This window comes from Wolffia australiana, chromosome 7 (genome assembly GCF_029677425.1).
Source record: "Wolffia australiana isolate 7733 chromosome 7, ASM2967742v1".
NCBI classification, from domain to species: Eukaryota; Viridiplantae; Streptophyta; class Magnoliopsida; order Alismatales; family Araceae; genus Wolffia; species Wolffia australiana.
This window is the reverse complement of record NC_135841.1, coordinates 19,813,600-19,885,688: the sequence shown is the minus strand read 5'-3', so window position 1 is coordinate 19,885,688 and position 72,089 is coordinate 19,813,600. Positions and strand designations below refer to the sequence as shown.

At 42.1% G+C, this 72,089-nt stretch overlaps 5 protein-coding genes across 6 annotated transcripts; 2 read left to right on the top strand and 3 right to left on the bottom strand.

Annotated features, from left to right (window-relative positions):
- Positions 1–38,008: 38,008 nt before the first annotated feature.
- On the bottom strand, positions 38,009–40,235 carry LOC144705406 (stearoyl-[acyl-carrier-protein] 9-desaturase, chloroplastic-like). 2 transcript variants are annotated; one of them, XM_078578055.1, is made up of 3 exons: positions 39,905–40,235; positions 38,843–39,347; positions 38,009–38,758 (listed from the first exon to the last, which is right to left on the bottom strand). In XM_078578055.1, the coding sequence occupies exons 1-3, from the start codon at positions 40,030–40,032 to the stop codon at positions 38,195–38,197; spliced, it is 1,197 nt and encodes a 398-aa protein (XP_078434181.1). In that variant the 5' UTR covers positions 40,033–40,235; the 3' UTR covers positions 38,009–38,194. The 2 variants fall into 2 exon arrangements, with proteins under 2 accessions (XP_078434181.1, XP_078434182.1); XM_078578056.1 differs by having other exon boundaries at positions 38,843–39,338; positions 39,905–40,224.
- On the bottom strand, positions 40,222–42,190 carry LOC144705405 (phosphoglycerate/bisphosphoglycerate mutase family protein). The gene is made up of 7 exons (XM_078578054.1): positions 41,904–42,190; positions 41,507–41,829; positions 41,318–41,436; positions 41,138–41,236; positions 41,014–41,067; positions 40,827–40,925; positions 40,222–40,756 (listed from the first exon to the last, which is right to left on the bottom strand). The coding sequence occupies exons 1-7, from the start codon at positions 42,188–42,190 to the stop codon at positions 40,307–40,309; spliced, it is 1,431 nt and encodes a 476-aa protein (XP_078434180.1). The 3' UTR covers positions 40,222–40,306.
- Positions 42,191–42,298: 108 nt separating this feature from the next.
- On the bottom strand, positions 42,299–45,162 carry LOC144705404 (D-mannose binding lectin protein with Apple-like carbohydrate-binding domain-containing protein). Its single transcript, XM_078578053.1, has one exon. It carries the CDS (start codon positions 44,522–44,524, stop codon positions 43,064–43,066), a length of 1,461 nt encoding a protein of 486 aa, XP_078434179.1. The 5' UTR covers positions 44,525–45,162; the 3' UTR covers positions 42,299–43,063.
- LOC144705407 (uncharacterized) lies at positions 42,307–43,018 on the top strand. The gene has a single exon (XM_078578058.1). It carries the CDS (start codon positions 42,307–42,309, stop codon positions 42,964–42,966), a length of 660 nt encoding a protein of 219 aa, XP_078434184.1. The 3' UTR covers positions 42,967–43,018.
- A 19,612-nt stretch (positions 45,163–64,774) lies between the features above and the next one.
- On the top strand, positions 64,775–67,321 carry LOC144706045 (pentatricopeptide repeat-containing protein At4g13650-like). Its single transcript, XM_078578916.1, has one exon. The coding sequence runs from the start codon at positions 64,775–64,777 to the stop codon at positions 67,319–67,321; it is 2,547 nt and encodes an 848-aa protein (XP_078435042.1).
- Positions 67,322–72,089: the final 4,768 nt, after the last annotated feature.

Sequence of the window (72,089 nt, the reverse complement as noted above, 5' to 3'; positions counted from 1 at the left end):
AAAGAGTAGGAGAAAAAGTGATAGAATTAGAGAGTGGGAGATAGTGAGAGGGAAATAGAGAGACAGAGAGAGAGAGAAAGAGAGAAGAGTATATGGGGAAGAGATATACTTAGAGAGGGAGAGATCGAGAGGGAGAGAGAGAGAGAGAAGAGAGTAAGAGATGAAGATATATACATAGTTAAAGAGAGGGAGAGAGTGATAGGGAAAGAGATAAAGTTATAGAAGGGGACAGAGAGAGAATAGTAAGAGGGAAACATAGTGAGGGGAAAATGTAGAGAGAGAGGAGAGAAAAATGGGGAAAGAGAGACAGAGGAGAGAAAAAGAGGGTGATAACATGCAATCTACACATGATTATCATTGATAGATTCATAGTTATTATGACATAATTGATGCATGCTATCATCATTTAAGGAGATATACACATAAACTCACTTTTTATGCATGCACTCACTTTTTAGTAAGTAATGATACTTGAATATTTTGATATAAAAGAGTGTATAGAAGAGAAAGTGGAGTAATTCACTATTAAACTCAAAAGATTTCAAGAAAAAAGGAGTTTTAAGTTGGAATAAAATTAAGTTTAAATCTTTAGGGAATTTTCCAGAAAATTTTGAAAATGTTCAAGTACATTCAGGTGAGAATTTGGAAAAAGAGCCCTTAATTCCACTAGTGCTGAACTGGCGCACCTACGTGTCGAGCGCGCACACGTGGTGCATGCAAAGGCATGCATAGGGTGTCTTGGTGGTGCAGAGGCTGCGCACATGTGGCGTGCAGGTGCACGGGTGGCGCGCAGGAGAAAGTGGCAGAGCGCGCGTCCGCACAAATTATTCAAACCTTGATAAAACGTCAGACTTATATAGCCCGAGTTAAATTTAATGTGTCCATTGTGGGACTATTTTCTCTCTTGTTGTATGCAGAGCACATGTAAAAGATTTGGAGAAGCTGATGACATCAGCTGTAAAGTGAGATTTCAACGTCGCATCCGGTGCGATGAAGACAGATTTGCGATTGGGATTTCACCCACAATTGATCACATCTGATCAATGATCAAGAAGCTGCTCTATCACCTCCTCACAAATCCAACAATCCACAAGCCACCCGATGAAGATGATCATAATCGGACGGCCATAGTTGAAGCCGACGTTTAAACCAAAACAATGTCCCATTAGTGGCACGATCTCAGCCGTCAGATTAATGTATTGGATAGAAATGGAAGGCAAAGAATGCTCATAACAAAAAATGTGTTGTCTTCTGATCTACACGTCCGTTTGCGGGAAAAAACTTTTATGGTGGCTCTCATATTCATCTTTTACACGTCTACAAGTTGGAACCATTCTCAAGTGTACTTCTAGCATTGGCTAGCCCTGTGAAACAAGTGCATTTGTGGGTCTCAAATTCCATTGCTTCCTTATGAAAGTTGCCTTTCCCTCTCTACTACTCAAACCTTGTGTCTGATCAACTCGCCGAGGCCCGGGTAACATATACAGGAGAGCATGAGGACGGGTGTTGTCGGGAGCATTCTTTCCAAAGGAGGTATGATTTCAGATTATAAGTATAGGTTCTAAACCCTTTTCTTCCTCTCTTAGCTTCTATTTTATAGTTCTTAGATATTAATTAGCCTTCGTAACCTCCGGTCACACAAATTTAAGTCTTCTGAAGAGGAAGTAGGAGTGTGAGATCACTCGCTTCCTTTTAATTCTTCAAACATCTCACCCTATTTCAATCTCATCCTACTCATTTCTCCCACGTATTCACTAGTTTATACTTTAATAATAACCCTAATTAAATCATATAAGCTATCCTCTCTGTGGCTCATCCCATTTTTCTCACTTCACTACTTAAGTTTGTGATTCAAGGTGAATCTTAAAAATATTATTGTATATGCTCGGTTATCATGACTATCTACATCAATAAAATTGACTTATCAGAGGGAAAGAGAGAGAGAATTAAATAGCGGGAGAAAATAAGAGAAAGAGAGAGAGAGAGAGAGAGAGAGAGAGAGAGAGAGAGAGAGAGCAAGGGAGAGTGAGAGAGAGTGATAACAGAATAAGAGGGAAAGAGAGAGGGGGGGAGTGATAACATAATAAAAGGGAAGAAAGAGAGTGATAACAGAATAAGAGGGAAGAGAGAGAGATGAAGAGTTAGTGATAACAGAATAAGAGGGAAGAGAGAGAGAGTGATAACATGGAAAGAGAGAGTTATTGAAGGGGAGAGAGTGAGCAGGAGAGAGAGAAAGATAAGAGGGAAAGAGAGAGTTATGTAAGGAGAGAGACGAAGAGGAAAAGAGAGAGAGAGAGAGAGAGAGAGAGAGAGAGAAGAGTAAGAGGAAAAGACAAAAAGTTAGTAGGAGAGAAAGTGAGATGAAGAGACAGAGCTATTGAGAGAGGGAGAGAGTGGAATTTAAAGAGGGATGTGGATATAGGGGCATGGTGAGAAGGAAAGTGATAAAAGTTAGAGAGAGTGAGAGTGAAAGAAGGAGAGTGTGTTGGAAAGAGAGATATTTAGAAATGGAAAGAATGAGACCTAAAGAGAGAGGTTGGTAGAGAAAAGTAATTAGAGGAAAAGTGATTGAGAGAGAGAGCAATTGAAGAGAGTGAGAGATTGAGACAGGAAGAGAGGAAGCACTAAAGGATATAGATGAATTGAGGGAGAGATTGCGTGGGGAAAGAAATAAAGTTATAGAGGGTGAGAGAGAGAAAAATATAGGGAAAGAGCTAGAGGATGAAACAGGGGAAAGAGAGAGAGATTCAAATGCAGAGCAATTCACAGAGGGGAAGGGATATAGAGAGATAGAGAAAGCACAAAAACAGAGAGATAGAGACAGATCAAGAGAGGGAAAAGGAGGGGAAGGGATAGAGAGGTAGAGAGATATCGAGATAGAAAGGGGTAAGAGAAGGGAGAGAGATAGATAGAGAGAGACTGGGAGATGGAGCTGGAGGGGAATGGGGAGATAGAGAGAGATCCAGAGAGCAAGAGGAAGGGAAGGGAGAGATAGAGAGAGAGAGGTAGGTGAAGGGGGCGAGAGTGAGAGATAGAGAGAGATAGGGAGGGAAGGTGAAAGGAGATAGATATAGAGAGAGACCCAGAGAGGGAGAAGGAGGGGAAGGGAGAGAGAGAGAGATAGAGAGAGATCAAGAGAGGAAGAGGGAGGAGAATGGGGAGAGAGATATAGAGAGAGACCAAGAGAGGGAGAAGGAGGGGAAGGGAAAGAGAGAGATAGAGAGATCATGAGAGGAAGAGGGAGGAGAATGGGGAAAGAGATATATATATATATAGAGAAAGGAAGAGAGAGGAGAAGGGGGAGACAGAGATAGAGAGAGTGAGAGAGAGGGAGAGGGAGGAGAAGGGGGGAGAGAGATAGAGGGAGTGAGAGAGTGAAAGAGAGGGAGAGGGAGGAGAAGGGGGAGAGAGAGATATATAGAGAAATAGAGATGATAGACCCTAAATGTAGCATGTAAATGTACACATTTTAAGGTCATTTTGGGTACATATCATGAGTATTTTATCCAATTTTATATTATTTTGCATTTCATGCACTACATAGAGAAAATGATAAAATAATGCATTTTTATGTCATTTTTTATACATGTTTAACATACTCAAGAATTTCTTTCCAAAAATATGTTCAAGACATTTTAATTTATAATGTCCTATCTAGTATTTCAGTTTATATTTTTCAGCAGAGAAGAAGTTGAAGTAAAAGGAAGAGTTATTGAATGGAGAAAGAAAGAAGAATGAATAATAATAAAAATTAAGAGAAGGGGGCTTATTGGACCGGCTAAGGAATATTAGTTGTATATATGGTTTACTCAGTTATTATGAGTTTTATATATTTTTGTATACTCGATTTAATGAAATATAGGGTAATTTAGTCGAACACCCGAGAGGTGTTCGACCAAATTCCCAAGAGATGGTTGAAATAATAGTTGTATAAATGGTTTACTCAGTTATTATATGAGTTTCATATAGTTGATATCTATTCTTTGACCGAATGCCCGTTAGAGGGTTGAAGAATAGATATATAATTTAGTAGTTAATTAATACTAAGTTTTTTTATATGTATTACATAGATTTTAAGGGAAGAAGATGAGTATAGAAGGGTGTTTCTGTCAAACGCAAGTGAGGTGTTCAACAGAATGCCTAAAAGAAGATGGAATAAGGGGGAGAATATGTTTTAAAATTTTGTATAAAGTTCAGTGGGGTAGAACTTAGGTATATTGAGAGATATTCATCGAACAATTCAGGTGTTCGATGAAATGTTCACAAGAAATCGCGGTGACTAATTTTGGTCGAAGTGGATTAGATCAAAGATTAGATTGCGTTGAGGAAACAATTTAACAAAAAACTCTTGAAATTCAACAAAGACAAGCTCAGATTACCTGATTCCGCCCCGCATCAAAATAAGGGGATGGCGGCGCCAATCGCCGCCGCCTAGCTTTGGTATGCGGTCTGCCCCTTGCTTCTCTCCCTTGCTGGTGCAGAATAGAGCGTTCCTAGCTCTTCTTTGAAGCCTCCCGGAGCTTCTAGGATGCTCAGGAGGTTGTGATGACCCTCCTTCCATTCTCGCCACCGCCAGACGGGTCCTCTGCCATCTCGAAGAATCTCGGTCGAAAGATGGTGAAATAAGGGACTCTTGGCCCCTTTTAACGGCCTGGGTGGGATCCCATAGGCTGTCCAATAGATGGGGACGGCCCTGGTGGCCCTCCCCGGCCGTTGGATCGCCGCCGGTCCCCCCTTGCCGGCCAAAAACAGTCTCTGGCCGGCTGCGTTGACGGCCCGGGGAAAAATTAGACGTAAATGCCCCTGGCCATTGGATCCTTCATTTGAATCTGACGGCTGCAATTAAATCACAGCCGTGGACCCCAATTTAGATGGTGTACCCCGTATGCCACATCAGTGCCTCGTCAGCCACCCCGTCAGCACTTCATCAACATTTTGTTCGCATGGCTCTCTCTAATTCGCTCATCGACGGGTCCCGCGGTCGCGTTATTCTGAAAAAACAAAATAATGATATGTTAAATAAACAGAACAGATCCCACTATTCAATCTTCTAAAAGAAGATCAAACAGATGAGATCGCGTTCGTCTACTTAAAATGGCCCGACAAGACACAGGTTTTGGCCCGGGTTGGCTCGAAGCCCGGTCTTACTTTCTTTTTATTTTCTTTAGATTGTGGTCCGTTGGGCCGTTATCATATTCGAGCTTTGTGGCCCGGCCCGCGACGGTTCTAAAATAGAGTATGGGATCTAAATCCCATATTGGAAAGATAAATTAGAAGAAACACTATATAAATTTGGCATTTCTATTGAGTTTAAATCAAATGTTTGCCTCCCATGCGCGTGACTTAACTTCTATTGGCCTCTCTCAATGCCTGCTCTCTTTGTGAGCCGGCTGTGCCAGCCTGCCAATCGCTAGCCCTGGCCGATTGTGGGCTGGCCACTGCTAGCGTGCGGTTGGCTTGGGCTTGTGCGCTTGGTCGGCTCCTCAGTCGATCCAATAAGATCCCTTCTTTTGATTTTTTTTATTATTCATTCTTCTTCTTTCTTCATTCAATAACTCTTCCTTTTACTTTGACTTATTCTCTGTTGAAAAATATAAACTGAAATACTAGATAGAGCATTATAAATTAAAATGTCTTAAACATATTTTTGCTGAGAAATTCTTGAGTATGTTAAACATGTATAAATAACAACATAAAAATGCATTATTTTATCATTTGCTCTATTTAGTGCATGAAATACAAAATCCTAAAAAATTGGATAAAATACACATGATATATAACCAAAATTATCTTAAAATGTGTACGTTTACATGCTACATTTTGGGTCTATCAAGAGAGTGAGAGAGAGAGAGGGAGAAGGAGAAGGGGGAGAGAGAGATAGAAAGAGAGTGCAAGAGAGAAAGAGAGGGAGAGGGAGGAGAAGGGGGGGAGAGAGATAGATTGAGTGAGTGAGAGAAAGAGAGGGAGAGGGAGGAGAAGGGGGGGAGAGGGATAGAGAGAGGGAGAGGGAGGAGAGAGAGAGGGAGGAGGAGGGAGATATAGAGAGAGAGTGAGTGAGAGAGAGAAAGAGAGGGAGAGGGAGGAGAAGGGGGAGAGAGATATATAGAGAGAAAGAGAGAGAGAGAGAGAGAGAGAGAGAAGGAGAGGGAGGAGAAGGGGGAGATATATATATATATAGAGAGAGAGAGAGAGGGAGAGGGAGGAGAAAGGGGAGAGAGATATAGATACAGAGAGAGTAAGAGAGAGAGAGGGAGAGGGAGGAGAAGGAGAGAGAGTAAGAGAGAGAGGGAGGGGAAGAGAGAGAGATATAGAGAGAGATTGAGAGGGAGAGAGAGAGAGAGCGAGACTGAGAGAGGGAGAGATAGAGAGTGAAAGAGGTAAGGAGTGTAGAAAATAGAAGCTCACAAGATAGAGTGATTATGCTTTTGATCTCTGGTCCTGTCTAAGGCTCGAAATGAAATCAAACTAGAAGTTAGTTCCAGCTGTAAAATGGCAGGCCAATGGTTATAGTTTGGTCTAGTCTTACAAAACTTCAATTAGATTGTGATGTTCCCTGGATATGGTGAGCTGTGATACCTGACATTTTTAGTGACGCATTATATAAGACATCTTATATATTAAAGAGAGAACCTGATAGAGAAGTGATTAAAATCCCTTATAGCTTTCACAGAAACAAATATACTGTACACAATTTTGAAGTCAAAGATGGTCTTGTTGAGGCTAGGGCCTATTGAAAAAAACCTAGAATGTAGAACAATTAGGGTTTCAAGTTTTATGATCCCACGAATAGAGTAATTTTTTTGTACGAGTAAATATCATTTTATTTGAGGATGTCATGTTTTGGGGGGGTGGGGGAAGAGAGATAAAGCTTGAGATATTATCTTCGGAGAAAAACTCATCACTCCATCAGTTACCAAGGATGATGGATGCTATTCAAAATTAAAATATTTTATTAAATATTAAGTATTAACTATTTTTTAATACAATAACCTTACCATTTACATATAAGGAACAAACTCAAGAACATCAATAACTAATGACATTAAGAGGATCTAGTAGAGAAAGGAGAAGTAAGATTTCATATGAATACATTGTACTTATCCAAGAACGTGATGCTGATTCTGAGCTACGGGAAGCTGAATCAATCTCGTGAAAGAAGAGTTAAAATAAATAGATTATCCAGTAAGTGGGTCATAATTAATAAAATACATTGATGGGCATAAATAATCATGATGGACCGCGCTCAAGCGTCATCGACAACACGTCATCAGAGCCGTCTTCGTCAACATCAGCATCACCGCATGTCTGTGTCCAGCCCAACCAGCACGCCAAAGCGCCTGTGAAGACGCCCGAATTTAAATATCCTGGGTAGAGCACGTCCGCGCTCGTATCGTCGTGTTTTCGTTATCTGTTTCAGCCGTCCTTATTTCTATTTTAAGTCGTTCGTATCATTTTAAGTTCACGTCATCTTGTCCATTGTTTCTTATTTGTGTTGTAAATGAAGGGGGAGATCCTTATTGGACTCTCATTTCTGAACTCTATGTAAGGGCCCATCATGGCCCTATATAAGGCCATGATGGGACCACGTTCAATCTCAGATCTGGAAGTTGTATTTGCAGTTATTCCCGTTTTCAGATCTCACCCCAAGAAGAAGGAGAGGAAGAAGAAGAGAGGGGGAAGAAGGAGTGGAAGGGGAAAAGGTAGAAAGAAGAAGAGGAATTCTCCGCCAGATTCTCGTCTTCTGTCGTTCCTATGGTCTCGACTTTTTCTTCCCGTGAAGCCATCGCATGTAACAGCTCAACGCCGCTGGTTATTGGGCACCTCGGTCAATTTGTGGATCAGACTGCGCAGCAAGGGCATCGGCGTGACCTACCCGCGCAAAACGCCCGACTATTTCCAGATCAAGTTCATTCTGTAGTGCTACCGGGGAGGTGACCAACATCCTCCACTGAGTTTGTGCGTGAGTGTGTCGATCGTTGGGCCATACTTTGCACGCCATTCACGTCTCCGGCAACACAAGAGAGACTCCAATCCATCGACAGTTGCCTGTGAGATCCTTGACTGTGACACTTCACACAGGCTCAGGCCCTGGTCTTGGAAGTTTTTCACGATCACCCAACGATTATAAAATCTTGGTGCTATCTAAGGGGAGTTTAAGCTAACGACGATCAGCCGCGAGGACTTTGACCGTGGAACCCGCTCACGGATTGAGGTCCTAGCCCTTGCGACACTCTCTGACGTCATTGTTGGTTGTCGTCATTCTTGACTGTGATCCGACACCATGAACGACGTCATCAAGAGAAACTACACCTCTGTGATACAATTCTGTCTGCAAGGGTAACACACTGCCAACTTCACAAAGCACCATTCACACTTTGTGAAGTCATTGCGACCAGACTGCACTCGCATGCTGCTAAGAGTCAACCAGCTAAGAGTCATTGCGACCAGACAGCACCATTCACACTTTGTGAAGTCCCTACTGTAACCTGCGTCTCTGCACGTATCTCTCTCGCTCGGTCGTGTTTCTATCTGAGTCGCAAAGTTATGGAGGACCATCCTGGAGACGGCACGATGGGATGACATCAGCCATGCCGAGCAGCTCGCGTCGACGCTCGCCACCCGGGGTTCAAGTACCCCGTGTAAGCATCTCTATCTTCCCTTGTGTTTGTTTATGTTTTGCTTGTGTCTTTAGATTTCATGGACTGGGCCAATGTTGGGCCTCGCCTTTTATCTTTTACTTTTGAAATTTCAGTTTTATTTTCAAATCGTAAGGAGAGGCCGAACCACGTCTCGCGACGGTTTGTCCTCTCCCCACGTTCACTTGGCACCTATCCTCACTATATAAGGGGATAGCATGCCCAAGGAACATTTGAGTCATTTGTTGAAAGAATTTTTACAACTCTTGTCTCCACCTATCGTAGTGTGTAGAGTAGAGGGAATTGGCTATTCCCGCCCACGTTGAGACCACTCCGTGGAGTAGAGCCCGCGTCCCCCACGTCGAGACCACTCCGTGGGAACGCGTTCAACATCTTCGTCGAGATCACTCCGAAGAAGCTAAAAGATTCAAGAATTCCTCCCTTCTTGAAGCCAAGAAGCCCTCCGTCGAGATCACTCCGAAGGGTCTCAAGGATTCAAGAAAGCGTCACCAAGGGAGAAGCATCGTCAACCGTCACCGTCGAGATCACTCCGGGTACGCGTCGCCGTTGTTCCTCCCCAAGATTTCACCAACCTCCTCCAAGAACGCCCTCTCCTTGGGAATCTTGGGTTGTTAGTCCCCAAGAAATGTCCAAGAAACCTCTTCCTGGAGGTTATCATCCCCTCCGTCGCCGTCGTCCGCCGCCACCGTCGACCTCCTCCAAGATCCATCCAAGAAGATCAAGAAATGCCCCTCTAACACAGACTTCTTGGGTGGTTATTTTCAAGAACCCTCTTCTTGGAGGCTATCGTCCCCGCCGCCGCCATCGCCATCCACCAAGAACCACCAAGATTTTGAGAAACCGTCTTGGCGTTCTTGATAAACTACTGCTCAAGAACCCCAAGGTTTCAAGAAACCACCACCTTCTTGGCATTCTTCATCTACTACCGCTCGAGAACAATCAAGGCTTCAAGAAATCGTCACCTTCTTGGCGTTCCTGATCAACTACTGAGCAAGAAATTCAAGAATCAACACGAGCCACCATCCAGAGGCATTCTTGGGGTGATTACAAGCCAAGAACCCCATCCTCCGCCCTTGTTGTGCCTCACACACGCGGAATCTCCCATCGCCTTTGACTACGTCGAGACACCATTTCCCACGCCGTGGACTATCGACATACAAGGTACCCTCTCGTCTCCCCTCCGTCATTCCCAGTATTATTACCGCCTTCAGTGTCGTCTTCCCCTATCTCGTCCGCTGCCCTCTTTCAATATAATCTACGGATAGGGTTGGCCACATTCGTCGAGAGATAGGATCTTATTTTTGTGGTTGAAAGGATATTCGTTGATTTGAACGCCGAACATCTTAGGGCCGTCACATGCCCCTTACCTCGTAGTCGTCTAGTCAGTCAAGAGGGTCATTGGGAGTTTGATCTAGGGTCAATATCTTCCCCTTGATCGGCGAAGTCTTCTTCCCTGCTTGTAAACGACCGAGTCTTGCTCATTCGACGTTTTCTTCATCGTCATATATTCATATCATTCACGAAATTATTCATCGAATTCTTGTGGCGTAATACAAGCCGATCGATCCCGGCCGATCGTATTACATCACAAAGCCATCCATTGCTTCCCTCCTCAACATCGCCTTTGATCTCCGACATCGTGCTCCAGAGTCGGCTTCCACCATCTGTCGAGCCTTGCCGCGCCTCTCCGGCTCAACTTCTCCATCACATCTGCCCGTGCATGTTGCTACCTCAACGAAGAAAATTGACAACGAGCGTCACCATTGCCACCGAGGTACGTCGTACCCCTCGCTCGCTCATTAAATTTCTTTCTTCAATATATTGTCAACTGTGCTCCACTGTGCTCGGGTTAGATTAGGTGAGAGAGAATCACTAAGAGAAAACTACAAATTGAGTGTCTTCCTAAGTACGGGTCGAGCCCATCCGTTACGTGCGAGCCCCTACGGACTTGTTCCATTCGGCGCCATAGTCGCCATCACTGCTCCAACGAGGGTCAAAAGGTCACAGTCATCGTCATCGGTAGCCCACCTTGGAGCTTGGAACTCGGTGTATTCCCCGCTCGTCGGCCCTGCACGTACATTTCCCCAAGGACATACTGATAACTTGCAAATTAGCATGATTAATTGATGAATTTTACATTATATTTATGTGTTTTAATGAAGATAAATTTTACTATATGTGCATGTTACAGATAAAAATGAAGATAAATCACTTACACTTTGATTTTACTATTATTTCTGATTTTTTATCATTTTTTAATGGAATTTAACCTCATTTCGGTGAAGAAATATTTTTTTTACAAGGCCTTAGGTACTTGGTTAAAGGTTGGTAAGGGCTTTCCTAATTTTCTGGAATTTTTCCATATTTTTATATGATTTTTTTACTATTATTTAGCCAAGATATTATTTTTATATATTTAAATAATACATATGCTATTTATTTAGCATTATAAATATAAGGGGTATCCACGTCATTCGCCTAAAATTCAGGTAAAGATGTGGATGCATTTTTATATGTATATATATATGAAAAAGACCAAGTCGGCGTGTCGGCGAAGGTATTTTTTAATACCTTGTCGGTTAGCCGCGTGAATTAAATGCATGCGGCAACCGACATACATGATTTTTATGCACGTGAATTGGTTAGCCGCGTGCATTTAATGCACGCGGCAACCGACATGCACGTGCAAACAGGTAAAGCTTTTTTATTATTCATTTATGCAGCGTCGATTCGCCACGTGCATTAAATGCACACGGAAATGAATGCCACATTTTTTTAAAATTTAAACGACGGTAAGCTAACCTCGTCTTTTATTTATTATTATTATTTATTTTTTAGGCGTTGACGAATGACGTGGCTTCTTTATAGCCGTTCAAGGAGACGCATTATTCTCCAATGATTGCCGACGGCAGACGCGGACAACCACATGACAGTGCACAATCCGAGGATGGAGAAAATGAGAAAAGGCATTCCGACCAATAGAAAAATGCCATTTTCTACCTTCTTGGAGGAGAGATAAATACATCCAACGGCCTAGATTAATCCCCACTAAAACCTTGATATCTTGAGATCTAGACGCCCGATTGGGCTGAAATTTTGAGGGTAGGTTTTTCTTTTCTCCCTCTACAATCCGGATGGTTGGATCTTTAAATAGAGGTCTGGAAATGGGCGAAAATCACTTTTTGAAGCTCTCTCCAAGGATTTGGCGAGGAAGGACACAAGGGATGCTTTGGAAGTCGACAATTCCTGATTCTGCACTCAAAGTTGTAAGTTTCCGATTTGTATTTCAATCTTCATCTTGAACAATTCTAAAACGCCAAGGCATGGGCGAAATGTACATGCCCTAGAAGTTGGTTTTGAATGAAATTAGCACTGCATTTTGATTCTGATTCAAGATCTGATTTTTTATCTTTAATTCTTCATCAATTTAGAACATTTCTGCATCATTAGATTTTTAATTTAGGGTCGGATTTCATCTTTTCCCCAAATTCTTCACTTTCTCTCTCTAGGTTAATTTGTCTAGTTTCTCTCCCTAGATTTCAATTTGTATTGTTTAGGAATTTAATTTAATATATAAAAAACTTAAAAATAAAATTTGATTCGAAAATTCATCCATCTTGAAGTCCAATTTAAAAATCCCTTTCTTGATTATTTAATCCCAATTTTAATTTACAAAAATTGTCTTAAAATTTTATAATAATTGGGAAATTAATAATCCGAATTAATCTGATCTTATAATTGAAATACTTTTATCTTGAGCTTTCTGACCAAAATATTTAAAATCAAAATTAAGTTTTACTTGATTTTGATTAATTAATAACATTATTAAGCATAATTAAGATTAATTAGTAGCAAAATTAATTCATTTTTGAATTAATTCATTGAAATTGGATAAAAAATTCTTATTTTTTGCCTCCCTGTGGTTCGACCCCTTGCTTGCTCTATATTCTATATTTAGTGATTAAGGAAAATTATAAATTTTATTGTATAAGTCTAAACGCCAAATCAACGACATATTTACACGCATTTTTAGGCTTATCACATAAGCATCACAAAGTTACATTCACCTAGTGAATTATCCATCGGACGACGACTTCGACGATGTCTGACATCAAATCACCTCATCCATAATATCACAAATTTCATCTTATCACAATGTCATTCTATTTTTAATCAATATAAATGAATGTTTGTACCATCATTTCAATGGGAGTAAATTTTGACCAAAATATATCTGTTCAGCAAGCCAATCACACATTCCATTTCTTGCTATATTTGTAATAATCCATGTGTTATGATTATAATGTAGTAAACTGATACTTGTTCTGTTTAATTGAACTCTGATGAGACCAATTTGACGTAGGACGACAAAGGAAAAGGGCGACTAAGGAGATGGATGGGTTGACGATGGGAAATGGGTCTGTAGGGAGGGATAAAAAAAATCCACATAAATTCACACGGTCTGATTTGGACTTTAAAACCGATGAAGATCTGGCGGCGCAGCTTCGACCCTTATCGAGGGCGGGAGTGCTGTCTTCCCCCACCGCGACGATGCCTAAGCACCAAAATCAATACCCGAATTCACGTCGCGAAGAAACACTCAGGAAAGAGAGAGAGAAGAGGTGGAAATCCAAACTAAAACTAGTTTTGACGGCGGTGGAAACTTCTCGGGAAACACTGGACGAAGAACACTTTCGACACCAAAGAGTTCAGGCATACCTCGGCACCGTAGTGCGTGAAGAGGATGGGGGAAATTCTGATCGTGACGAGGCTGGGCGAATCCGCGAGTTGCGCGGCCCACTAGACGAGGACGATGCTGGACGTTCCAGGCATTAAACGGCCCTGGTTGAGTGCAGATGTCGTGGTCGCAGAGTCAAGCGTAGGCAAACACCCGCGCGCGTGAAGCGCGCGTAGGGTGCGCGGAGCGCACGGAGCGCCCGGAACAGTGCTCGCAGGCGCTGAGCGCGCAGAGCGCCGGCGCGCGCGCGGGGTGCGGCGGATTACACCCGGAGCACACGTAGCGTGCGCAGCTTGGAGTGTCGGATGGTGTCGACGACGACCGGCGGCCTGGGATGCTCTGGGTTGCGGCCTAGGACGTGGCTTGGGCGGCCTTGGCGAGGACAGCCAAGGCGTCCTGGCGGGGCTGCCTAGGCAGCCTTGGCTGGGGCGGCCTAGGCGTCCCTGGCGGGAGGTCTGGGCGGCCCTAGCTGGGGCGGCCTGGGCGTCTTGGATGGGCGACCTGGGTGGCCTTGGCTGGGGCGTTCTGGGCGGTCCAGGCGGGGCTACCTGGGCGGCCTTGGCTGGGGCGGCCTGGGCGTCCTGGGGGGGCTGCCTGGGCGGCCTTGGCTGGGGCAGCCTGGGCATCCCTGGCGGGAGGTCTGGGCGGCCCTGGCTGGGGCGGCCTGGGCGTCCTAGATGGGCAACTTGGGTGGCCTCGGCTGGGGCGTTCTGGGCGGTCCAAGCGGGGCTACCTGGGTGGCCTTGGCTAGGGCGGCATGGGCGTCCTGGCGGGGCTGCCTGGGCGGCCTGGGCTGGGGCGGCCTGGGCATCCCTGGCGGCAGGTCTGGGCGGCCTTGGCTGGGGCGGCCTGGGCAGCCTCGACTAGGGCAGTTTGGGCGGCCTGGGCTGTGGCGGCCTTTGGGCGTCTCGGGCGGGAGGTCTGGGCGGCCTTCGCTGGGGCGGCCTGGGCATCCTGGCGGGGCGGCCTGGGTGGCCATGGCTGGGGCGTTCTGCGTGGCCTGGATGGGGCTGCCTGGGTGTCCTGGCGGGGCGGCCTGGGCGAGAGAGAGAGAGGGAGGGAGAGAGAGGGGAAAGAAAGAGAATAGGAGAGGGAGAGAGGATGGCGTAAGAGGAAGGAGAGGGGACGGGAGGCCGACGTCGTGAGGCGGCGGCGGCGTCGGCGGTGACGGCTAGGGTTCAGAGGGGTAGGGAGGTTGGGCAGTCCTCCAAGAAGAGTCAAACAAAACTCAATTCTTGAAATTATGACTGCCTAAGAGTTTCTTGAAAACAATGGCCTTTATATAGGCCTTGGAGGAAAGAGAAATTGACGAGAAAGTAAAGACGTGCGCCGTGTCACGCCAAAGGGCAGTTGTGGATCTGCCTTTGGCATCGTGTCATGACGCGCGTAGAGACGTGTGCGGGTGGAGACGTGCTAGTTGGCAGTTGTGGCGCGTCGGCTTTAGTGTTGACTCCGGTTGACCGTGGCGGGTTGACTTTGGTTGACTCCAGTTGACTGTGGTCCATAGCAGGCGTGTTGACTCCGGTTGACCATGGTGACACATTCGTCAATGATATGTTGGCGTCCTCGCCATCACCATAATATCATTAAATATCCATCATATCACAAATTTCATCATATCACAATTTAATTTTATTAATAGGATACTCTAGAAAGATAGTAAAAGATCTCAATAGGATAACATTGTTTAATCTCTCTCATATGATGAGTATGGCCAATCCCCTAGACCTTAGTGTGCAGACATTAAGGAAAAATAATGGGAGTTCTTTAGGGAAAATAATTCACTGAAATGATCCATATGTACCCCTAAATGGTATGATTTATATCAACCCAGAAGTATTCTTATTCCAATGATATTCAAGTCATGGTTGTGAAATTGATCCTTAACAATGTGATGAATTCCTTGCCCAATGTAGTAGATATCATACAGGGGTTATATGATGATTCCCGAATGCATCAGGCCTTACTCAGATGAGCAATTAGGGTTAAATAATTGATCATTCCCTATTAAATCTATGAGCATCAAGAAAAAGAGGGACTATACGTACACAATAACAAAGGACAGAAAGGTTCCATAAGAGAGCCATTACATTCCTCAGTATCTTCTAAAGCAGGACATGTTGCTTGGCATTGAACAAATTCAAAATTCAACATATCGACTAAGTCATAAATAATAATTAGGCTAGCCAATGAAGGTTATTTTGCCACTAGACATGCTAGTATACCAGTACATGGGCCTGGCGGGTCACAAGAAAATGTTATTTTGAACATTGAAAGATACATATAAATTTTAGGGATTTATGAAAAACTTCTCACTAATAATAAATAGGAGAAGGCCTTGAAAGAAATTCACCTAAACTAGTATTCTTAAGATGACTCTCCTTCTTCCTTTGTCCCCTTACCCCCCTTCCCTCGTGATGCTATCAGAACAGCATAATGACAGTGATGGATTGAGAAATGATACTTGTGATGAGAGAGAAACATTTATCATAACGATAATGAAGATTATGTGGATACATCTAAAGACTGGAGACATGAACAACCCCTCTCACTTGAAGAACTGAGAAATCTCTGATCTGATCAGCACACAAGTGATTTTATCATCATGTTTGAGCGGTCCACTATGTTACTAATGATGTTACCATATTACATTACATTAATAAATTCATTTTAGAGATTTTTTAGAGGAAAGATTTAGGTAATTCCTCTTAGCATTAACCACACAAATCTTCTATGATCGTACTTAAAATATTTTGGATTTATCACAAAAGTGATACATCAAAATATACATAAAAGGTATGGCATCTAAGAATACAGTATACCCTTGTTACATAAGATGATAATTTTATTCTCAATTGATGTCCTAATAAAAATTTTGAAATTCAAGAAAAGCTAAAGATTCCTTGGTATCATATTTCTATTGGCAGGGAAAGCTATATTGGGGGGAAATGATAAACATACATTTATAGCACATTCTACCATGACTACAAAGTATATAGCTTTCTAAAAGCATCTAAACATGGTAATTGATGAATGAAATTTTTCACCAGCTTGAAAATGATTGATGGAATCCAAAGATAGCTAAATTTCTACTATGACAGCTAATCTGCACTTATGTTTACCAATAAAATAGGAGCTTGACGAACTTTAAACGTGCACATAGATTTCTCATTTGTTAAAGAAAGGATTCAAAATAGACAACTATCTATAGAGCCCACCGGAAACAGTGGAGCCAATTATAAAAGCACTGCCTTTAAAGGCCTTACATGAGCTTATTTTTATTATTATATTGAATGCCCTACATAACTATCTGATATGAGATTGAGTTTGAATTTTGATACTAATTCAGAAATCGATCCCTTTTATGTTATTTTAAAGATGAATAACTTTTCAAGTACTCCATTCTAAAAAAAATTCAACAATTCCATTCAAAAGTTACTATAATATGTTCAGAATATACATGTACAAATCATATTTTACATAAGTTCTAATGCAACAGATCCACACGATCTAGGTTATTTGTTGGATCAGCATACATGATCAGTGCTTTGGTTGAGTTACACTATTGTAATAAAAACCCTTTGGTTATATGTTGGTTCTATAGTGGACGAGTTTCAACAAAATTTATTATAATGATAGCACAAGTCATGAGTTCATTAAGTTATTATCTTGTATCTCAAATTACACTTATGATGTCTAGTGGAGGATTGTTGAGTTATAATTTCTTAAATGGACAATAATAAGTACTATTGTAGATTTGAGCTATCATTTAATCCCAAAATGATTCCAATATGAAAAACCTGATGTTAAAATATTTCATTATTAAGTCTATATGTTAATTAATGTCTAAAGGCTAAATATGTCTGGAATATAATGATAGAATAATTTATGATATAGTGAAGAGGATAAGGTCTCTCCTCTTTACTAAATATGGGGGCCAGTTCTCTGAGTCACAAGTGAAATTTATTTTAGATTTCCATTACTCCCCATATGTGACTCATCATGTTGGACAAATGATTGATGACGAATGGTGAATTTTGATGAAAGGAATATATGTTCAGTCATCTGTCATGGTGTTTGATTACATGAAATTCAAAACATTAATTTCATACCTATTGTGTTTTTGTTTTCACTCAGTGATCATAAGTATATGTTATCATTATAAAAATAAAATAAATGAGTCTTTAGTATATTCTCCTGAATTTTCCTATTTTTACTGATTCATTTGGATTTTTCTTGATATTATTTAGTGGAGAGCATGAGGACAATGGCTTTAAAACTCCTATGGATCACCTATGCAGGAGAAAATCTTTAATGTCAGAAAAGTTTTTTTTATTGAAAATAGGTTTTTTCTGCAATTTTTAAAGTAAAATTGGCAGGATAATAAAGGCGATACAGAAGAAAAAGGTTTCCTTCAAAATATTTCTAAGAACCGCATCAAAATAAATTTTCACAAAAGCAAACGGATTTTTTTCAAATTCCATAGAAAGAGAAAAGACCAAAAGAATCAAACAGCTTAAACTGATCCAAATTCACACATGGATATCTGAAGATTCAATCATTGGATGGAGTTCAAATTTTGATTGTATCATCTTTCCATTTTTGTACGATGGATTGACCTGTAAAATCCTTAAATATAGAAATTATTGAAAACCTAGGGGCAAAAGTGAAATTGTCTCAACCCGTTTACCCAAAATATAAAACCACCTATACTTTCTCTCCTTGGTATTCTTAGATGCTGGACCACTCAGACGAGAGCTCTCCTTGCATCAAGATTTATCCTCGTATTGTATTTAATTTTTGGTTTCTTTCTTAATTGATATTGGTTTGTATTGTTCTAAATTGCCTTGGCCAGGGAAAAATGTATTAGCCCTTATTTTGATTCAAGAAAGGAATTGACGAATGATCGAATTCTATTATCAGGCATAAAATTACCCTAAACAGTAGATAGACTATCTATCTCTTACCTTCCACTCGATTCCTACATTCTTCACAAACTCTTATTTTTTTAAAACCCTATACTAAGTACTCTCCTTATCTCATTTCACCTCTGATTCTGGATATTTTGAGAATCCGGTTGAACAAAGAGAGGACCTACATTTTCTTCAGAACTTCTCATCTCTCCTAACTCCCTCGTCCCAATTCTTTGTCCTTATGGTCTCTAAGGATTACCTAAAGATTAGATCTAATTAATTTTAAATCTATTAAAACTTCATTCCACATATCTTGAATTAAATCCTTGAACTTTGTCTCCCTATAGATGACCTCTCTACTCATCATCTACACCTCAAGATAAAGGGTTATTATAATTATTATTGTATAAACTTATTACAAACAATGACATTAATTAACCTAGATAATTACATTAAAACTTATCTCATCACCATTTCATTTTGACCAGATGGTTGGCCATCCATGATTCATCATCATCGCCATTACATCATCAGTCCCATTCCATAATTTGTTCGAGATGAAAAAAGTGAAATTGATGAAGGACAAATGGATAATAAAAAAGAATAAATATTCAAAGAGAGGACAAGAGAGACAGAGTTTGTGATTAAGGGGCAGAGAGAGATAGAGAGAGAGGGAGAGAGAAAGAGAGAGACTGTATGTGTAAAAAAATGAGAGAGAGAGAGAGCAAGAGACATAAAGAGTGTGAGAGAGAGACAAAACGACTGAATGAGAGAGAGAGTGAGAGAGAACAAGAGAGATAGAAAGATTAAAAGTGCTCCAGGTAAAAAAAAAAGTAGTGAATGAATGGGAGAAAGTGATAAGGAGTGAGAGAGAAAGCAAGAGTGAGAGCATGCATGAGAGAATGAGAGAGAGAAAGCAAAAGAGCACGCATGAAAGAGAGACAGAGAGAGAGAGAGCATTCAAGGTAGAGAGAGCAGATGAGAGTGTACACAAGAGAGAGAGTGAAATAGAGAGAGAGCACTTGAGAGAGGGAGTGAGACTAAGCATACGAGAGTGCACACAAGAGAAGGAATCAAAGAGAGAGGGGGAGAGAGAGAGAGCAAACGAGAGAGCGCATGAGAGAAAAAATGTCAGAGAAAGAGAAAGAAAATGAGAGTGTCCACTAGAGAGCGAAAAGAAGAGAGAGAGGGAGAACACAAGAGAGAGAAAGCGGGAGAGTGAACGAGCTAGAGCAAGAGGGTGAATGAGCAAGAGAAAAAGAGAGTGTGTGAGAGAGATAGTGAGCAAGCAAGAGATAGTGACATAGAGTGATGTCAACAACTGTCACTGACCATCGTGATCTCTTTTGATGATTGTCGTCATCACCGTTGCTGACCATCAGAGTCCCTATCGATGATCCTTGTCATCTAGGTCGATGACAGTGTCATCTTGGTCGACAATGATTGTTTTCTTGGGCAATGTGATGGAAATATGTGGCCGACAAGTCAATCACACATTCCACATCTCGTTCCATATTCATTAAAAGAACATATTCATTATAATACATGTGTGATGCTTAAAATAAAGTCCATGAATACATGATCTGACTTAATGAATTATGATGAGATTGTAATTCGGAGATCACTAGCCATTATGCATGTGTTCTAAATATTCCCATTCGAAGGATACTCGAGAAGGACATCGAAGTATCCGGATAGAATAGCACTATCTAGCCTTACTCATATGATGAGTATGGTTGGTCCCGTAGTCATTAGTGCGGAGACACTAAGGATAGATAGTGGGTGCTCTTTAGTGGAAATAGTTCACTGAATTGATCAGTACAAATACCATGATGGTATTATACCGAACTGTCAATAAGGTTGATTCACATCTTGGTTGTGTATGTGGTCCTTAGGCCTGAAACACCAAAGACATCTTTGTATCTTCTAGAGCACACACCTTTATGATTGAATAAATACACACACCTTTGTATCTTCTAGAGCACGAGGTGTAACTTGGCACCCCACGTGTTGGAGACTAAACCTATCGATTGAGTTAAATCGATCCGACATTAAGTAATATATATGATGATATAGTTAATTAATTTGGAGGGCCAATAAAGGTTATTGGGCCACTGGAGTCATTAACTAGACTGATACATGGGCCTAGAGGGTCACATACAAATGGTCTTTTGAATGTTGGAAGATATACTTAAGTTTTGGTGATTTTATAAAAAATGCCCCGCTTAGTATAAATAGGGGAAGGCCATGAACGAAATTCACCCATGCCAAAATTGTTCAGGTGCCTTCCCCTTCTTCTCCCTTCTCCCTACATCCCCTCTCCACTCCCAATGCGAGTGGGATGACGTAACGATGACAATAGAGGTAGAACGGGGCTTGTCAAGAGGAGGAGATCTAACGTGCCGAGGACCGCATGGATACGTCTAGAGGCTGCACACTTGAGCAGCTCGACTAGTCTTGATCCGGAATCCAAGAAATCAAAGATGCGATCCATGCAAAGGTTCTTCATTTGGTTTTCTCAATGCTGTACGATTTTACTAAAGTCTTCCTATGCGAATTGTTTTCAAATTTTTGTTCAGATCTAGGCCTCGAACCCAACACAAGGATGGTCATCATCTTGGTCGATGATGGTCCTCATCTTGGCCGATGATGGTCCTCATCTTGGTCAATGATGGTTGTCCTCTTGGTCAATGATGGTCGTCATCTTGGTCGATGATGGTTGTTTTCTTGGTCGATAATGGTTGTTCTCTTGGGCAATGATGGTCGCCATCTTGGTCAACGATGGTCCTCATCTTGGTCAATGACGTTTGTCCTCTTGGTCAATGATGGTCCACATCTCGGTTGACAATGGTTGTCCTCTTGGTCAACAATGGTCCTCAATTTGGTTAATGATGGTCCATATCTTGGTTGATGATGGTTGTCCTCTTGGTCAATGATGGCCCTCATCTTAGTCAATGATGGTTGTCCTCTTGGTCAAACGATGGTCATCATCTTGATCAAGGATGGTCATCATGCCAGTCAAGGATGGTAATCAATTGTGTCCATGATGGTCCTTCTCCAGATCAAACAAGGTATCATCTGCATTCACAGTGGCCTCATCCTGATCTATGATATCCATCACCCCCATCATCAATAAAAATTATCAGCCCAGTCATTGTCCCATCATCAAGGGTTGCCTACTCCTCATCAAAGGTAGTTGTTCCCATCATTGGGGGTCATTCTCCACGTCATTTGGGTTGCTGTCCCTTCATTAACGATCATCATGCCCCTCGTCAGGGGCTGGGCTCTTCATGACATCATTAAGTTGTCTATAATTACATGCATTTTATATGAATCTAATCATTTAAATATTCAATTTATTATGTTATTGATTATATTATCTTAATATTTCTAACTTTCACCATACATACCACTTTATGCGCATATTGGGAATTTTAATTAATTTTGCTTGACTTTTATGTCAAGAATGTTTTTATTACTGATGAATATTTTCAAGTTACATGCGTTCAGAATTGTATAGAAAATTAATTGGATGAGGGTAAATGGGCTAGAGCATCCCATGTGATTTTTAGAGCTATTTATTTGCGATGTTGGACCAAATTGGAGCAATTTTGATTTTGGGCTTCAAAGGAGAAGTTAGAGAGGTGTGGGTCACATCTTGAATCCTTCTACAATCCTGTATAATGTCCCTTTTAATGAATTTCCGGAATTTTAAATGAAGGAATTCTAGAATTCAAATTCAAATTCTCTCTCTAGATCTTACATAATATCTCTAGTTTCTTCACCAAACATTTCATTATCATCCCATTCCATTATCCAAAATTGAGCTATGTTTGGGTCTCTTGAGAGCGATCCCTATGACAAGGTGTTACACAGTCAAATATTGAGCTAAGAACACTGCTTGGATTGAACGCGTGCTGGACTTAATGCTAGGACATGAACATTGAGCAGGCTTCACTTGTGCAACACACGTCTCTTTGGACATCTTTAGATTGCTTGAAGGTGAAGGAGAGAGGGTAGGGAAAGGTCCTTAGCATCAAGGGGACATTGCATTCTATTAAGCAAGATTACATCAAAAGGCCATAGCCATTACACACGGGAAGACCAGGAAATATACAAGAGTAATGAGACGAGGTGCAACATGTGACGCTAAGTAGTGGTGCTCATTTGCCTTGAGGCCTGCAACCTCATGCATGTGCCTATAGGCACCCCTGCTACAAGCATGCTCCCATGCCTGGTGTTGCGTGCTCATGGATCATGGCCTTTGGCGCATCTGCCAGTCGATCGTACCACATGTCACGACGTCCATCCCCTGCACCCCTATGCTCAATCCATGCCTTGATGATCCATGCGTGACCAGCAACCACCGTGACACCTCTACCACTTTGGTCCGCCTCAGCGCCATCGTGCTCAACACCCCAACCCTCGGCACCTACGTGCCACATCACTACCCATGGGGATGCTGCAACACAGTTTGTGCAGCCCACACAAATCGCATGTAGGGTTTTGTCCATGTTTTTTTGGTGGCATGCATGCATGATAACATCAAATTAGATCAATAAAATTCTAATTTTATTCTTCTTTTTTACAACATTGTTTAGAGACTTTCAACCAATTAGTCTTTGTAATGTATGCTATAAGGTTATTTATAAAATCATTAAAAATCGACTTGGGACCTTACTTGATAGAATCATCTCTCTAATGCATTTATCAATATTGTTGATACTTGTATCAGAGATAATCACTTTTCTATATTGATGGATGGAAACTCTACTTGTTTCTTCTTTGCCACACACAGTCTACGGCAAGGTGACCCTATCACACGCCCTTTTCACATTGATGGCAGAGGTTCTTAGCCAATCACTCGCACGAGCAATCGCCCAAGGTCTCATCCAGCTATATTTTTTGAAAAGGGGTTGCTCGATCATCTCACAATCTCTATTCCCAAATGGTGTGATCCTTTTCCTTAATGGATATAACAAATCTATTGAACGGCTTATGAGTGTCCGAGAAGGCCCGAACTAGCATGTCAACATTTCGAAGAGCAACTTTATGGCAGGACCATTTACAACCGTAAAAGACTCAGAGATCATCTGGCATTACACTTGATACGCGTGAGGATGCCTACATTTATACTATCTTGGACGTCACATCTTTATTGGTCATGTACGACATCATTATTTTGATGTCTTGTTGGCCAAGGTGAGAAATAAACTCGACAGATGGAAACTTTTTTCTATCCCCTCGAGGGCACATTCAACACATAAGTCAGATCATCATTAGCATCTCACTTCATGACATAGAGGTACACTTTGTATCTTTCATTGTTCTTCGATCCTTGGTGCACCTATGTGTGCACTTCTTATGGTCTGGTCACTTAGAGGGAGGCCATCAACATCATAGGGTCTCTTGGCAGAAGCATGTGGACCAATGGATGAGGGGGTTCTAGGGATCAGGTACCCTCAAAGTATCCAAGACATGCTTCAAAAGAAGTTTTATGGCGTATGTGCGTTATGAGCTCTCCATTGGAGTGCTTTATATTAGCCAAGCACAATGAGTGGGCTCACCATGAGTTTGATATCAAAGGCCCCAACCGGTGGCGTATTTGGCAGCACCACTCGCAAGAGATATCCATAGTGACCTACTGACTCATCGACAAAGGCACTATTAGTGGCTTGTATTATACTTAGCTTGTGAGTACCACCTTAGCTCACCACCCTACTTCTCTACACAACAGACTCTAGTTGCTCGTGGCCCAAATTGCTAATAGGAAACACAAAACTCTTATGGGAGAAACATGCACTTTTGTTAGACTTCTTATCAATGGGTATAACCTCTAAGATAGAGACCTCCATTGATTGTGCTATTTGAACACTCACGCCTGATGAGAGTTTCTCATGTTGTTCCACTTGTAATAACTTTCCAAAGAGATTCCCTACACTTGGGTTTGACACAATTGGCACCCAGCAATTATCATTTGCCGCCCATTCTTCTTTTGGAGATTCACACATTGTGGTCCCTATATTGATGATCGGGTGACACATATTGTGATGGATATTATGTAGTCGTCAAGCAAATCACACTGCCATGTTTATTTAAGTTCATTGAATAAAATATTTGGTTCACTATTATTCCATGTGATGTGTATAATGAAGTCCATGAATACGTGCAATGACTGAGTGAATTATGATGAAATCATAATACAGTGATCACTAGTCTTTAAACATGTATTCTAAATATTCCTATTCCATGGATAGTCTAGACGGACATCAAATTATCCTGATAGAATAGCACTAGCTGATCCTACTTATACGATAAGTATAGCTGATCCTGTGGCTATTAGTGTGGCGACACTAAGAATAGATAGTGGGTGCTCTTTGGAGAAAGAGTTCACTGAATTGATCCGTATGAATCCCTAAATGGTATTATACCTAAAGGTCAATCAGGTTGATTCAATTCAGGGTTGTATAAGCGATCCAATGACTTGAGACACCAAGGACATCTCGTGAATGGACGACTACGTTTTGACAATGACTTAGGCCTCTAATCATGGGATTCAAATAAGTTATAGATCGGATGTAGTAAGAAGCTTACAAAGATGATTGAGTCAAGATGGGATCATCCACCCTCAGTATAAGAAGAGATTGACTCAAGGAAGACGATGCAAAAAAATCCCTGGCGAGGGTAGTGAGGATATTTGAGAAGGCATTCTCCAATGATCCTCGCTATGCATCAGTACTAATTGAATGATGGATTTGGGATTGACGCTAAACCATACCCTAAGTCGTTCAAGAGTCTCGCGCAGATTATAGATTATACATATACGGTAACCAATGACGGTAAAGTTTCCATGAGAGAGTTCGAGACTACTCGGAATCTTCTAGAGCACGAGGTGTAGTTTCGCACCCAACGGGCTGGAAACTTAACCTATCGATTGGGTTAAATCTATCCTTATTTAATTAATCTATATGTTGATATAGTTAATTAATAAGGTTGGTCAATAAATATTATTCGGCCACTAAAGTTATTAACTAGAATGATACATGGGCCTAGAGGATCACACGCACAAGGTCATAATGGTATTGGGGGATATATTTTACTTTGTAGGGTTTTTTAGAAACACCTTAAGTGAAATATAAAGAGAGAAAGGGTTCTCATTTTAAGCACCCATGAAAGCCTGATTTGATAGCCCCTCCTTTCTTCTTTCTCTACATCAACCGAGGTTCAAGTCTCCAAGGAGACTTGAACAAGAAGAGGTGGAGATCCAAGCGCCGAGTGATCGTGTGGATACTTCTAGAGGCCAGACGCGTGAACAGCATTGGAATGATCTCAAAGTGAGCACGTGAAGGGTGGAATAAGTTCCCCAAAAGGTAATTTCAATGTTTTGTTTTAAAGATCGATTGTGAATCAATCGACACACTTTTGCATCCATAGAACGTGTTTTTCGTGGCCTAACCAAGGCACCAAATCTAACACATTGGTCACTCCATTAGTTAGTGTTGCGATTGTTGCCATATCTCTCCTTAGGCTGAGATTATGGAACATCTCTTCTCTCATAGTGAGATCTGACAATCTCAATTTTAGGGTTAAAATTCGTCGTTGGGAATTGAGATTATTCAATAATAATATATTTAACCGTACTTGAAAAAACTTAGTTAGTGATGAGTACGGATCATCTCCATAGGGAACGATGATTAAGAAATTACTTTGATTGATGAGAAGAGAACATAAGGATCTTATACTAGTGAGATTGATGAGAAGATTGACGGAAACACGATTCGAGGAAGTGAGCTAGTGAAATCGATAAAACACACGTAATTATATGCTAATTTAACATAAAGAAAATAGTAAGCGATTGTGATTGATATGACAATGAAGGACGGTATGAACAAAGATAGTGATTGGATATGAAGTGATGTGGTGGCGACGATGGAGAGACGAGAGAAGAGAGTAAAATGAGAGTGCAAGAACGATGATAAACACTAATTATGTTAATTATGGCGTCGGGAAAGAGAAAACGTAAGGCGAAGACACTTACCTTAGATCCTTATGTTCCGCCAGGATCAGGGCAATTTACAAGTGCCGGTAAGCTCCCCCTCTTCTCCCATGCTTCTTCCCACACACCTAGGATACCAAGAAAACTCTTGATGGATCTCAAAACTCACTATCTTTAAATCAGCCCACAAAAGTAGGAAGCAAGTTCAAGATTATTTTTACAATGATCCAGACCTCTATTTATAGATCAGAGGTATGGATAGAAAGAGGAGGGTAAGATGAAGAAACACTGAAAATTTCAGCTCAATCGAAGTGGTAGATCAAAAGTTATGGCCGTTTGAAGTTGAAGCAATCCTAGCCTTTATTTTCCTCTCTCTCCTCATCAATGTCATCGGTTTTGTGCATGTTAAGAAGTCAAAGCGCTTGGTATTCTGTGGCTTTTCATATTTTGTGGCTTTTCGTATTCTGTGGCTTTTTGTATTCTGTGGCTTTTCGTATTTCGTGCAGCGTGTACATCACAAAAGGACAAACAACAAAGGAAAAAACCTATTTCTCAATGCAGACGCGGCGGCGTGGCAGCGCGCCACGTCACTCTACGCCATAAAAAACCAAAATACTTAAAATTTCATATTAAATAAAATAAATTCCAAAAATAAGTGTAAATATATATTTTGACTCAAAACAATCATATCTTTCCAACTATAATGTCAACATATTCCAAAAAAATCATATTTTGTCTCAAATATTATATTCTTATAGAATCTATTGTTAGAAAAATCCCAAAAAAATTAGAAAATTCAGAAAATTATTCTAAAAATAGATTTATTTATTTTAAGCTTGATAACATGCAAATGTGAGTGATTTAATGCAAATAAACATGTAAATGTGATCATATAAGGTACTAAAAATGCATGTTATCGAGATCACTATGGAATGTTGGCACTAATTTAGTCAGCATTGGCGTTTGAGTATTTTGACAAGGTATTTATCTTGTCAACACGCTCTAAGCTTGGCCCTTATCTACACATTACCATAGTATACATACTATTCATTTTGTAGGGTCCACCATGATTGCACATTATGTCATGAGCCAAGTCAAGAAATGGCTACGGTGAACACATTACCCCCTACCACCTCTTGCTCAATGCTCACAACCTACGTGTGACACACTCGACACCTAGGGCATCATGGTCACTTTTGACCCGCATCACCACCCAGCTATAGATTGACCATTTGCAACCACCACCAATTGATTCTGTCAAGCTAAACATGGATGAAGCAGCTAAAGGGAACCCATACCTAATTGGTGGAGGTGGTCTCCTTTGAGACCACACAAGGAGTATCATCTTTTGTTTCTCACATTTCTCTCGAGTTAAGACTAACACATCACACGAGGCTATGGTGATAAGCAATGGCTTTCTCATATATGAGGAGTTAAACCTTCATGGTATCATAATAGAATCAGACTCACACTTACTAGTTGATATGCTTCATGCAGGCTCATACTCCCAGTGGGGTCTCCAAAGTGTACAACCAGACATCATACGATATCGCACATGCCTCACGAGCATTCGCCGCCAACTGCGAGAGGGGAACCAATACTAAGATCATCATATATTATTAATGCGTGCATTCCATTATCGCATAAATATATCCCCATGGCACACCCAAAATATGGGGACAGAAATTGCAATGGAGCTGGATCCAAAGCGGTGGCTGCTACAAGAATGGAATATTCTAAAGCATTGCTTTGGACAGAATTTGCACTAATTGTGTCGCAGTCGAGTGTTTCTGTCCAATCGCTACATAAACACAATACAATATGTCACTCTCAGCGATTGAGTTCATTTGCTTTTGGTTAAATATAGTATCGATAGCAATAGCTGTTTTTCCAGTTTGTATGTCCCCGATTATAAGTTCTCATTGACCACGGCCTATAGGAACCAATCTATCCACTGCTTTTAAACTTGTTTGCATAGGTTCATGCACATATATCCATTCAATAACCCCTCGGGCTTTCACTTCAACACATCTTCATTCGTTATTGCTTAGAGTTCCTCTTCCTTCAATTGGTACTCCCAATGCATCGACCACACGGCCTAACATGGCCTTTCTCGCGAGGACATCCATAATAGATCTAGTGCGCTTGACAAGATCTCCTCGCCAATGATGGTGGTACGCCCTCGCACCTGTTCCCTCTATACTACTAAACAGGACCTTCCCCACTACACTACTTGAGAGGATCTTCCCCGGTCGGACCAAAGTAATAATCGTGTTGAGAGACTCAGTTTACCACTTCTTCGCGCATGTCAAAGTCTTGCGCCCAAATAGTATATTGCATAGAACTCTGGAGGAAAAAGTGCAAGGTATCTCACCTAGACATTTTACCCTTCGCAGAGCTCCAAGACGATACCTAGTGAGCGTGAACATAAAATATTATCCCTGCATCCCCAACTCCAAGGGATACGAACAAGCTGTTGGCGCTTGAGGTCTCCACTACAACCTGCACCGGAATTAGTATTGTATCTTTTTTCTTTGTGTCATGAGTGTGGGAGAGTGGGGCCATGTGTATTTAGGATATTTACACTCTATCCACACCTATAAACTCTTCTAAACACTACCCTTACATATATAAAACCCCCCTAGATGGCGTCTAGAGCACAGCTGGATCGCTCAATGAGCAATATCAGGTATCGTGCTTTTGCCAATTAAAAAGGATAATTTTATTTTCCTAAGCTCTATTTTTATACATTTGACTCCTTATAGTCAAGGTAATTTCTCACATCTTCTTGGAGTTTTATTTTAAAAAATAGGAGTTAAGTAAATATAAATTAGATTTTTATTGAATTTCAGAAGTAAATGGAAAGAAAGGAAAAACCTAAGACATCTAATAGATAATAAGAAGAGACCCAATACACAAGAAGCCCACTAGAGTAGTCCATTTAAACCTCTTCATGGACTGGATAAACTAAAGGCAACAATTGTGGAACTAACCAATGATTTTAATTTGAAAGGCCTATTTTAAAATATGGAAAGGAGGGAATGTGGATCCATGCTGGAAATAAAGATATCCAAGCCCTCCAAGCCCCTAAAATTCAATCCAATGGCCAAGAGTTAGGGCACTTTTATTTAATCTCTTATCCCCTCTCTTTGTATCTCATCTTGTATTTCTTTTCCCAACATGTTGTTTGAACCTAGTGCATCATATTCCTTTGATCCATTCTTTTTCTACAAGAGTGTGGAAAAGAGATTTCAAGGGTGATCAAGATTGTTAGAGAAAGAGCACCACTTAGCCCTTGAGGGAAGTCACAACAAGGTTCATGTGATCGCCTGAATGTTTGATTTTAATTTTCTCAAAACTTTGTCTAGATAAAAATTATAGAGGATAGCCTAAATTTGAAGCTTTTCAAGATATGAAATGAAACTAAAAATGCCTCATGTAGCAAAAGTTACGGTGTTTTTTGTCTACTACTTGTTTTTTCTGCAATTTCACGGTGTGAAGTGCAACCTAAGGTTCTATTTGTCCTTAAAGTTTATTTCTTGCACTAACAAAAATACCAATAAAATCTTAAAATCATAATAAATTATTATAACTTATTAGAAACAATATAAATATTTCGTTTCATTTATTTAGAATATTTTTTACTAGTTTTCCATCATAAAGTTTACTTGCTCTTTAGAAATCAGTTGACAATCCAAAAAAATATAAAATGACCAAAAAAATATTTTAAAATATATTTTAATTACAATCTACTCTCTCATTACCTGATCCTTGTCGATTCGACCTTTACCCTATTCTAAGGTGGGAAATTTTATAAATATTGTTGCAAAAATCAGAGCCTTAAAATGCCTTAATTAACCCAATTTTTGGTTTATCATTGACCTTCAACCACTCAAGACACCAAAAGCACTCTTGATGGACTTTCAAATTTTCAATTTCTTTTAATCTATCTCTCTAGGAAGAAGTGAGCTTAAAGATAGTTTCTTTAAAAATCCAAGGCTCCATATATAGACCCAACTATACAAATGGAAAGATCTTGGAAATAGAAAGCTACACTCAAAAATTCATCTTGAAACTCCTTTTGAATTCTCACATGTCATAATTTGAGTTTGGATTATTCTCTGCCCTCTGATTTTCTCTCTTCTATGTTCTCTCTCCTCAGAATTCAGAAGCCCGAAAAGAGTCAAATAAGCTATTAAAATAATTTGAAAAAGATAGATATTACTTTATAAAATTTTTGAAATATATTATTTGAATTATAAAAATGATGTCTCTAAGAATATAGTGTCAAAAAATTCTGGATAAAAACATATTTTGACTAAAAGAATTTTGATCTTTCAAAAGACGACATCATAGAAACTATTAAAAATACTTAACATTTGTATTATCATTATAAAAACAAATTTAACCATTTTAGGTTTGATAACATACATATATAATGAATTTAATGCAAATAAACATGTAAATTAGGTCATATTAACCTACTAACAGTGTGTGTTATCAGACCCCCAAGTAAAATCATTACTAGTCCCTAAGTAATGACCTTTAATCTCCCCTGGATCATGCACTCGCCTTGTAAACCTACAAACATGAGCATGAGCTGTTGATGATATGAACTAAACCTCTAAGAATGAATGTACCATGTAATGCTAGAGTGCATATTATATACTCCCTTTTGGTTTTAGAAAGAGCTGGTGGTCATAAGGATTGAAGCCTAAGTCTAGCTAGGTATGATACTCAAATCCAGGAAATGCTCTTTCATTTCTTCCTATCTATGTTAATCACTCACAAGTAGTGGTGGCTACTTGTCATTTAGGTTCTCCACAACTTTCCTCCCGCTTGAATAAAATGTAGACGTTCTTCTCCTCTCAATCATGCATAGTATCAAATATGTATCAATGAAACATGTGGGGTGAAGCTCTTATCTAACTATGTGTAAAGAAAGAACAGAATAATGGATGGCTTATAAATAATGAAAAAGGTGTATAGGAGATAACATATGGACACATAATAATCTGATAGCTTACTCTTAATTGTAGATGAATAAGCATAATATAGAAGAAGGACGTAAAGAAGAGTGAGGACAGAAATATCATTTTTCCATGAAGTTGTGGCCAACATGAAATGCACCACCTAAGCATGGGATTATAAATTTGTTGATCAACAAATCATTAAAATTAAATCATGTGGTCCCAAAGACAAGAAACCCCATAAAAATTGATCGTAGGCATTTGATACTTAGAAGTCAGCTATAGGGTACTGTTGTGTTGACCGCTAAGTGGTGGGAATACACGAGGGGGATGCCATCTGGTACCTTTTGTGCATATGCAACTGGCCTTATGTCAACAGTACGTACCAGTAAACTTTGTCCATTGTAATATTATCTTGGCGGGTAATCTTTTGAGACAAATAGTTACATCTAAGTGGCTTGTTGCACTGTAGTCCCTTCCATAAAAATTCATCATCCGTCCGATGACTAAGCAATATGATTTCAGTCATCGGTCATCCTTAGATTGATGACCGATGATGGAAATGGTGGAACAAGTGATAGAGGATGAGTGATGACTTTTTGGAAGACTAAACTGTGAATAAAGTCAGTAAAATGAGATGCACGACCGTCAACTTTGATGAGGACGATAACAATGTAGACATGGACGATGATTACCATAGGTGGCGGGGATAAGGACCACCAATGAGGGGATGATGGCCATGGGGGAAATTTTGTCTTTGTTTGATTTTAGACTTAAGAAATAATGTTTATAATGATTTTACACAAAATACTCGATAAATAATATATGATATGTAAGTGGTTCATCCTCATGAAAGAAGTAATTAAATTTACATTTTTCTAGGCTTGGAAATGAAAGAAATGAGCTCACATCTCAAGATGATATGTTTAGAATTCTTTTCAGATTTTATGGAACAAATCTTCAAGCAGAAAGGTAAGAAAATGATAAAAACTAGTTAAATGTGATTAATAAGAAATTGATTTAATTTTAATACTAATTTTTGGAATTCATAATATTAATATAATTAAATGAAATGCAAAAGCGGTTAAGAATGGTAAATACTAATTTTAAATATTTCTGTTGAATATATTTTAATGCTAAAAGGCCTAGAAATAATAATATGATATATAAAAAAAAAATTTGAATTTCAGGCAGAGCCATAGAGGTGGGCTCTGGGTCAAACGGTATCCCCTGGTTTCATGCAGTCAAATTCAGAGCTAAGAACAATGCTCGGATCGAAAGTGTGCCAGTCTCAATGCTTGTTGCCTAGAACATTGAGCAGCCTTTACTTGTGTTACAAAAATTTCTTTGGACAACTTTAGATTGCTTGGATGTTAAAGAGAGAGGGTAGGGCCAAGCCCTTAGGATCAAATCAAAAGATTATGTTACAATAAGCATGATTACCATAGAGGCCATAGCCATTACAAAGGTGAAGACCAGGGATGATGTATGAGTAATGAGATGGGATGCGACATGTGACGTTGGGCTACGGTGCTCTTGCACCTTGAGGCTCACAGCCTTGTGCGCGCCCCTGTGGGCACCGCCGCTACAAACATACCCGCGGACTGCCACTGGGCTATGATCCATTCTTGTTCTACTGGAATTTTTACCCATACAAAAGGTGATAATATTAAAATAAAATATTCATCAGATCATATGAACCTTGTTGTCACTTCCCCCAAGGGCCAAGGGGTGCTCTTTCTCCAAGAATCTTGATCACTCTTGAACTCTATTTCCCACACTCTTCTAGAACAAGAATGGATCAACGAAAATGATGCACTAGGCCTCAAACAAAATGTTGGAAGCAGAAATACAATATGAGATACAAAGAGAACGGAGAAGAGATTGAATAGAAGTTCCCTAAATCGTTTAGCCTTTAGATTTAATTTCAAGGGTTTGGAGGGCTTGGATTTCTTTATTTCCAATCTGGATCCACATTCTCTCCTTCCCACATCTAATACAATTATTTCCTTTAGTTTATTTGGTCCTTGAGGAGGTTTGAATGGACTTCTAGAGTGGACTTCTTCTGTATTGGGCCTCTTCTTATTATCTATTAGATGTCGTACGTTTCTCCGTTCTTCCCATTTGTATCTCAAATTCAATAACACTCCAATTTGCATTTACTTAAGCTCTGTTTTTTAAATAAAACTCCAAAAAGATGTGAGAAATATACTTGACTATAAGGAGTCAAATGGGGTTAGTCACTAATTTCAATAAAATATATAAAAATAGAGCTAAGTAAAATAAATCATAATTATTATACTACCCTTATATGGTGAACAATGCTAGAGCAAATCTAAAAATATGTGGTAAAAAATAAGAATAAAAGCATAATTTTATTGATCAAATTTGATGTTATCAGCCAACAAAAAATGGGGAGGCTAATCTGCATCAAGAAAATGCCTTGATCTTGGAAGAACATAGGGATTCAAGGTTTGTCTATTACCATACATTGGTTTCTCTCTTTCACATCCTTTTAGCTGGATCTAAATCCTTATCTTTATCATCTTAGTCTATTCACAGTCCTCCATCATCTAACCCAACCACAGCCATCTCTGGTCTCAATCTCGATCTCGTTGGGTTGGTCCTTTGTGCGAACAGTGTGATTTTAGGCCGATATGCAGTCATGTTTGATGTTTCGGATCGCACATTGACTGAGTTATATTGAACCGCAACGCACATCGGCCAAGGTCGTATGCGGTGCAATTGTGCGATTTTGGCCAGTTTTTTCCTAAAGTTTTGGATAAGGGTCTGTGGGCTGTGGCGGCTGTCAGGCACTCGGGCATTCGGGTCTCGGACTGAAGACTGTGACTCTCTTCATCGGTCTCCATCGGTTGGGCATTCACTCGGTTGGTCTCCGTCGGGCCTCCATCGGCCTCTGTCGGGCCTTCGTCGGGTCTCCACTCTCTCTCACTCTCTTCCTCCCTCGGGTCTCCACTCTCTCCACTCTCTCTCACTCTCTCATTCTGAGTTTCTGACTGTAGCTCCGGGCCTCCGGCTGAAGACCGAAGACTGAAGTTTGGGTTCCCCCTCCAATCTCAAAATTTTTGGGCTAAAGCTGCCTCCATTGCAAGGTATCTTGTATATACGTTATCATTCTTTCATTATGGTTGGGTTAGTTCAATTTCTGCAAAATGGAGAATTATATCAGTTCCTGCAAAATAGTGTAGTTTAGTTTCTGCAAAATGTAGAATTGTAGATTAGTGCGTTATTAGTTTAGTTTCTGCAAAATGGAGAATTGTAGTCTAGTTTAGTTTCTCTCTCAATGTCTCTCTTACTCTCTTTCTCTCAATTACATCTCCTCTCTCTCTTTCTCTCAAATACATGACAAAACATCTTGATAGTGTCATGCAAGGAATCCGAGAATCAACCTTGTTTCAAGTGAATATGTTATATCATCATGGCAACAGACTTCTGTGTACAATGCTTGTCAAGCAATGAATACCAAGCTGAATAAATATTCAACCATCCTCAGTCGTAACCAGGCCTTCACTGTTGCTGCGCACATTGATCCATCCATGAAGGGACGGTTAACAGACCATGACTACTGAGACGAAGTCATCAGTTATGTAAGGAATTTATTAGCTACACGCGACGGCAGAAATGATCAAACTATGACTGATTCAGCCCCCTCTGGGTGTTTTCGTCCCGCTTGGACAACGACAGTCTTTTGCAGCAAAGCACTTGATGAGTTGTTGCCAGATAATGATCACACTGCAACTTCTGATACACTGCACAAGCTAGATGTCTGCATTACTTCACCTTTTATCAAGGGGACAGAACTGTTACACTGGTGGAAGGTCATACATGAGCACTCGTATCCTGGTTTAGCGGTAATTGCGAAGGAGTTCTTATCAGTCTCGGCAAAAAGTGCACCCTCGGAGAGATTTTTTTCCGTCGGTCGTGTCATCACAAACACAAGCAGACAAGGCTGATAGCGGAAAGCATCGAGCTACTCATGACACTTAAGTGTTGGTGGCGAGCGCAGGAGGATGTCAATGATGGTAGCAACAGAGATGACGAAGATAGCGTGGAGGATCCAAAGGTTGATTAACATGATGATATATTGAAAAAATGTGTTGTATACTTTTTGGTGACATGCAGTGGCATTTTGACTTCATTTTCGTAAACAATTCATAATTTTCATCATAATGCCTTAAGATTTAGAAGCATTGGTGTTCCTCATAATAGCAATTAAATCTCAAAATCATATTCCTTTTCCTAATAATAAGCCCAATTTACACCTAATGACATAATTTCCTAGATTTACAAGAACGATAATTATTGTCTCGTTTGAGATAAAATTAAAATATTAACCTAATGGACTAAGAATTACAATCATTATAATTATTGTCTACTTTAGGATCCAATTGACTAATGAGTAATGTGATCTCGAAATCATATTACTCCTCTTAATAATAAGCCCGCCCAACACCCAATGAACAGTGTTCCTAAATTTCTTAACAAAATGTACTTAGCTTTACACCCACGATAATTGTTCTCTTGTTTCAAATGGAGTAAATGAATTATCATAAATTCAGTGTTTAATCAATTATTCGAAGGGTTGTATCAATTCAGTGAGTGTAAAGTTGATAACTCCCGAAATTCAGTGTTTAATTCAAGCAGTCAGCTCATTTTTAACCATTTTATGGATTTTAATTTATATATTAATCATTATTCCAAGTAAATTCATATTTCTATATAAATTTTATGTTCTTTTATGAATTTTATAGAATTTATTAAAGGTTGGAATTACTTTTTTAAATCAAAATGGCAGTTTCAAAAACAAAAGTTAATTTTAAATAATGTGAGGATAAATTACTGAATCTTTTCGATTTTTCTTGAATTTTATTCATTTTTTCTGAATTTATTTGAAGAAAAAATGAATGTTAAAAAATATTTAAAGGGTCTTATCCAATTATTTTTGGTTTTCCTATGGTTTTACTTAGGGAAATATGGAGGAGAGAGAAGCAGAGGGGCATATCTATAAATCAAATTGTGCGCCGCGCCTTTACGTTCAAATGTCCGATTTTGTGCGATGTGCGGTCCAAATTTGCCGCACAAATTTGGACCGCACATCGGTCTGTGCTTTTTTGTGATAAAAAAAAAATACACACCGGCCGAAAAAATCGGACTGGACCGCACGACCTTCCCTTGATCTCGTCTCATTTGTCTCATATAAAAATCCCAAATCATCTAGTCCATCATCCTCTTCTTCATCTCACAACCACCAATCTATACTTCCATTACATCCATTGGTGAGATCATATTATCAATTTTCTCCCACCAGTCCATTTAACCATCATCCATCCACATCCATTTGCCCATTTCATCATCATTTATTCTTTTCATCTTCTACATCCATTATCACTTCACATCTTCATCTATCTCACTCTCTCATTTCCATTTGATATATCCATGTTTTCCTACCTATTCCGCGTATAGTTATTCATATCATCCTTATCTAATAACTATTATCATCCTCTCACCACCTTGTATTTATCACATTACAATCTCCTATTTTATATGTATCTCATCTTATCCCTCTTGAATCATCATTTAAAGAGTATTTAAACCCTTATATCCATTCCCTGTGGAGACAAACCTTGATCATCACTAACTAAATAAATTATTTAAGTTATTATGTAACTAAATAAAGGTTTATAAATTATTATGTATTAACTCAAATATCAATGACAAACTAAAACCTTAAATTTGAGTTCAATAATTGGCACCGTTGATGGGGAACCATGCCCATTATGAGTTTTCCTTCTTTTTATTTGATGATTTTCCTTGTCATATACCAATGTCTTCTAAAAGTGAATTTGGTCAACAAAATCAAGAGAAGTCTTCAAAAGGAGGTATCAAATTTTTTTGCTCATATTGTTGATAATTATTTTAGATCTATTTTTTATATTTCTGTTTTTTATCATAAATGAATTGATTTACTCTAAAATGAATTATGGATATTATGAATTTGAATATGATTTAAGCTTTGATCCTCATGAGGTATCCCATGATTTACACGAGCAGTATTATTATGTTAGAGATCCATATTTTCAAATGTAAATATCCTAAAATAAAAATAAATACTTATGCATTGGTTCAAAATATAATTGTACACATTGATGATTCTTTTGATGATGGAGAATATTTAATAGATTAATTTAAGGAGTACAATGAGGATTATAAACATCAATGCATTTTCAGAATGGTGATTCTTCAAAATATAATTAGAAACGTACTTCCAGGAATAATTAATATTGGTAAAAAGGAAGAATATATTCCAGAAACTATGGATTTTTTGCAAAATGTTCACTCATTATTGCCAATATTCTGTGAATAATGCGTTGATGTTGAAAAGTTTTATATATAAGGAAAATGAATGAGTTTAAAATGGCTTTATTTTTTCTTAACCAGATTCAAACAATATTTGAAGAATTGCAGGAGGAAATTTTTTTGCAAAACGTTAGTTCATTATTTCCAATATTGTATGAATAATGTATTGATGTTGAAAAGTTCTATATTATAAGGAGAATGAATGAGTTAAAAATGGATTTATTTTTGTCTTAACCAGATTCAATGAGTATTTTGAAGAAACGCAGGAGGAAGATTTTGATGAAAATCAAGTTGAATGTAATAAATCTCGTTGTGATGATCATTGGTTCCATCATTTTCATCATCAGTCCTCTGTGGGCGTATGACTGAAATTGTACTGAAAGGATGATGGTCTGGATGTGACTACTAAAACATTACCGACATAAAGCCAGTCGCACAGGCACAAAGGGTACCAGATGGCGTCCCCCTTGTTTATTCCCATCAGTAAACGGTCAGCACAACAGTAACCTCCAGCTGACTTGGAGAGTATGAAAGGCCCATGATCAAAGCGAAACCTTCCGGTCGAAGATCCAGCTGAAGGAGACGGCGTCCTCTCGGCCCTTGGCCCTGGCTTGGGCCCTCTCCTCGAGCCGGCGGATCCTGGGCGCCAAGCCGCAGACGAACTCCTGGGCGCGCCGGCCCTCCCCCGAGAGGCCCACCAGCTCAGCCACCCGCCATCTCCCCACAAGGAACTCGAGAATATCGGCGTAGTCCTTGGCGGTGTACACGCCCAGCCGCTGCGCCACGGCCGAGAAGTGCTCGAACAGGTCGCCGTCCCTGCCGTCGTACATGAGGTGCGCCGGCATGGCGACCTTCTTCCTCATCATGTCCGCCAAGGCCATCACCGCGCCGTCCGCGTCCGTCTCGAAGAGCTTCTCCACAATCTTCGCGTACGCCGTCTCGTGGCGCTTCTCGTCGGCGGCGATCGTGCCGCAGATCTGGGCCAGCTTCACGTCGCCGAGCTCCTTGGCCCGCCGGGCCGTGTTCCCGTGGGAGATGAACGTCGCCCTCTCCTGGAACGACGTGTAGACAAACCCAAGATAGGGGTTGTTCTCTGTCTGCGGATCCTGCATGCATGCATGAATAGCTTACACGTAAGAAAGCTTATAGTTAGAAGGACAGAGAGAAAGAAAGAAAGAAACAAAAGATACCATTCCCGAGCCGATGAGGTATTGGATAGTCTTCTCGATCTGCCGCATGTCGACTCTTCCGGAGAGATAGAGATACTTGTTGAGGAGATCGCCGTGCCTGTTCTCCTCGGCGGTCCAGGCTCTGGTCCAGACGGCCCACGGCGTGGGGCTTGCGCCGGTTTCGTCGCGGACGCCGTCGAGGGTGTTCAGCATGGTCTGGTACGTGGGGAGCGCTTCTTCGGTGATCATGTCGCCCACCAGGCAGACGAAGAAGTCGTCGGGGATTTCCTTGGCCCGCTGTCTCAGCTCGTCGACTTGCTCGTGGAATTCCTCCGAAGAGGGCTCGGGAAGAAAATCCTGTGGCTGCCAGCATTTCTCCACGGGCTTCAGAAGCGACAGGATGTGTTCTTCTGCCCAGCCCTCCAGCGACTTGAAGATCTCGACTTTCTGAGCGGGCATGGAGTGGATGACCTGCGCCTTTACATCTCCCCGTGGATAGCCGAGTTTCTTCGTCGACCTGGTGCAGCTGTTCCGTCAAAAATCAACCGAGAGCCTTGGAGAAACGGGCTATTTATTTATATCCAAAAGGAGGACGATTTTGTTCCCAAATTCTTCATATCGCCTCCCGTCACGTCAAATATTATCGAGAATTAAACTACTCTCTACTGAAGCTAACGAGACATGCATCCAAGGGCTAGGTTCGCATGTTTCCTTTTCCATCACTTGAAGTGAAAATAATATGAAGAAAAAAAAGCGCGATTTGTCGAAAAAACTTGAAATCAGAGAATCTGAATGGAAAAGTCAAGGTGCGATGCGGTAGATCGGACTCATAGACTCGTAGCAGACGCGCAAAGATAACGGCACTTAAAAGCTCTAGACATTGTGACACGATCGGCTGTTCTAGCGACACATGCCGAACCGATCCGCCGGAAATGGGGGTTTTTAGAAAGGAGACGACAGTCTACAATCGTTCAGTTATTGCAATCAATCTTGATTTCCTCTCTTGATCGATTGTAGACCGTTGTCTCCTGAATAGTTTCAACTCGCGGACATCAAAGGAAGAAGAATAAGGCAGCCACTCACTCCGAGGATGTGCGGAGAGCGGATGCCATCAACACTCGGCGAGATCTGACACCCGATCTTGCCTGAGAGAACCGAAGCTTGTCCTCCGCGGAGATTCTCAGTGGAGACAGCCTCAACGCCATCGGCATTCTCTTCCCTCGCGTCCTCCTCGACAAGCTCTTCCCCCCCGCGCAGAGACGATCCCTCGAACAGCAGCAGCAGTCCGAGAGAAGGATCTCAGTTATTAACAAGACGACTGCATCCCTTCCACGTGGTGACCGCGGCTCCACGCGGCAAGAAGACCCCCTCCGCCATCAAAGAAGGTTTAATTCGAATCGTGAAGCCAGCCTCGTTCCGAGGTCAAAACTTTCAAGAAGAAGAAAGTCCATGTCAAATGAGAGGAGGCGGGATAGAACTTGGAACTTAGAACTCCTCGTCGTTGGTGGAAGGGCGGGTGACGGGGATAGACCATCGGCCGAGGTGGGCAGTGTAGTTGATGCAACGGACGATGGGCCTGCCACGGGGGCCGTCGGGGAAATCGACGACGGAGATGCTGCCGGCGTCGAGATGGAAGGAGCTCGCCATCTCCGGGCCGAGCTTCAGGCAGTGTCCGATCAGCGCCGCGTGAAGAGAAGGCCGCCCCACCACCACCACGTTTCTCTCCACCGGCGTCTCCTCTTCCCCGAACGATGAAGAAGAAGAAGAAGAAGAAGAAGAAGAAGAGAGCTCCTGCAAGAGAAGGCCCCAGGCCCTGCCGGCGCTGTCCCAGACTTCCCCGACGGCGCTGCCCTCCACGTCCAGCTCGAGCATCTTCTTCGTCTCCACGTACCGGGGCACGCAGTCGGCGCCCAGGCAGTCCGCCGCCTCCTGGACCTGCGCACAGGCAGCCCGCTCTCATCAGAGCTTCGAAGGAGCCAGCCTTAAAGACTTCTCCGCGACCCACCTCAGTAATGGCCGTGGCCGTGTCGGCGGAGGCTATCCTGGGGCTGGACACGACCGAGTCGACCCGGACGTCGAGAAGCACCTCCGCCGTCTTCTGCGACTGCACCCCAAAGACAAATTCGCTGTAAGCCTAAACCCTTGCTTCTTCCTTTTGACGGGAGAGTTAGAGTTGGGCGAGAGTCGGAGACCTGGATGACGCCGAGCATGTTCATGGGTTCGTACCCAAAGCTCGCAAAACCCACCTGCGAGGGAGATCGCGGGCAGTCTGAGCAAAACCAATCCAAAATCTAAAAAAGGCGCCGTCTTGCGTACCTCAGAGGTGCTCTGCGTCGTTCCATGGCACACCAGGATGATCCGCCGCGACGTCTTCCTCCCCGCCGAGTTGCCCCGCGAGAATGGCGAATTGGGTGTCTGCGAGAGGCCACGGCGGAATTCCTTGCTCAGCCATAGCATGGCGCACAGGCCTGTGAAAAGTAGGAGCGGAACACCTACCTGGTTCAGGCGATTGAGGGAGATGAGCGGCGAGCCGCCTCTGGGATTGGGCTTGAAGTCGAGGACGCTGACCCCGCAGTTGCTCTGGAGCAGGCCCCTGAAGTAGGTGGTGTTCAGACCTGTGAGAAGACGCGAGTCAGCCGAGCAACTCCTCGGCGTTTGTCGAGCGGGAGGCGGAGGGGATAAGACCTAAGGCGGTGGCGACCAGCGCCTGGTTGACGGCGTTGTGGGCGACGATGAGCACGGACGCGCCGTCGTGGGCCAGAATTCTGCTCCAGCAGCCTCTGGCCCGCGCCCAGAGCTCCTTCACGGGGTAATGCCCGTCGATGATGAAATTTGGGGCATCCAGCTGCCACTGGCGATAAGCGTCTCCGAATTTCGCCTTGCCTTCCTGCTTCAGCAGCCCCTGGAAGGAATAGAGATCGATTTCCCGCAAATCGGCGTCGGGAATCAACTCCGCCGCGCGCGATCCCCAAATGATCTCGGCCGTCCGCTTCGACCGAACCAAGGGGCTGCGGAAGGGCGACGAATGCGGTTTCAGGATCGAAGAACAACGATGATACGAACGGCGAGATGGCGGACGAACCTGGTGAAGCAGACGTCGAAGGAGTCGGAGAGGAGCATCTGGCGGGAGGTTTCGGCCTGAGACTCGCCCTTGGCCGTGAGAACGGAGAAATCGGAGCTTCCCTGGATGCGGCCCTCCGCGTTCCAAGTGCTCTGGCCATGGCGGACGAGCACCACTCTCTTCTCCCTCGGAATCGGCGGTAAGCTGGCGGCGGCGGCGGCAGTGGCGGCATTGGCGGACCGCCGATCGCTGCAACGGACGGCGCTGCCGAATTGGCCCACGATGGGGCTCGAGGCCACGGCGAGCATCCCTCCGCTCCGCTACGCTACACTACACTCCGCTCGAAGGAGATCGGGCAAGGAATGGCGGAGGGAAAATCGGACGAACCCGAGGATGGAGAGGCAGCCTCCCCGCCATACGCGTAATGGGCCGCTTAATGGGCCCGCCCGATAAGGTATTTTGCGTTCCGACCCCTTTATTATGGATAATTAGATACAGCTCCTGGCGGTTGCCCCCTTTTTGTCAGCGGGCGGGATCGCCGTCGGCAGTCGGGAAGAGGATGGGCGGCGCCACCGTCCTCGCGCCGCCGCGCCCGGCCGTGCGAATTCAGAAGTCTATTTCTTCTTCTAATGCGAGGAGGAGGAGGCGGAGGTATGCGCCTTTGAGCCACCTCCGGTGCGCGCAGAAGAGCTCGAAGCCGCGGGGCTGGCTAGGGTTTCGGGCGCTCGACAAGGGCAAGAGGAAGGGCGGCTTTGCCATGGATGATGGCGGGGGCGCCACAACCTCTGGGTCAGAGCTTGAGGAAGGCGGCGGCGATGAGGAGCAGGCGCAGGCGGGGAGCGAAACGCCGCCGCCGCCGCCGCCGCCGGCGGGGGGGGCTTGGAAGGGGATTCGGTGGCGGGAGCTGTTGCTGTCTCCGGACCCGGACAACGTGGTGGCGGTGGGGCTGACCGGCATCCTGGCGTGGGCGGGGCTGCAACTCCTGTGGCAGATCCTCGTCATCTCTCTGGCCATCCTCGTCGCCGCGCTCAAGTACTCCTTGGTCGCGGCCCTCCTCCTCTTCATCCTCATCACGCTCCTCTGACACCCGAGAGAGGGTTTCGTTCGAATAAATCAGTCGTCCGCTTCGGAATTTAGTTCAGAACAAGGAAAGGGCCGCCGGTACTCGACCGCGGGGGCCTCTACTGTCTATTGGAGGAGAGCTCGACGTCGCGGAAGCTGGTGCTCGCGCGGAACTCCTTGTAGGCGCCCGGCGAGAGGCCCTCCCCCATGAGGGTCAACCCGGCGGCGCGCGGCCGCTGCTGCCGGCGGCGCCACCAAAGGGCGGCACCGGAGACGGAGAAGACCGCGGCGAGCGCGAGCAGGCACGCGATCGCGGCCCGCTTCCGGGAGGCGCCGCGGTGGGGCGCGGGCGTGACCCGCAGCTTGAAGTAGCCGAGCCGGTTGTCGGGGGCCTTGACCAGCGTCTCCACGGGGAAGTTGATGAGGAAGCAGCTGCTCGTCTGGTTGTTGAACAGCGCCCCCCAGCAGGTGCAGTTTCGCTCGCACCGGAGCTCGCACTCTTCCCGCGAGCCGGCGGTCGCGGGGGGCAGCAGGTTGCTGTAGGCCAGCTCCACCCCGGCGCGCCTGAGCGCCGTGAAGTTCTCCCCGCCGCACAAGTCGCCGGCGGCGGGGGGCGCGCACGGACCGGCGCGGGCGGCGGCGCCGTCCAGGCACTGGCACTGCGTGGGCTGGGCCCTGAGGCAGAGACCGTAGGCGCCGCACTGGGCGGGGAGGTCGCAGGCGTCGCGCAAGGCGGAGTAGGCGAGGAGCCAGGCGGAGGCGTTCCAGTAGTAGGCCTTGAGGTTGCCGTCGTCCTCCAGGGTGAGCCGCCAGAGCCCGGACAGGTTCCGGTTGGAGGTGTCGAAGGGCTCGGCGTGGATGCGGTTGGTCTCGTTCTGGTACAGCGCGAGGTAGCCCGTCTGGTTCAGCCGCGCGTAGATGGGGCCGCCGCCCGGCACGATGCTGCCGTCCGTCTGCAGGGCCGTGGTCTTCCAGTAGGCGGCGACGCCCATGTACAGGGCCATGAAGTCCGGCCCCAGCCGGAGGGCGAAGCGGCCGTCGGCGGAGGTCAGCGCGGCGGAGGCGCTCAGGTTCTGGCCGGTCACGAGGGTGTCCGACGGCGCGCCGAAGCTCTGCCACAGGGCCGAGCCGTTCGGGGCCAGAACCTCGAGGTTGGACGAGGGGTTCAGTTGAACCAGGCTCCCCTCCGGAGACCCCGCCTTCCAGAGCGCCGCGTCGCCGTCGGCGAGGGTCAGCACGCCGTCGAAAGAGAGGACGACGCCGCCGGAGCGGGCGGCGGAGGCGGCGCCGCCCCGCCAGACGGGGAAGCCGGAGGCGAGGTGGACGACGGCGACGTCGACGTTCCCCGTCTCCTTCTCCTCCTTCAAAAACCCGAAGGCGAACTTGCCGCTGGGGTCCTGCAGAATCCCCTGGAAGAGAAGGTCCCCGGAAGCTGAAAGCGGCGGCGGCCGAGCGTCGGCCCTCGCCGAGAAGCTTTTGTTCAGCATGTTCGAGCTCGCCGCCGCCGCCGCGGCGGCGCAGAGCACCGCGATGAGGATGAAGACGAAGAGGGCCGGAAGTGGGTGTGCCCGACGAGTCATCTCTGCTTGTCTCCTTCGCTAGAGAATGCTTCGCTGAATCGCTGCTTGCTGTCTTCTTCCGAGTCCCCGCCTCTCCTCTCTGCCCTCTTATTTGCCGTAGGGAGAGACAAAAGACAAGGAGAGACGGACAAAGACAGCGAGAGCGAGCGAGAGAGAGAGAGAGAGAGGCGTAGAGATATGCATTAGTGACCTTGGTGGGTAGGGCTCCTCTGAAGTAGGCTTTGACTTGCAATTCTCATCCCGAGTGGACGCGTGGAGGGGGGCGATCCGCTCGTTGGCGGCGTGCGTCAACGATTGCGCCGGCAAATCAATACCCGAGTCCACTTCCCCCCCACCGCCCAACCGCCTTTAGAGATCTAAAGGCGCGCCCGTTGACCTGCCTGGAGCGAGCGGCGTGTCTCGACGAAGCGCCATCCTTTGAAGTTTGAACCCATGTCGCTCCTTCTCTTCCGCAGACTCAGAGCAAGTCAACCCCTTTGAGAGGAGAGGGGAACGGAGCTCGAGCCTGGACATGACATTATCTACCCATGCGCACGTCCCAACTGCCTACCCCCCCCCACCGCGATATTACGTCTTCCTCCACCGTGGGGAGAGCCCGTCAACATTGCGCCAGCCTTTCAAGCGACGTCGTCCCCTCACATAAAGATTGACAGCGGCGGCAACCCCACGCAAAACGACAGACGCTCGCCCTCATCAATGCTTGTCGCCGTCGTTGGCGATCTCTGCAAAACTTTGGCGCTTGTGCATCGGCGGCTTCTTCGTGAGCGTTCGAGCCGTCCCCTCGACCGGATAGGGACGATAAGGAGCCCTCTGACTTGCATGGCTGGAGGAGTGTTGGTGTTTTCTTCTCTCTGGCGTCTGCCCGGGCTGGTTTAAAAATCCGTTTCCTTTTTATCGCTTCACACCGGGTCTCTCCGTCCATACAGATATTTGATGTACTCACGAGATCCATCGGTTGGAAATCACCGAAACCTGTGAATCTTCGCCGTCCCAAGGAAGAAGAGTCTTCCCAGCGCGTTGGTGAGAGGCCGACGCCTGACGATACCCAATGTGGACACCCATACAAAAACTCCGTCCTCTCTCCCCGGTTCTACGAGGATATTGGTAAGTTCTCTCTGTTTTTTCTTGGTCAATTTTGAGTTATGAACTTCGTCCTCTCTACCTGGCTCCCCCGACGGGTCCGGCCGGGATCGATCCTTCCTCTTCTCCTATTGGATACGTAGACTTCGTTTAACACCCTCGCCGAACGTACGGGGATTTAATTGTACGTTAAGTAGAGGATATTGATTACAGGATCTACTCAGTTTTGTTTAACAAGGTAATGATGGATATTGATTAAAAAGAGAATCGGGCTGTCATCTTCACCTACCTGCCGGATTTAACTAGTTGAGTCGATCGTGTGGGTTTTCTCCCTGGGAATCCCGGGCTGGGACTATAGAAGATCCAAATATATCTCCAGATTTAACAAGTCCTCAGACCTTGTATAGATAAAGCCAACTTTATCCTTCAAGTATGATCTAACAAAATGATACCAAGTATAAATATATTCAGATCTGCAATGACGCACATGATTTCTGCTCCATACAAGACGCTTGTGGTCGCAGCTGCCCATGCAGTTGCCGACGTTGGTCCCAGTCGATGCACCTTAATTGCATACTCGCCATCGGCCACCCATATTCTACATGCCTCATGACCCAGTTGCATTAATGCGCACATACAGAGTGCCCGTTGACCAAGCCTCTCACATGAGCCCCTAACAGCTACCCTCACCGCCCTGATTTTGCAAATCCAGATTGAGATATGGAATTGACATTGTTCCAACCTGCCTGCACACCCATTACCTAGATAAGATATGATACAAATCAAAAAATATTAGAAATCGTATCTTCTGTGAAAATATAGAAGGCTATGTGGATACAAATCTTTCCAAAAATAGAATAATACAGGATACTCAATATAAATTTGAATATATGAATTTAAAATTCAGATGTGGGAAGAGTGTACCTTGATTTGTATTGTCATTCTTCGCAAAAAAATACGAAGCAATGCCCAATGGAAGTTAGGATAATCAAATGTTTAATCATTTTTATATAATTTTATTCCATTTAATCCAAAATTTTCATTGATAATTTCAATAAATGGACGAATGCACCATTATTTCTCTTTACGTATGTCAATTTAGTATCCAAACTGAAATAAAAATATTAATTCAAAACTCAGATAACCAATCTAATTTCAATTTTACACTGAAACCTTAGTCTTTAGATAAATCATATAATTAGGGACTCATCTTGATGGAATTATATGGCCTTGAAGCTGATCACAAGTCCAAGTCTTGGTTATAATGAAGTCAAACTTATGTGAAATGATGAGTGCATTTGGATGAGATCATACAATGTAAAGTACCTATAATTTAATATTTACAATAAATATTACTATCCATAGAATGTTTGAGTAGATAAAAAATAACTAGATAAAGGAGCACCATGTACTCTTCGTGATGTGATGATGATGGTTGATAGAGTAACCATTTATGTGAAAACTCTTTCGGGAAAATAGTTTACCAAATTAATACATGGAGACCATAGAATTTTTTCTACCCAAATTTAAACCAATTGGATGACTGAAATGCTTGCTTAAAGTGTCCCATGATATAAAACACCATATACGTATTATGAATAGGTAGTCATATTTTGATTATAATCTAGAATTCCCTAATCACATTATTCTAAATATACATAACACAAAAATAACAAGATGTTTACAAAGATGAATTAGTGATCAAGAGAGGATTGTATGCTCTCCAAATAAGAGGAAACAAAATTGTTGGGTTCGGTCATGGAAAACACGTTCCATGAATGCGGAAGCGTGTCGATCGATTCACAATCGATCTTTAAAACAAACCATTGAAAGTGCCTTTTGGTGAACTCGTTCCGCCCTTGACTTTACGCGTCTGGCCTCTAAAAGTATCCACGCAATCACTCGGCCCTTGGATCTCCACGTCTTATTCTTAAACTCTTCTTGCAAATCTATAAGATCTCCTCACCTTGAAGACACTCTTCCTTGGATGAGTGGAGAAGAGAGTGGAGAAGAGAGTGGAGAAAGGGAGGGGCTCTCAAATCAGGCTTGCATGGGTGCTTAAAATGATACCCCTTTGCCTCTTTATATTTTACCTAATATTTTTTCTCAAAAACCCTACAAAGTAAAATATATCCACCAATGCCCTTATAACCTTGTGCGTGTGACCTTCTAGGCCCCTGTATCATTATAGTTAATAATTTTAATGGCGCAATAATATTTATTGACTAACCTTATTAATTAACTATATCAACATATAGAATAATTAGATAAAGATTGATTTAACCCAATCGATAGGTTAAGTTTCTAGCCCATGGGGTGCCAAGCTACACCTCGTGCTCTAGAAGATACCGAGTAGCCTTGAACCTTCTCATGGAACCTTTACCGTCATCGGTTACTGTATATGTATAATCTATCATCCAGGCGAGACTCTTGAACAACTTAGGTTATGGTTTATCATCAAACCCTAATCCGTCATTCGATTAGTACTGATGTGTAACGGGGATCATTGGCAAGCGCCTTCTCCAATATCCTCATAACCCTGGCCACGATTTTTTGCATCATCTTCCTTGAGTCAATCACCTCTTATACCGAGGGCGGATGATCCCGTCTTGACCACTCAATCATATCCGTAAGCTTCTTACTAAACTATAACTTATTTGAATCCCTTGAGTAGTGGCTCGTAAGTCATAGTCAAAATGAAGGCGTCTATTCACTAGATGTCCTTGGCATCTCATGCCATTGGATCACTTAAATCAACCTGACTTGAATCAACCTAATTGACATTTAAGCATAATACCATTCAGGGATTCATACGGATCAATTCAGTGAACTCTTTATCCAAAGAGCATCCACTATATGTCCTTAGCCATAGGGATTCGTCACCACACTAATAGTTGATCCTACTTATCGTATAAGTAGAATCAGCTAGTGTTATTCTATCCAGACAATTTGATGTTTGTCTCGACTATCCATTGAATAGGAATATTTAGAATACGTGTTTAAAGACTAGTGATCATTGTATTTTGATCTCATCATAATTCACTAAGTCATTACAAGTATTCATGGACTTCATTATAAACATCTCACGGAGTAATAATGAACATGAATATTTTATTCAATGAACTTAATAAACATGGTAGAGTGATTGGCTTGACAGCCACATAATATCCATCACTTACTACATCTGATCTATAACTTATTTGAATCCCTTGATTAGATGCTCGTAAGTCATAGTCAAAACGTAGTTGTCCATTCAAGAGATGTCCTTGGTGTCTCAGGTCACTGGATCACTTATACAACCGTAACATGAATCAACTTGGTTGACGTTTAGGTATAATACCATTCAGGGATTCGTACACATCAATTCAGTGAACTCTTTCTTCAAACAGCACCCACTATCTATCCTTAGTGTCGCCACAATAATAGCCACAAGATCAGCTATACTTATAGTTTAAGTAAGATCAGCTACTAATTTCTATCCGGATAATTTGATGTCCGTCTTGACTATTTATCGAATAGGAATATTTAGAATACATTTTTTAAATACTAGTGATCATTTTATTATGATCTCATCATAATTCACTAAGTCATTGCACGTATTCATGGACTTCATCATAAACATCACAGATAGTAATAATGAACGCAAATATTTTATTCAATGAACTTAAGTAAGCATGGTAGTGTGATTGGCTTGGTGACCACATAATATACATCGAAAATCAAGGTAGAAGATGCAATGAAATCCTTGCTAAATGTAGGGAAAATAATAGAAGCTAATTTTTTAATGATTTACCATTCCAGGAGACCTAAAAATAATGACCTATTTGGATTCAATAGTTTAACATACCGTGATGGATATTGAATCTCACCCAGATTTATCCATACAAAATAACTGATGATAGAAAGATTCATTGAAAGGAGAAATGGATCATTTATACCTTTTAAAGCACATAGTGTAGCTTGGCCTGACATGTTTGTGACTAAAGTTATCTATTTATCTAATGTTGAGTTTTTAAAAATAAATTTCTGATCTAAAATCATTTTACCGTCAATGAAAAATATAAATTGGAAAATAATCATGTTACATTATAGCTAAATCATTAGATGATTGTCTCAACTTGAGGATAACATATTGTGCTATCACTAGTTTCCTTATACAAGTCTCTTAAAATTGTTTCTCCATATGTCTAGTAAGTGCATCCACAGGGTTTTCAAAACATTGGATCTCCCCACCATCTAGTCTCATTGGAAAACAGAAGAGAATAAAAAACGGAGGAGGCAGTACCCACATCTACCTTGCAATGGGCACCCAAAATGGCTGCACTATCGTAATTATACTCTCCAACTTTTCATAAAAGTTCCTAAATTTTGAGTATACTCAATAATGCCCAAAATATAATGTTAGACCTTTAACGAGTGTGTAATAGTGTTTAATAACTCTAATGACCAAAAAAATTATTTTCAAATCATATTAATTAATTATTTTACCTGCATGTATGTTAATTAATCAATTCACAAACCCTTGGGTTGAGTCACATCTTCACTCTTTAGAATACAAAAGAGTGTGTTAACTTTCTCATAGAAACTTTATTGTCATCAGTTACCATGTATGAGTAATCCTTCATCAGAGAAAGACTTCCAAATGATACAATATATATTCATTTTAAATCCCCAATAATATCATTCTAGTTAGTATATATGAGTGCCTGAAATCTCAGGGAACACCTTCTTTGATATTTACTATACCTTGGCTACAATTTAACTATAAATTCTTCCGACGCGTAGCTTTTTAGTATGTCGATAATGAAAAATCGCATCTCAACTACACAATCACCTTCATAGACTTCTTATTTTGCATTAGCCATGACTTTTTTGAAAGTTTGCAAGTGGATCACCATGGACATCCTTTAGCCAATGGTGTTGCAAGAAAGTCATTGTGAAGGACCTTGACTGGCAACCACACCAAGTGCCCACTAGCTGTACTAGTCTGATGTAAAGAGTCCCAGAACTTATCATCTAGATACAACACAATAGCTTCTTCTGAAAGCTTGGTTAGGACATCTTTGTGTTTGATCCTTAGACTCCATCCTTTAGATGGAAACTTCATGCCAAGAGACTTGGGAATAGCACTGTTGGGTTCTAGAGGCCTCGGTCTGGATGAAAACTTTTAAATGATCTAGATCGGAAGACTTTAACATAATCATAGCGACACCAATAGAACATTAATACAAAGCACACGTGCATGCAATGTATCTATTATTTCTTAAATTCCGGAGCAAGACAAGTTGAGCTGCTCAACTGTGCAGCCTCGAGACGTATCTATGCGATTCTCGATACGTCGAATCTCCTCCTTCCCCGTGCAAACTTCGGTCGCCCTCTGTCATCGTCGTTACACCATCCTAACCGCATTGGGAGTGGATTAATTAACAATGTATTGATTTAACCCAATCAATTGGTTGAGTCTCCAACGCGTGGGGTGCCAAGCTACACCCTTTTCCCAATTAAAAAAAGGCTAAATGTATTTTCTTAAGCTCTTTTTTATATATTTTATTGAATTTTGTGACGAATCCCATTTGACTCCTTATAGTCAAGTGAATTTCTCACATCTTCTTGGAGCTTTATTTAAAAAACAGGACTTAAGTAAATACAAATTGCAGTTTTATTGAATTTGAGATACAAATGGAAAGAAAGGAGAAACCTAAGACATCTAATAGACAATAGGAAGAGGCCCAATACACAAGAAGCCCATTATAAAATACCATTCAAACCTCCTCAAGGACCAAATAAACTAAAGGCCATAATTGTGGAACTAACCCACGATTTGAATTTGAAAAGCCTGCTTAAAAATCTGGGAAGGAGGGAATGTGGATCCATGCTGGAAATAAAGAAATCCAAGGTCCTCCAGACCCTTCAAATTAAATCCAATGGCCAAGAGTTAGGGCACTTTTATTTAATCTCTTCTCCTATCTCTATGTATCTCATATAGGATCTCTTCCCCCAACAAGTTTTTTGAGGCCTAGTGCATCGAATTCCTTTGATCCATTCTTGTTCTACAAGAGCGTGGAGATAGATTTCAAGGGTGATCAAGATTGTTAGAGAAAGAGCACCACTTAGCCCTCGAGGGAAGTGACAACAAGGTTTGTGTGATCTCCCGAATGTTTGATTTTTTAATTTTCTCAAAACTTTGTCTAGATAAAATTACAGATAGCCTAAACTTGAAGCTTTCCAATATATGAAACAAAACTAAAAAATACCTCATGAGGCAAAAGTTACTGTATTTTGTCTACTATTTGTTTTTGCCACAATTTCACGGTGCGAAGTGCAACCTAAGGTTCTATTTGTCCTTAAAAGTTTATTTCCAATATTAAGAAAAATATCAAAAATTATTCAAAATCACAATAAATTATTAGAACTTATTAGAAACAACATAAATATTTTGTTTCATTTATTTAAAACAATTCTGAGTAGTTTTCCATCATTTAGTTTATTTGCTCTTTTGAAAGCAGTTGACAATCAAAACAAATATAAAATGAACAAAAAAATATGTTAAAATATATTTTAGTTACAATTACTCTCTCATTACCTGATCCTTGTTTATTCGACCCTTACCCTATTCTATGGAAGGAATTTTAAAAAAAATAGTTGCATAAATCAGAGCCTTAAAATGCCTTAATTAACCCAATTTTGTTTATCATTTACCTTCAAGCACTCAAGACACCAAAAGTACTCTTGATGGACCTTCAAAATTTCAATTTCTTTTAATCCATCTCTCTAGGAAGAAGTGAGCTTAAAAATAGTTTCTCTAAAAATCCAAGGCTCCATATATAGACCCAACTATACAAATAGTTTTATTGTTGTTTTAATTTAGACTTAAGAAATAATGTTTATAATGATTTTACACAAAACACTCTATAAATAATATATGATAGGTAAGCGGTTCATCCTCATGAGAGAAGTAATTAAATTTACATTTTTCTAGGCTTGGAAATGAAAGAAATGAGCTCATATCTCAAGATGATATGTTTAGAATTCTTTTCAGATTTTATGGAACAAAGCTTCAAGCAGAAAGGTATAAAATTGATAAAAACTAGTTAAATGTGATTAATATGAAATTGATTTAATTTTATAAAATAGAAATACAATTTTTTGGAATTCATGATTTTTATCTAATTAAACGTTAATGCAAAAGAGATTGATAATGGTAAATACTAATTTAAAATATTTCTATAGAATATATTTTTAATGCTAAAATACCTAGAAATAATAATATGATATATATATATATAATTTCAGGCAGATCCATAGAGGTGGTCTTTAGGTCAAACGGTATCCCCTGGTGTCATGCAATCAAATCCAGAGCTAAGAACAATGCGCAGATCGAACGTGTGCCAGTCTCAATGCTTGTTTTCTTGAACATTGAGAAGCCTTTACTTGTGCAACAGAAGTCTCTTTGGAAAACTTTAGATTTCTTAGATGTTAAAGAGAAAGGGTAGTTCCAAGCCCTTAGGATTATGTTACAATAAGCATGATTACCCTAGAGGCCATAGTCATTACAAAGGTAAAGACCAGGGATGATATAAGAGTAATGAGATGGGATGTGACATGTGCCGCTAGGCTGTGGTGCTCTTGCACCTTGAGGCTCACAGCCTTGTGTGCGCCCTTGTGGGCAGTGCCGCTACAAGCATACCCGCAATGCGGCCGCCAAGGGCATGTGTATCATGGCCCTCATCGCATCCACAAACCCCAACGTCCATCCCCCGCACCCTTGTGCTCAATCCCAGCCTTGATGCTCCATGCTTTACCAGCACCCGCGTTGAAATCTTTGTCGCTTTGGCCTGCCTCGGCATCATTGTGCGCAACGCCCTAGCCTTTGGTGCATACACAATGCAACACTACCAATAGGGTTGCCCCACACCCCACAACCATCTCGTCACTCAATACACCCTGCCTAAGTCTCTTGGTAGTTTAGATCACACCCCTTGCCTCATACGCATAGTGCCCATGGCCTGTGCATGCAGCCTTCGTGGGCCCAGTGCATGTAACACTTAGTGTCCGTGCCCACAAGCCCATGGCATGTGCGTGCAACCTGTCCTCATCCACCACGCTTGTGCACTAGTGAGCCCGATCACAATGTGAGCCTTACCTTCAAAGATCAGGATTGGACCTCACAACCCATTATGCATGTGGTGTCCACACTGCAAATTCAGTCTCAAATCATGAGTCCATGTATGTGGGCATGTCCTACATAGTTTGCACGCAAGCCTCTACTTAGGACTCTTACACCTGGTGTAGGGACCCAAAGTAGGGGCTTTTGTGTTAATTGTCTAGTACATGCCCGCATACTTGGACTCCATCGGACACTGAATTCACAATATGGACACTGTACGCATCAGCGGTGGTGACACCTGACCCTGTGATAACACCCTAATTTCTGTCTTTACTTCATGTTATTAGCACAATTTTATGCCTTTAAAGAGCTTAAAATGGGGTTGTTATCATATATTTACATGAAAATAGTGTTTTCAAGTGATTTCTGATTTTCTCCTTATTTTCAGTGAATTTTATAGAATTTTCTAGAATTTTTAACGAATTTTTATGATTTTTCTGAGATTTATCTGAAGAGGAAATGTATTTATTTCAAGGAAAAAAGGTATATTTATAAGAAAAGAAAAAGTATTTTTATAATTTTTGAACATCGAAGGGCCGTTTTGCAAACTTTCGTTGCAAAAAGACCCTGAAAACAGCTCTCGGTCGCCACTACAGGCGTAAAGATCTAATTTAAAATTCTCCAGGGTTTTATTGCAATTACTTATTTATTGTTTTAATATTTTAGAAGAAAAGTGGAGGAGAGAGAATGCGCAAAGGGATATATCTATAAATATTTTGTGGACGGCGTCAGATGGCAAATGCTTATTTCGCAAAGGATTTAAGCGTAAATTTCAGATCGATTTCTGGGGTCGACGACGTGGGCTCATCGCAACCGCAGGATGAAAATGTGACAGCGGTCAGTGGTAGAGGTCAATGGCGGTAAGATTACCGCCCGTGCGACGCATGCTAAGCACACGCATGGGCGGTGACGTGGCACGTTTTCAATGGAAGCTTCCGTGTGCAGACATACGCAAAGGTGCGTATCAAAATGTACGAAAATCCCGCCTTTTGAATATTTCTTTTGTTTTCTTATTTTCACCAGGGGGTACGTGGCGCAAGGAGAGAGCACCCGCCTGAAGAAGTTGAATCGGCGCCACCAATGAGAGGGCGACACCTCAGCCTGCGGTTAAGAAAAAAATTAATAAATAAATGAATGATTAATCCAATGGCTCACATTGGTTTAAATTCATTTACTCATAACTTTTTATCCAAAAGTCCGATTGAGATGATTTTTTTATGGATTTTCTCGTATTGATCCCCTCTTTATATCTATATGGTTGGATCATTGAGATCAAGCCTGTATCGATAGATATAAATTAATTACTAATTAGGGGTAAAATGGTAATTTATTCCATTTTACCTAGGTATAAAAGCCGAATTTCAAGAGGGAGGGGTCATTCTGGATGGTGCTCTATCACAGCTGCAAGACAGAGAGGAGCCCCAGCCTGGATCAACCTGTTTGGTACTTTTTCCCTTCATTGTATTTGAATTTTGATGCATTTTAAATGAAATTAGTTAAGTTGTTTGTTACTTCTTCTCGATTCTGATATGAACTTCAAAATCGCTTGGCTTGAGCGGCATGTACAAGCCCTGATTAGGATTGAGAGGAGAAATTGAGGGATTTAACTAGGCATTCAACTGCATTTCCAAGGAAAAACTCTAAAAAAAATTAGACTTAATTTTTAGGAATTTAAATTACCCATATTTTATTTCTGAATTATCAAACTTAAAAAAAACCAACCAAACTCACATCGAAACTTCCCTTTTAACCTCTCTAATTGACCTCTTGGATCCTTTTATTTGGATCAAAGAAGCCAATTTAGAGCTCTCCATTTCTTCTATCCATCTCATCTCTTCTACCCTCCTTTCTAAATTCTACTCTAATTAGGGTGATTTGGTCCTCATTGAAGATCAAATTCACTTTAATTAGGGTTAAACTACCAATACGATCATCAAATCGAATTCCTTACTAGCTTCCCTTGGACGACACTCGTACTTATCACTATACATCCTAAGTAGAGTTCTTATAAAGTTTATTGCATAAGCTAAAATTTACAACGACAAGGGCTAAAAATTGCATAATTTCTACCCCTATTTTTGGCTTATCACCCTGATCTTTGAAGCCAAGGCCCCCACATTACTCGTGCTCGCCGGCGTGCTAACGCGGCTGATCAAGGCCAGCCACAAGCACTATATAGTGATAAAGCCAAATTTGGGTGAAATAAGTCATTTGAAGGCTCTGATTAACATAATAATATTTATTATATTTTTCATAGAATGAGGGAAGTAATGGCCGAATCCATAAGGAGAAAGTAATAAGAAAGTAAATTGAAATTCAAATATATTTTAAAATAATTGGTTTTGGTAATTTTATGTATTTTGAATCTTTTAAGTATTTCTGAATAAGAAAATCAATGAAAACTAGTCAAAACTATTTTAAATAAATGGAATACATATTTATTTTGTTTTAAATAAGTTATAATAGTTAAATGTGATTTATAGGAATTTTGAGGACTCTTTAGGGCAAGAAATAAGTTTAACATTAAATAGAACCTTTGGCTGCAATTTGCGGGCTATGGCTCTCCGTCGGGTCATAAAATTGGGTACCAACATGTAGTCAACCGAACAATCTGATTGTTTTGCATTATGAGGAACTTTTCAGTGTCATTTGATGCGTCATAAAGCTAAAAAGTCTAGGCTATCTACTGGAATTTTTACCCAGACAAAAGGTGATAATATTAAAATATAATATTCATGAGATCATATGAACCATGTTGTCACTTCCCCTAAGGGCCAAGGGGTGCTTTCTCCAAGAATCTTAATCACCCTTGAAATCTCTCTTGCACACTCTTCTAGAACAAGAATGGATCAAAGAAATATGATGCACTAGGCCTCAAATAACATGTTGGGAGCACAAATTCAAGATGAGATACAAAGAGAAGGGAGAAGAGATTAAGTAGAAGTGCCCTAAATCTTTTAGCTTTTAAATTTAATTTAAAAGGTATGGAGGGCTTGTATTTCTTTATTTCCAGCGTGGATCCACATTCTCTCTTTCTTAGATTTTAGAACACGTCTGTTAAATTCAAATAGTTGGTTAATTCCATAATTATTGACTTTAGTTTATCTGGTCCTTGAGGAGGTTTAAATGGACTTCTAGAGTGGGCTTCTGGTGTATTGGGCCTCTTCTTATTATCTATTAGATTTCCTACATTTCTCCTTTCTTCCCATTTGTATCTCAAATTCAATAAAACTCTAATTTTTATTTACTTTAGCCCTGTTTTGTCAAATAAAACTCCAAGAAGATGTGAGAAATTCACTTCATTGTAAGGATTCAAATGGGGTTAGTCACAAAATTAAATAAAATAGATAAACATAGAGCATAGAGAATAAATCATAATTATTTTATTATCCTTAAATGGTGAACAATGCTAGTGCAAATATAAAAATATGTGGTTAAAAATAAGAATAAAAGCATAATTTTATTGATCAAATTCGATGTTATTAGTGTTGAGTTTTAGAGGCCTTGACATGGATGAATAAATGAAAATGATTCGCAGCAGAAGACTTGAACGAATCGAACGACATCAACAAAAATATTAAAACGAAGTACCTTTCCACGGATCTCATCCGCGATTTCTTGGATCCTGGAGTGAGACGAGTTGAGATGCTCACATGTGCAGTCTCTAGACCTATCCACACAATCCTCGGCACGTTGAATCTCCTCCTTCTCATTGACGAACCCTGTTCTTTCTCCGTCGGCGTCGTTACATCGTCCCGATCACATCGGGGATGGAGAGGGGGTGTGGAACGAAGGGAGAAGAAGGGGAAAGACCCCTGAACAATTCTGGCCTGGGTGAATTTTGTTCAGGGCCTGCTCCTATTTATACTAAGTGAGTATTTTTCATGAAATTCTCCAAAACTTAAGTATATCTTCCAACATCCAAAAGACCTTTTGTGTGTGACCCTCTAGGCCTATGTATCAGTGTAGTTAACGACTCCAGCGGCCCAATACCCTTTATTGGCCTTCCAAATTAATTAACTATACCATCATATAGATTGATTAATGTCGAATTGATCTAACCCAATCGATAGGTCGAGTTTCCAACACGTGGGGTGCCAAGCTACACCACGTGTCCTAGAAGATACAAAGGAGTTTGTATCAACTCACTCATGGAACCTGTTCGTCATTAGTTACCATGTATGTATAATCCCTCATCCTATTGACGCTCCTTGGATGACTTAGGGTATGGTCAAGTGTCAAATCCTAATCGGTCATCAGAGTTAGTACTGATGCATTCAGAAATCATCGGAGAACTCTTCTCTGATATTTCACTACCTTGGCCAAGGACTTCATCGTATCGTCTTCCTTGCGCTGGCACCTCTTATACCGAGGGTGGATGATCCCATCTTGACCATTCAATCATTTTCGTGAACTTCTTGATGTACCTAACTAAGACCGTTTAGAATCCCATGATTAGAGACTCGTTCACCATAGTCAAAGAACAACCGTGCGTTTACAAGATGTCTTTAGTGTCTCAGGTCTAAGGACCACTTACACAACCGTAACGTGAATCAACCTGATTGACAGCTTGGTATAATACCATTTAGGGATTCGTACGGATCAATTCAGTGAAATTTTTCCACTAAAGAGCACCCACTGTCTATCCTTAGTGTCTCCAAACTAATGGCTACGGGACCGGCCATACTCTTCATATGAGTGAGGCTAGATAGTGTTATTCTATCTGGATACTTCGATGTCCTTCTCGCCTATCCTTCGAATAGGAATGTTTAGAGCACATGCTTAAAGACCAGTGATCTCCGTATTACGATCTCATCATAATTCACTAAGTCTGATCATGTGTTCACGGACTTCATTTATAAGCATCACACGTGCACTATAATAAATATGTTCTATTAATGAACATGTAACGAGATGTGGAATGTGTGATTGGCTTGCCGTCCACATATATTTCCATCAATCTCCCAACAAAAAAGTGGGGAGGCTAATCTGCGTCAAGAAAAGGCCTTGATCTTGGAGGAACATAGGGATTCAAGGTTAGTCTATTCTCGTACATTAGTTTCTCTCTTTCACATCCTTTTAGCTAGATCTAAATCCTTATCTTTATCATCTTAGTCTATTCACAGTCCTCCATCATCTAACCCAACCACAACCATCTCTGGTCTCGATCTTGATCTTGTCGCCTTTGTCTCATATGAAAATCCCAACTCACCTAGTCCATCATCCTCTTCTTCATCTCACAACCACCAATCTATTCTTTCATTACATCCATTGGTGAGATCATATTATTATTTCTTCTCCCACCATTCCATTTCATTATCATCCATCCACATCCATTTGCGCATTTCATCATCCTTTATTCTTTTTCATCTTATACATCTATTATCATTTCACATCTTCATCTATCTCACTCTCGCATTTCCATTTGATATATCCACATTTTCCAACCTATTCCTCGTATAATTATTCATATCATCCTTATTAAATAACTTTTATTGATTAAAAAGAGAATCGGGCTGTCATCTTCACCTACCTTCTGGATTTAACTAGTTGAGTCGATCGTGAGGGTTTTCTCCTTGGGAATCCCAGGCTGGGACTATAGAAGATCCAAATATATCTCCAGATTTAACAAGTCCTCAGACCTTGTATAGATAAAGCCAACTTTATCCTTCAAGTATGATCTAACAAAATGATACCAAGTATAAATATATTCAGATCTGCAATGACGCACATGATTTCTGCTCCATACAAGACGCTTGTGGTCGCAGCTGCCCATGCAGTTGCCGACGTTGGTCCCAGTCGATGCACCTTAATTGCATACTCGCCATCGGCCACCCATATTCTACATGCCTCATGACCCAGTTGCATTAATGCGCACATACAGAGTGCCCGTTGACCAAGCCTCTCACATGAGCCCCTAACAGCTACCCTCGCCGCCCTGATTTTGCAAATCCAGATTGAGATATGGAATTGACATTGTTCCAACCTGCCTGCACACCCATTATCTAGATAAGATATGATACAAATCAAAAAATATTAGAAATCGTATCTTCTGTGAAAATATAGAAGGCTATGTGGATACAAATCTTTCCAAAAATAGAATAATACAGGATACTCAATATAAATTTGAATATATGAATTTAAAATTCAGATGTGGGAAGAGTGTACCTTGATTTGTATTGTCATTCTTCGCAAAAAAATACGAAGCAATGCCCAATGGAAGTTAGGATAATCAAATGTTTAATCATTTTTATATAATTTTATTCCATTTAATCCAAAATTTTGATGGATAATTTAAATAAACGGACGAATGAACCACTATTTCTCTTTACGTTTGTCAATTTAGTATCCAAACTGAAATAAAAATACTATACTTTTTACAAAGTAACAAATGCATCATCATTGATTTAATATCCTAAGTCCAATAAAAATATTAATTTAAAACTCAGACAATCGATTCAAACTCAATTTTACACTGAAACCTTAGCGTTTAGATACATCACATTATTAGGGGCTGATTATGATGGAATTATATGGCCTTGAACCTGATTCACGTCCAATTCTTCATTATAAATATTAAGTTATAATGAAGTCAAGCTTAGATGGAATGATAAGGGGATTAAGATGAGATCATAAAATCACAATTACTTATTACTCAATATTTACACTAAAGATTCTTATCCATAGAATGTTTGAGAAGTAGATAAAAATAATTAGACATAAAAGCGCTATATACTCATGATGATGTGATGAGGATGGTTGATAACATAACTATTTATGTGAAAACTCTTCAAGGAAAGATTTTACTAAATTGATACGTATGAATCCCTATAAGTTTTGTACCCAAATTTAAACCAGTTGAATGTATGTCATGCTTGCTCAAGGTATATGTACACCTAAGATGCCAAGTACATTATATGAATGAGTGGTTATACTTTGATTATAACCAAGGAGTCCACAAATCTCATTACTCCAAATATAGATAGCACAAAAATAAAAACTCTACGAGGATCAATTAGTAATCAAGAGAGCATCATCTACTTTCCATATAATAGGAAACATAATCAATGAACAATATGCAATGACATCCCTACTTAAGGTAGGGGAAAAATGTTATAAACTAATTTATTGATGATTGACCATTTCATCAGACCTATAAATAATTACCTACTTGGATTCAATAGCTGACTAAACCATAAATTGATCTCGAATCTAACACATATTGAGTATTGTCCATAAAAAATAACTGATGACAAAAACCTTCGATGAAAGGAAAATTGAGCCCTTTGTACCTTCTAAAGCACACAATGTATATTGGCACCTCACATTTTGTGACTAAACCTATTGATTTATTTAATGTTTAGTTTTTAAGTCTAGATGAATGATCTAAGATCATTTCAATATTAATGAATAATTTAAGTTTAATAATAATCAAGTTAATTTAGAGTAGAAGCATTAGATATTGTCTCAACTTGTGGATAATGTATTTTGATATCACTAGTTTCCTTAAATAACTCTCTTCAAATGGGTCATCTATCCGTCTAGCAAATGTATACATTCGATCTTCAAAACATTGGGTTTCCTCACCATCCAGTCTAGCAGGAAAACAGGTTTGAGAGAATCGAAGGGAGGAGAGGGTTCCCATATCTACCTAGCGACGGAGACCTAAATGGATGCCTTGTCCTATTTGTACTCTTCAAAATTTTAACAAAAGTCTCTAAAATTTGAGCCTATTCACCAATTTCCAAAATATTATGTTAGATCCTTTAAGAGTGTGCAATAGTCTAGTTCAAAAATCTAATCCCCAAATAACTTTTTACTTCAGCCTGTGTTGATTAACTATTTGTATCATCGTGTATACTAATTAATGAATTAGCAATTAAACCTGATTAATAGGTTCATTTTCTAACCCCTGGGGTGAGTACACCTCAGGCTCGATACAAAGTAAAGTCTCTCATAGAAACTTTGTCGTCATCATTCACCATGAATGTATAATCCTTCTCAAGTACAAGGCATATTCGTTTTCAAGCCCTTAACTTTCTGGAAACCTGATATATCATATTTTCATCATGAATGATTGAAACTTACTTAAACAGCAGGAAAATGGTAATGAAACTTCTAATAATTATTCTGAAAAATATATAAATAAAAATATATGGTGAAGAATAAATGAACTTTCTGATCCCTAAGGATACAAACATCACACTAAAATTTATGCACCTTTTGAAGAAGGATCAACTTTTAAAATAGACTATGATATAATCCAATGTCTTCTTCAATTTCATGGTCAATCTCAAGAACTGTACAAAATTGAACTATAAAAAAAGTATATCCTATTATTTATCAAACATTCAGTATGTTACTACTTCTAATAGATTTATGAAAATGATATAAATTAGCTATGCACTAATTTTTTATTCTGAAATTATAAAGTTTATATTGAATAAAAAAATTTCAATCGAAAAAAATAATGCACATAGAAGAACCGCAAGAAAATTTTATTTAGGTCTCAATAAATCTCTAGGTTACGAATGGGAAGAAAGAAGGGAACTTGCTAGAAAGTGTTCACATTATGGGATACAAAATTGGAAATTTTTTGCAAGTGTTTATGCAGGTTTAAGAGATTAACATTCATAAAAGATTCGTGACACTAGTGGAGGATGATGTTCTGGAATTTTTCAAAATTTTTGCTAAAGACAATAACTCTAATGGCAACAATGCACACTCTAAAAGAGATGGGGTGATAGATGTAAGGAAAAAATAATCAGTTTATATTTTTATGCTATCCATGTCCTAAGTCTGTGTCACATTGCCCGTTAATAATTGAGTCAATGTCAACTAAAGGCTATAGTGCAGAATGTTAGGGTGGCTAGCCAAGGAGGTAACTGCTAATACCATGCACTAATCATATCCAGCTAGCTTGCCCAACGGATCACCATTGACATCCTTTAGCCAGTGGTTTTGTCACACAAGTCATTGCTAAAGACCTTTAGTAGCAACCACACTAGATGGCGAATAGTTGTACTTGCTCAATGTAAAGAGTCCTCAAGCTCGTCATTTGCATACACCGCAATAGCTTCTTGCGAAGAGTGTTTAGGACATCTTATGCACATTTGATCCCTAGACTCCCTTCATCTGTTTGATGACATACTTTATGGTGAGAGACCTATCGGTGGCACTGTGTCCCTAGTTGGCCAGACCAAATGAAGTTTGCATAAAAGGGCTCCACAAATCGGGGAATTTTTAGGGGTAAAAAGTGAACCACTAGAGTGAGCAGTAGGGTGCTCATAGGGATGTGATGTCTGTTATATTCCCTCCTCCCCCTTCCCCTATTTATACAATTGAGCTACATTTTTTTACCAACAAATTCATTGTTATTGGATAAATTCATATATTATGATTTTCTAATATTTGATAAAAAATATGTATAATTTTAGGAAAAGTTAAAATTTTTAAAGAAAATATAAAAATTATTTGGTTTATCTCCATCAAATATTGCCTTCAAAGTCTCCATTCATAACTTTGATTTGTTCCAAGGGAGAAACCCTAAGAAAAGGGTGTACATAATGCCCATGCGATGGAGATTATTTTTATATATGAGAGACAATATACATATGCTGCAGAAGAGATAAAGTCACATAGACATTTATAGATAGGGACATCGGGTCATCAGGTCTTTAAGATCCCCTCTCACGAAAAAAATATGATGAAAATAAATTCACTATAATTTTGCGCAAATTAATTTATACTCTGAATATTTTTATAATATATAATGTATTATTTGAGTAAAGTCATAATTTAAGAGTTAACATAATTGCATGTGTAACATATAATGAGTACTTACAACTTAAAATATTTAAACTTGAAAATTATTGATATGAAATGAATTCATAAGATAGTGATAGTTTCTCAAGTAATATTAAAAATATATACGAACTATACCAATAACTTATTAGATTATTCTTAAAATTTTAATCTATATCATAGACTTTATGGACTTAAAATTTTATCTATTTGACCTCTTTGATTTATATATCTTTTTATTCTTTATTTATTAATATCCTTAATTGTTTGTTATATTTATCTTAAATTTGTATTAGTAGTATCTCACTGCGAAATTTGCGTGATTTTATAAATTTTGAATACATAGATATATACATTTTTCTGTTGTTAAAGAATGATAATTTTGTTATGTCCCTTCCCTTCAATGATATTTAGCCAATATGATTCATTGCAGGTGATTTTTTTGCTCACATTATCTCGCACTAATCACTATACATGTAGACTGAAGTCGCAACAAAATTTTAGGTTATGATAGAATAGTAGTTCTGTTCCCTGACATAGATTCAGAGGTTATGGTCTGTCGCATACGGGGAACAATCTGGATGAAGGAATTTAACTGAGATCAAAAGTAGTTTTTGGGCATTGGATCTGTACGATGCAGGTAATTATCTTTTGAACATAGCATGGAAAAAATACGCTCATCGCATTCGACTGTTCCCCTTTGTTAAATTATTAATTAAATCACACCGCCATATGGCTGTAAATTTAAGTTATTGTTAATAATCGCTGCAGTGTTAAATTATGATTTTCCCTTGGCAATGTCACTATGACTTTCACTTCAATTTAATTCTTGGGGAATGCATATTCAAAGCTTGTGAGGTTAATGTGTACTAAACTATTCAGTGGATATTACATTCCGAACCTTGCTTGTAGAAATTACGCACACAGTTCTTCCAAAAAATCAAATTTTAATGAAATTATTTTATAACACATCCTCTAAAAGGCATAATTATATTATTCTTCTAATCAGCCAATTCACTTCACAATTGAAATAAGCCGTTTCTCCACCTATCGTTTGCCTTGTTCATCTCTCCGTATTTTCATATCTCAATCATTCTACGAGACTTCCGCATCTTTCCTCAGTCGAGATGAACTAACGCCATGACGGGGCGAGCTCTCACCCGAAGATCATCCGTTATGCAACCTATTCGCGCTTGCCGATGCCCTCCTCTCCCTTTCTCCGCCATCTTCACTTCCCCAAATCTCACCATCGCCGAGCTTCCACTACTTCAAACCTTCGCCATTATCATCATCATCAGCAGCGTAGTGTTCGGAGCGCCACCCATGGCGGGTGCAAGGCGTTCGACGAAAGTCCCGACAGAGGGGAAGCTCAACGTAGTAGCTCCATCGCCGGGCTTCTCCGGGAGGGGAAGACGCGCGCGGCGCTGGCCTTGTTCCTCGAGAGCCTGGGCGAGCTCCATCTCCACGGCGCCGCCGAGGTCGCCGGCGTTCTCCGCCGCCTGGCCGCCGCCTCGGCCTCGGACCTCGTCCCCCAGATCCACGCCCGCCTCCTCCGATCCGGGCTCTCCTCGAGCGCGGCCTTTGGCCACCCCTTGATGAGCCTCTACTCCGACCAGGGCCTCCCCCTCCCCGCCATGGCCGTCTTCCGCGAGCTCTCCTCCACTACCAGCGTGACCTACTTGGCCATGCTCTCCTGCCTCTCCCAGAACGGGCACGCCGACGAAGCCCTCCTCCTCTTCCGCTCTGTCCTCCGCTCCTCCTCCCCGCCGACCCCCTACGCCTTCTCCGCCGCCATCACCGCCTGCCGCGCGTCCTCCTCCGGCGAGCAGCTCCATGACCAGGCCCTGAAGCTCGGCCTGCTTCAGACCTGCGTCTCCAACTCCCTCATCTCCTTCTACTCCGAGCTCGGGGCCATGGCGGAGGCCCGGCGGGTCTTCGACGAGACCCCTCTCCCCGACAAGGTCACCTTCAACGCCATCATCTCGGCCCACGCCAGGCAAGCCCACCTCCCCGAGACCGTCTTCTTCATCCGGCGGATGCGGGAGCTCGGCTTCTCCCCGGACGCCGTCACCCTCGCCGTCGCCGCCGCCGGCGCCGCCGACCTCCGCGGCGGCGCCCAGCTCCACGGGCTCGCCCTGAAGGCCGGTCTCCTCTTCTCCGACGCCATCCTCCAAGGCTCGCTCATCAACATGTACCTGAATTGCTCCGCCGAAGCGGCCGCTGTTGAGCTGGGGTGCGAAGTCTGCTCGGCCGGGAACCAGAGCACGGTCGTCTTCAACCTCATGCTGGTGGCGCGGGGGAGAGCCCTGGACCTGGCCGGCTCCATGGCTATCTTCGGAAGGATCATGGCGGGCCCCGGTCCGAGCCGGTTCACCTTCCCCAGCCTGATGCGGACCTGCGCCGCTGCCGGGGCGGTGCGGCTGGGGGAGCAGCTGCAGGGCCTCACCGTGAAAGCGGGGTTCGAGCTCGCCGACGAGCTCGTCGAGCTCTACGCCAAGTCCGGCGACATAGCGGCGGCGAGGCGGGCTTTGATGGCGGCGCCGCCGGGGTTAGCCGCGTGGACCTCCGTGGTCGCCGGCTACACCCAGAAGGGCCTCTTCTCGCAAGCTCTGGCCACCTTCAAGGAAGCTCTCGGGTACGGCGTCTTCCCCGACGCGGTGGCCCTCGCCGGGGCGGCGGCCGCCGCCGCCGGGATATTCCACGTCCGGATGGGCGGCGAGATCCACGGCCTCGCCGTCTCCGGCGGTTTCTCCGGCGACCCTTCCGTCGTCCACTCTCTGATAAGCTTCTACGCCAAGTGCGGGAGGAAACGAGAAGCCATGGCCGTCTTCCTCGGCGGCGACGGAGAAGACGAGGTGGCCTGGAACGCGCTAATCTCAGGGCTGGCGCGGGGGGGCGGGAGCGAAGAAGCGCTGAGAGTCTTCGCCGCCATGAACAGGGCCGGGCTCGCCAACAACCTGTTCGCCTGCGGGTCCGCCATGGCCGCGGCGGCGGAGCTCGCGGCGGCGGAGCTCGGGCGGCAGATCCACGGCAAGATGGTGAAATCGGGGCTGGAAAGGAGGGCAGAAGGCGGCAACGCCCTCATCACGCTCTACTCCAAGGCGGGCGCCATCGCAGAAGCGGAGAGAGTCTTCTGCAGCCTGCAGGAGAGGAACGAAGTGTCGTTCAACGCCATGATCGGAGGGTACTCGCAGCACGGGGGGATGGCGGGGGCGATGGGCCTGTTCGAGAGGATGAAGGAGGAGGGGATGAGGACGAGCAGGGCGACGTTCGCCGCCGTGCTGGCGGCGTGCAGCAGGGAGGGGAAGGTGGCGGAGGGGATTAGGGTTTTCCAGGAGATGGCGGCGGAGCACGGGATCCAGCCGTCGGCGGAGCACGAGGCCTGCGTGGTGGACATGCTGGGGCGGGCCGGTGAGCTTAGCCGGGCGGTGAGCTTCATCGCGGGGCTGGCCAGCCCGGACGCGATGGTGTGGAAGGCGCTGCTGGCTGCATGCAGGCTGCATGGGAACGTGGAGATCGGGGAAATGGCGGGGAAACGGCTGCTGGAGCTCGACGAGGGGGACGGCGCGGGGTATGTCATGATGGCGGAGATTTATGACGGGGAGGGGATGTGGGGGTTTAGAGAGAGAGTGAGAGAGGTCATGAGAGAGAAAGGCGCGAAGAAGGAGCCGGGGTGGAGCTGGATTGAGGGGGCGTCTCCGGGCCGACATGGGAGGCGCGGACCTGAAGGGGGTTTATCATGTTAAGGAGTTAAGGGTGGTGGGGTTTGGAGTTGCTGCCATCTCTCTCTCTCTCTCTCTCTCTCTGACTCTCCCATTCTCTCTCCCTCTCACTCTCACTCTCCCTCTCTCCCTCTCTCTCTCTCTCTCTCTCTCTCTCTCTCTCTCTCTCTCTCTCTCTCTCTCTCTCTCTCTCTCTCTCTCTTAAAAAAAAGATGTATGATACATAAGAATCACGTATCAAATCATCATGCTTTCAGTGTTTTAAATCACTGTAAGCATTTTAAATCTAAAGATAAATGAACTAATTTGGGATAAAGGGTTGCATTTAACTGGACTGGTTATGTAAGTGTTGGTTTATAGTAATGCACATAATACGTTCATGTAATTGACCCATACTTTTTCTGTTTTAGATGAAGTCGGAAGGTATTGTGCAGAGTTTTTCTCCCGATTTTCCTGATTTTGTTAATTTTATTATTATTATCCCATGTGAGGGTCTTCTAAATAGTGTATTATGCATTAAATTTAATAATTTTGAGAAAAAATAGAATATTTTACAGGCTCAAGGCAAGAGACAGTTCACCTAGTCTACATGGCAGATAAAACTTTGCCCAGAGGTCAAGTAAAACAATGTATCACTTCTCTGATTTAATACTATTAGTTCATTTACTAACAATAAATAATGTTAGCCTAACACCACCTTTGCTGGCTGATGTTCAAATCTTTAATGTTAAAATGTATCAGTATCATATTTGAATGCTATTCACTTAACGTTTATAATTATTTTTCTAAAATATATTTTAGGGTATTCAATTAGTGTCTCAACATTTATTTCAAGAATAATTGAATCTACTCGCAGGGAAGTGCCTTATTGAATCCATAATTGAGAGAACAAGGGCTGCGTTGCCTACATACTCTACCGCCTCCACTGAGATCCTCTTGAACTGACCCCATTCTATACTTCCACACTACTACCGCTCATTAGTTAATATACAAAAGACCACAGCATTGGTCTTTGCGACCAACGAAGGCTCTCTATGAAGCATCCCATTATGGTGGGCCATTTATAGTAACTTGGCTGGAATAGGCAATGCAACAACACGTGAATGGCTTAGCATGCCTATATTATTTTGATGATTAATCAAGTTAAGTTTGATTGCCGGCGTGTCTCTGGATCCCCCCCGGCGGTGATGATGCATGGAGTGTGTGGAGCTCTCCCCGTCGTCGAGAAGTGTCGTCGATGAGGTGTGTGGCGGGGACATCAATAAAGCGGGAGAGCAAGCGTTCCGCCTCCCGCGCTTCATACAAGACGCCAACCGCGGAGGTAAATCTCCAGGAGATGTACGCGTGCCAGCAGGAGTATGGCGAGTCGGCATAGCAAAGTCGATGCGTGGAGTGCAGTCCAGCTCGCCATCTTCAGATGTCAGTGTTGAGGTGCTCGGCAAATTGGATGATCAGACAGGGACATCACTTTAGTTTGCTAGTTAAATAACAAGCTAATTGCTTGAACATATAAATCAGTGTATATTGATTGACTCATAGCATTATTTTATACATAATATTTATTATAACAATAAATTTTTATTGAGATACAGTGGAGGAAATATTTTTTGTGTATACAGATTGTTTTGGAATTTGTGATGTTCGAGGTGTTATTGGGTCTGTAAACCCGATTTCAGCGTCTTATAATGAAAAATTGTAAAGTTTTGTTTAAAATAAAGAAAAGACCCAGGTGGTGTAAGATGTTTATTAATGCAATCACACGTGTAAAAGATGAAAAAGGCATTCATAAATAAACTCTACTTTTGTCAGAAAACAGTGACATGGTCAATTAGATGTTTTGAATCAGGAGTTGTTGATTCGACTATTGGGATTGAACGTGATGCTCAGACATTTTAGATATATTGAATGCTTCCATATTTTTTGAGATGGGACCTCTGATTGGCTAGAAAAGTGACAATGCGTACTTTATTTTACTAGTGGCTTTCTCTCTCCGACCAAAATTTTGCTGTTTGTCTATAACTCGTAAAATTTTGTGCACAAAGCTCAAATGACGAGTTCTTAACTAAAAAGTAAGAAGAAGATTCGGTTCCTCACTCATTTGGGGTCTTGTACGGTGTAGTTTGGTGGTTTTTGGTGCAAAGACAATTAAGAATTAATGAAAATGGTGGTTTCATACATTGAGCTTCAGCATGATATATTTGAACTATTTGGATTTTGATGATACTATTTAGATGTTTTCAATAGCCACAGCTTGAATATAAAATGTGAGTGAAATTTCTGCCAAATGAAGGTTCCAGAATGTCCTTTGGGCATCAAAGTAATTTTACACATTTATATTTATTTTCTCTTTATGTTGGACGTGGAGCAAACATTGTATAAAACAATTTGGGGGCATCTTTAGTTAGTTTTTTTTTGAAGAAGGCATCTTTAATTTGTTATGATTGAGTTTCGTGGTGTGATATTGAAGCCAAAAACCCCAGTGGTTAAGTTAAAGCCTTGATTTCCTGATGCAAAATCTTCCCAAACCTCAGAGGGAGATCTGGATCATGACTGATGACTGTAGGGAAGTCTACTTTGTATACTTAGTAGTAAATTTTAGGATATCATCAAGTACCTCAGAGTCCTTGAAGCTTTGTAATCCATGACAAAGGATAATCTTCTTGAGGACTGATCAACACTACTCTCTAGAAGATATTCATCATTTCATCTTGCATTAATGATATTGAAATGCTCATATGGGGTATGTTGTGCATGCAGTATTGGAGTATAGTCAACATGCTTCTCACTCTGGATCAGCACTTGATGTGACTCACGCTTGGCATGGAGTATTGTCATGTGGCTAAACTTACAAGGGGGGAATTCGCAATACGTCATCCTTGATCTTGTTCAACAAGTCAAGCAGCTTACATAATTGCAGCATAAGTCTTCAAGTCTGTTAGACTTTGAGGAAGAAGAAGTGGGGTCAGCCCCTTCTGTGAGTGTGCCTCGATGGCGCCTTGCCGCCTAGCTGCGCGCCTGCGGAGGCCCCAGGCTCCCCTGTCAGTTAACTACACATCTGGTGTAGATGTTGGGGGCCTCACAACTCACAAGTGTAATCGGCATAGCTTGCGCAAGTTATATGAATTTAGCTGATGCTTAGACTCTGGCGGAGGCGTAGTGCGACCACACTTGTGGCAAAACATCAGTTTAGAGCGCGTGATTCCGATAAAATAGAGGCGAGATATTCTGGATCATTTGAATGATGCAGAATGGCAGAATCGTGGGACCAGAAGTGCCAGCACTGTTGCAGAACGATGCAGACCAGTAACGTTATAGAGGCACGTGGATGTATGGGAGGTTTCGGATTGAGCCAAATATCACAGATGGTGCATCTGAGACCATTTGTCAGATGAATCTGATGCATACTCGCCAACGAATACAAAGCGGGTTCTCAGCTCGAAACAACAGCACCCTTTGCCAAACTTGGAGAGACTGAACATTTTAGAGGGAACTAAACTTGGAGTTGAGGCAGAGCAAAATTATTGTCGCCCAGCGCTGTCAAGGCAGAAAGAAAAGGACTGTGAAGAGACCTAACTAAAAAAATTAGGAGATTGATAACGCGGCGTCAAGAAACTGATGCTATTCGCGCCCATCAGATCCTCACAGAGGTCGGACTTCATGGCGGACGCACCGCACGGTAGTGTCATTTACTGAAGGCGACGTTGCCAAATTCACTCGAGGCGCTGGACTACCTGGCCGACCCCATTAATATGATAGACAGTCCGCAGGGTGGAAGTTGGCACCATATTGGCCAGAAGAAGACGCGAGCCCATGTCACGTCATTACTCGAGAAGCTGACCACGAAATTAGCGGGCACACGATTGCCGTCAGGCTGCATGACCCCTCTCCTAACTCGCCCAGACCAGATATTCACTTCTTAGAGTTTGTATGGAATAATCGACTTAAGAAAGGGTATCTATCGTCTCATGAGAGAGAGAGAGAGAGAGAGAGAGAGAGAGAGAGAGAGAGAGAGCGAGGCTTGAGTATTCAGACTTCGCTACGACCCATTATTCACCGCCGCCATCGTCATAAATTACGACGAGGATGCGGCTTCAGGTTGGCGTATAAAATTAATCCCACAACAGTTTCTGCTCTTTCCTGGGGCATGTACTGTGCATGATGTACAAGCAATAGGTGCCGGTCTGTTGATCGATCGTGGGTGAAAAATCTTGCTCCCCATCTTTCGACGGAAGAAGATTGGGAGATGCTTGTTTCTCCCTCTGTTCCCCGGTTGTTTATCGTTCATCGATTAAGAGAAGGCGCATTTCGGAAGCAAGGCGAAATTTAATGACACAAGTAAATTGCTGCTACTAAGCCATCGCCCATGAAGAAGACGACGACGTAAAACAAGAGGCGGGGTTTGGTCTCCCTCGAACGCAGAACCTAGCTTCGGCCCTCGGACGCAGCAACAGCCGATGAACTGAGCAAGAAGCGATATCAGGTTCGCTTGCTTCCTCTCCCTACCTCGTGGACGAGATAATCTCAGCGCGCCGCCCTCGCCTGCCGTCGCCGGAGGCCCTGCGGGCCGCCGCCGCCGCCGCCAGCCGACTGCCTCCACCACGGCTCGAGGACGGAGTCTCTGTACTTGGACGGCAACGCCTGGATCCGCCCTCGTTTCGAACGAACAACCGGCTCGAGCGCCACCGCCGCCGCCGCCGCCGACAACAAGGGGCAATTCGCCTCCTCCTTCCCCTTTCCTTCCTCGGCCATCTTCTCCTTCTCCGACTTTTCCTCTCCGCCCTCGTCTTCCTCC

Excerpts from the sequence above, each read along its gene's own strand:
- LOC144705405 (XM_078578054.1), bottom strand. The coding sequence starts at position 42,190 with ATGCTCGCCGTGGCCTCGAGCCCCATCGTGGGCCAATTCGGCAGCGCC. Across the intron at positions 41,237-41,317 it reads CCCTCAATCGCCTGAACCAG|ACACCCAATTCGCCATTCTC; the intron begins GTAGGTGTTCCG and ends GGCCTCTCGCAG. Across the intron at positions 41,068-41,137 it reads CGACGCAGAGCACCTCTGAG|GTGGGTTTTGCGAGCTTTGG; the intron begins GTACGCAAGACG and ends TCTCCCTCGCAG.
- LOC144705404 (XM_078578053.1), bottom strand. The coding sequence starts at position 44,524 with ATGACTCGTCGGGCACACCCACTTCCGGCCCTCTTCGTCTTCATCCTC.
- LOC144706045 (XM_078578916.1), top strand. The coding sequence starts at position 64,775 with ATGCCCTCCTCTCCCTTTCTCCGCCATCTTCACTTCCCCAAATCTCAC.
- LOC144705406 (XM_078578055.1), bottom strand. The coding sequence starts at position 40,032 with ATGCCGATGGCGTTGAGGCTGTCTCCACTGAGAATCTCCGCGGAGGAC. Across the intron at positions 39,348-39,904 it reads GCTCTCCGCACATCCTCGGA|CTGCACCAGGTCGACGAAGA; the intron begins GTGAGTGGCTGC and ends TTGACGGAACAG. Across the intron at positions 38,759-38,842 it reads ACCTCATCGGCTCGGGAATG|GATCCGCAGACAGAGAACAA; the intron begins GTATCTTTTGTT and ends GCATGCATGCAG.
- LOC144705407 (XM_078578058.1), top strand. The coding sequence starts at position 42,307 with ATGGGCCGCTTAATGGGCCCGCCCGATAAGGTATTTTGCGTTCCGACC.